Consider the following 60,948-nt stretch of genomic DNA (forward strand, 5'->3'; position numbering starts at 1 on the left):
GAGAATTGACGTAAAACTGTCACTTAAAGAAACAAATAAGGCATCTCGCCGACAATTATTATGAATTGGGTTGTAACTCGACATCGCAATGAGCGAGCCAAAACCAACACCAACTGAAAAAAACACTTGTGTAGCCGCCTCCAACCAAACTTCACCACTTGCCAGTCTGGAAAACTAGATTTAAATAACAAGAAATTAGTTTGAACGAGTGGTCTTAAAAAGGGGCAGTCTATCAAAGTTTGAGGAGCAACATTGTATTCTGGTGTAGTGTTAACTGTTAACTGTGTTGAGTTCCGAAAAAGAAACAACAACAACGACAAAAAAACACAAACATAAAATTGCAAATTTTTGGAAACAGTGCAGGAGCTGGTGGCTTGTGACACATAGTTTGCAAAACCAACAAGACGAAGTTATGACTTGTATAGGCAACTTGATAGTCTAAGCAACTTCAACGTGACCTCAACACGTTACAGAAATGGAGTGAAAATTGGCAACTTCGTTTTCACCTTGACAAATGTGAGGTTCTACGTGTTACCCATGCGAGAGATCATACTAGCTATCCTTACAAGCTCTCTGGTTGTACGCTTCAGTCTGTCACCGAAACGGTTGATTTGGGGGGTCTCATTGACTTCTAATCTATCCTGGAACACCCAAACGCAGAAAGTTGTAAATAAAGCCAAAGATTGTGGGTTTCCTTAAAAGGAATGTTGGTCCATTGAACAAGGAAGTCTTTGCTCGTCTCCACAAGGCCTTGGTTACTCAATGGCCACAACTGTAATGATTATTTTGAATCCAACTGTTATGGTAAAACAAGATCAAACCATTCATTTAAATTAAGACAGCCATTAGCTAGAGTAAATTGTTTTTTGCACTCATTCTTTGTTAGAATTATTAAACAGTGGAACGCTCTTCCTAAAGAGATTGTGCACGAACAGGATTTCAGCATTTTTCGAAAGTAAACTTAGAAAGTATTGTGAAATTTTGCAAATTTTTTTTAGCCCTTTCTTAATGATTTTTAAATTTTACATCGTAGCGTATTTATTTTATATTTTATGTAGGGAGCATCCTCGATAGGGATAACCTCTGACGTTTCCTTTTATGTATTCTTACATAATAAATATTTGATTATGATTATTATATAAAACTAAAAACTAATCACTTCTGGATATTATAGCTAAGTTAAATGCTCTTTTACCTCGGGCTTGAACATGTGTATAATGCCGTCAGTGGATCCCTTTAAAGTAACACCTCTTCCAAGGAATATAGCTAACACCACGTAGGGCAACAAGGCAGTTACATATACGGCCTAAATGTTCAGAGAAACACAGAGGAGAAGTTAGGCGCTTTGTCAAGTGCAGAGGCCTGTTGTTTGGCTCAGTAGCCTTTGGGGCATGCGCAGGTGTTGAGAGGGATATGGGAGGAAGGGAAAAGGAACTGGGGAGAGAGAAAAAGGGCAGGCGCCCTCTTCCTTTTCCCTTTTTCTCCCTCAAAAATCAAATTATCAACTTACCTTCCCTGCCGACTGGACACCACGATTAACGAATAAATACAATACAATCCATGCCAAGCCAAGCACGAGGCAAAGATGCCATTGGAAAACACCTATGTCCTCAATGGACGATGACGCTCCGATTGCCTTGTTATACCAGAAATACTGAGTTCTTCCTGCAACCTGGCACTCCATATTGACGCTGCAGTTTAGTCCCAGGGGACACGAAGAGTAAGGCAATGGATCTTGAAACGATGCAAAGAAATAATAGAAGCACCATCCAAGGATAACATTGTAGTACATACATACTAAAAGGCACACAATTGCAGAAGCAATCCCAACACCACCCAGGTAAGGGTGAATAGTCTTCCAAACACCGATAGGTCCTTTCCGGATGCGTTGGCCAATGGCAAGTTCAAGAAAGAACAATGGGATGCCTAACAACACCAGGCTGATCAAATATGGGATCAGAAATGCTCCTAAAAAGGGAAGGTCATGTAGAGAGCAAAGTTAGTCCATCCGATAATGGGAGATTGACATAAATCAGATACACACTGCACCAACTGCATCGAAAGGAATCGACTTTTAAAAATATAATACTACTATAGAAATAGCACAAGCGCCGAGAAACAACGACTTGTCTTAGCTTACACTTTTGTGTATCAGACTCAAGCTTGTTTTTATGCTCTATGCTGAAATTTGAATGCCATTACATGAGGTTTTTTTTTTCACTCGTTTGTCTGGGTTGAAATTTCTAGTCAGGACTGTGATAACTTTCTTTATATCAAATCGCAAACGTCTTTTAAAGGTCGCTAGCCTGCGTTCAGTATCAAGTTCGTAATTTTGTAACGTTCGCTGGAGAAACTACTGCCCATGAGGTAACAGGTTGTATAGGTCTCTTGTCACTAAGGCTATGCTCACACTCTACCACTGGGATAGCGTTTGCGCCGCCACCAAAATCAAACCGGATGACAGGGCTTCTGGAGCCCGTTTCTCGAAAGTCCCGATAATTAATGGGCCCGGTAAGCTGTCGCCGTTTACATTAAAGATCGAGGTTTCAATAGTTTTGCATCTAACATCTAAAACTGTCAGTTAATGAAACAAAATGGAGTAGCTTGATAGCTAGGACCCGCGCTCTTATCCTTTATATTACGATTTGAATATTTGATTTCGGGCCCGTAAAGTTACCGGGACTTTCGAAAAACGGGCCCCTGTTCGACGCCATTTCTATGACAGAGTGAAGCTGCGCCAAGCCGATCTTGAAAGTGGAGCGTCACATATCGGATAAGTTTTCTGCCATACTTTAGTGCAGTCAGTGTAAACACCTATTCCGACCTGGAAGTAAATAAGTAGGAGCAAGGACTGGAACCTACTGAGACGGAAGTAAACATTTAGGAGAGAGGACTGGAATTTAGTAAACCAGATCCTCTCAGCCAACCGCGCCGGCAAGATGCATGTTAAATGTGTGTGAACCTCTTGTACCCGGCGTCTCGCCCCGCCTCGCACCACGCCGCGCCCTTGCTGTTCACACTACACCGGATAGCCTGAAATGAAATGCCCCTAAAATTCATTTTATTGAATGAAATGAAGGTTTACACTACTAATTACATTTTAATGAGCCTCTGTTTTGAAAACAACGAAAGTTAGTTCAGAAGCCAAATTGTGACATTTTCCAAATAGATGAATGCGTTTTCTTTAGACGTGTTATTCAGGCAACCCGTATTGGAGCTGATTAGCGTATAAAACAGATCTTTTTACCACAAGCAAACTTCTACTAGCTTCTCCGGCGCAGGCGACAAAGTCATTCTATGCAAATTTCCTTAACTTAATAAGTATTGTTAAGGCGGGAACCAGTTTCAAAAACGTAAACTATATTTACATAATTTTTGTTTGAAAGAAAGGCCTTTTCTTAATTTTCATTTGGGCTTTTTATGAAGGATATTTTAGTGCATACTCTCTCTTACCTCCTCCGTTCTTCTGGCATAAGTAAGGAAACCTCCAAAAATTTCCAAACCCAACAGAGTATCCCAACATTGCCAATATATATTCGCCTTTTGTATTCCAGGTATTGCGGCGGCCATCTTCAAGCTCATTTTCTACATCATTGTCAGGTGTTCCGTAAGAATTGTTCTTGTCTCTTAAATCCGCCTTCTCCTCGTCATCGTTTTCCTTGATGAGCTCCAGAGATACCTGGTCATCTTTGGCATCTTTTCGTGACATCGCTTAGCCGAGTTACTGCAATGAACTGCGCTCACGACTGGGTCCCTTTGAAACCAACGTACATAAAAACAGTTACATTCAGCTGTGTTGCGGAAGAGAACTTTGTGTAAACGATATCCTTACCTTTTTTCTTTGCTGAGAAATGAAATTTAGTGTCTATTCTAAGTAAAAGCCTCGGAGGTTAATTTAGCATTTGTTTTGCGCTCGCACAGCGTTCTAGTAGTCACCCACTGATAATCAAGTCACGCATCATGTAACAGCAGCTTCAGTGTTTGCATATTTAGAGCTTTGAAAATTAAGACTTACGTAAATGTTGTGATTATTAAACCACTTAACGAAATATCTGCATAGCTTTTTGATATTAATTTCAAGGATGTAAGCTGAAATCATAGTCACAAGAATCAACTTGTAGTTTCACCCGGCTGTAGTGATAACCGTTTTTATGGATTGTTACAAACGGGTCATAGCTTTACTCATTTGAGAGTAACCAAATGAGGAATACAAGTCTAGGAAACCCTAAATTAGTATTAAAGATTGTAGAAACCGTCAACAGATCCTAAGAAAATTTCCGTGATCGAAATCAATGCAAACTAATCCAAAACAGATATGTTAATCTGATGCATAAAACCCTGTGAGCGTCCTATTCTTCGATCGAGTGTCCTTGTTCGGAAATAAACAACTTAACATGTATCTATAAGTCCTGAGAATTCTGTCTTCCGCTAGGAAGCTAAAGGTTTTTGATGCTGTCAAAATGAAGCCGCCTAAAACACATAATATACTCCTTACCTTGTAGCACAGTCGTCTTTTTGAGGCACAGGGAAGTTAGGGTCATTACCATAAAATTAAAAACACTGCTCCAAAACCAGTTTATCCTGCCAATCATGTTCAACCATAATATATTAAAATGTTTACTCTTTGCCATTTGGATTTACTCCCTGCGCTCACCGCAACAAGGCTTACAGAGTGGAAAGTAAGTTGATCAGTCACAATATTTGCCCGGCGATGAATGTTACTTTAACATGCGACTGAAAACTGCAGAAAAAGTTAAACTTGTCTCAAAATTTGAAGCGGGGGGTGGGGGTGGGAGGAAGCAGAGTCCTCTTTCTCCCTGCTAGTATAGCAACAATATTAAAACAATATGAGAGCTAAGTACACATGAATGGCCATTTTACATGTAATAGAGAGAAAAACTTTTGCTAACTGAGTTAACCTCAACGGAAGGAAGAAAACAACAGTTCGAAATAGTGATAATAACAAATTATTTGATGTCCAGTATTAAAAAAACTGCTCTTATTCAAAGTTTGAAACGCGCTATTCTTTCTTCTATTCTATTCTAACAGTGACAAAACAGTTTCGCCGTTCGTGGCTCTTCTACGATTGAGTTTTCCTTAACTTATTTGTTTTGGCAACATTTGTTTCACTCATTTAATAATGCATTACCGCAAAAATAAAATAAAACCGCCGACAAGTATATTTCCATTGAACTCAGACTGTGTGCCTGTGTTTAATGCACGCAATTGGGGACTACGTTATGTCAAACAATGAAAATGCAAGCGATAGAAATTTTAACCTCGATCTGATAGTTTACTCGTAGTTTACTCTTACCCAGTTTGATCAAGACTTAAAATTAAGGGGATGTTCTTAAGTGCTGTATGGGATATGTCAGTCTGTAGGGACTTGTAGGAGAGAACTCTGGGAACGAGGTTGGAGATGTAATGTCGGGCGTCATAAACTCTTCATTAATTGCTTGCTTAGAATTATATTACAAGTTCGACCTTTACTGTGAAACTCACAAAACCGTGAACACCAGAAATATTTATGGAATGTTATTGTGTTGCGAGAAATAAGCCAATAAGGCGCAAGATAACTAAACGGCAAACAGCAACGGTAATTAGTTTAGCGCCAAAGCGTACAGAGATACATACATACATAAATACATACTTAATTGTTTCCTCCCCAAAGGGGCTTTTCAGGAAAAATCATTATTTACAAGCATTACATCAGTTCCATCAGCAGTCAGCCTATTCCAACTTAGCATCACGAGCAGTTTTTGGAAAGTAACAAGTTCAAGAAAGACGACGAAACGGAGTATGGCAACTACAGACCAGTTTCGTTGTTAAGTGTCCCAAGTAAGATCCTTAAATCCGTGGAGAATGACTCGATCACACCTCACGTTTATACAGATAATAACCTCGGGTTACGGCCAATCAATGGGCATACCGCCCTGGTCATTCGAAACCTCACAGAAACATGGAGCAAAGCACTCGACTCAGGTTTTACTGTTGTAGTAGGCCTTTGTCGATTTTAAAAAGGCCTTCGACAGCGTTGCTGACCCAGTTTTCAGTGTTAAGACTTTGGTACATCCGGTCCATTCCTCCACTGGACCGAAAGCTATCTAAAGGGAAGGAAGCAATTCACAATCGTAAACGGTGCTAGGTTCGACACGCTACCTGTTCAATATGGTATCCCCAAGGATCGGTCTTGGGTCCTACCCTACCCTGTTTACGAACGATCTGCCATCTCATATGAAATCTGGACTGGTCTATATGTTTGCCAATGATAGGAAGATTTACTGCATTAACAAGAGTGCGGTTAAAGCAATAGCACTTCTGAATAGAGCTACATGAGTGGTGCCAAAACAATAGACTCACACCTCATCCTACCAAAAGCGAGGCCCCATGCTACTCTGTCGAGGAACAGATCCCCCAGATCCTCTCTAAGTTGCCATTACCCCAGGAAGCTTGATGATCAGTTGGGTGACCAAATCAAGACTTCTTGGGATGGCAGTCGATGACAAGCTAAGCTGGCTCCCGCACGTACAGGAGCTCAAGAAATCATTTGCTAATAAGTTAAACTCACTTAAGAAATCAGACTTTCTTCCAAGAAGCGTCCGCTTCGATTTTATTTTAAAGTGATTCTGTCCTCATTGACCTATGGTCTCGTCTTATAGGGATCGTGCTGTAAAAACGAAATACTTCAGTCTCTAGAACAGCTCCATTGTAGAGCGGCCAGACTTATTTTTAACTTTCCCAGACAAGCCAAGTACTAAAACAGGCATAATGGACAGGTGTAACCTATAAAGCGTACCACGAAAAATTACCAGACTTTTTTATGATCACATCATGTCGAGACGGAATGTAGGATGTACGTTATGAACACCAGATTCATTATCCATCCCGCCCTTCAACACCCGCTACATGAACGACTCCCTCACGAACAGTGGTGCTCTTAGGTTTTAGTATAAATGTAAATTTCATATCTTAAATATCTTGTTTCTTATCTTAAATACCTTTGTGAAAGGTTTGAACCCAGGAGTCATTTCAAAAGTAGGTTGAGTTTGATCGTCCGGGTGAACGTAGTCCTGAATAGGACTGATGTTGTTGACAGTGACTGACGTTTCGACAACCTGTGCGGTAGTCATCTTCAGAGTCAAAGTGAGTTGTATCACGTCAATTGATGGTATTATACTCTGGTTATTGATCTGATTGGTCAATTACGTCGGGATGTTATTGGTCGTCTGTCAGTCAAGCCGTGATGTTATTGGCTATGAAGACTCGTAATCAGTAATTGGTGCGTTTCGATCCGTCTATTGTCACAGTTAAACAGTCGTCTATTGTTAGTCAAATTGTCATTCTCTCGTAGTTAGTTTTGCTTGATCTCCTATTCAGGACTACGTTCACCCGGACGATCAAACTCAACCTACTTAAATACCTTTGTTTCGGACAAATTGTAATTTCCACAAGACTTTAGCGTGTTGGTACTTAGGACAAACGACTTCACAGCTTAATAGCTTTGAAAACTATTGTTTTAAAGTAAAGGCTTTGATTGATTGATTGATTGAAAAGGGACGGCAACCAACAAGCACTGGGGACGAGGTGTACGTTAGTTCAGCTGTTTCAATAGAGCTGGAGAAAAAGCGAAGAAGTTCACACGTTTCTCTAATGAGGAAGATATAACGGGCAGCATGAAATTTTTGCGGTTTCTAATTTATGCAATTTTTCCCAGCGATCAGCAAAAATAAGTTTCCACAAAAAAATTACCGGAGACATTTTTTCAGCCAAAATATACTCCGGAGTAAATATTCTCTAACTTAGATAGATTTGTCTGTTCTGAATTTCAACTTGACGTCTCTTACTGTTCAGAAACCGGAAAACGATTAAAATAACGAGCAAAACTGTCACTGACTCAATTTAAAAACTGTACGGTATACAATGAAATACGTAAAATGAGATGGCTGGAATCTTTTTTACTGGTTTAGGGTACACACACCGAAGTATTGTTTGAAAAAATGTATTTCCATTATTTCAATCGTTGAAGTTGCCTGATAAGTATGGTCCTGTAATTTCGGACAAGAGAGAATCTTGTTTCGGACCATACGAAACAGCATTGTCCCAATAAACGATGATTACTTCTGGAGCCTGACATCCTGTGAAGTTATATTCCATTTTTCACTTACTCAATAAAAGAGAAAATGTTATCAGTGAATTATCCTGGACTGAAATCGCAAAAATTAATTCCCAGCAAAAAAAACTAAAACAAAAAAACAATTTTTTTTCAAAACATGGCAAGAAAAGCAAGCAGACAACTCGAAGGAAGACAGATGCTATTTGAAGAATATCTACTAGACTAAACATCCCCTTGATACATAATCCAGCGCACTGAATTTGCAGAGGACTCAGGGAAATGAAGGCTTTCCATGCAGTGATCGAGGTAAGCATGTTTAAAAACTAAGGAATATATTGAATGCTAATAGCACTGAACCTCCTTGATCTGCATAATTCAGTCTTCAGATCACACACCAAATAAAGCCGGAATAAACCTGAAATCAATATAACAACTTTAAACAAGGCTTGAACATTCATGACTCGAGAACAATTGACACATGATAGTTCATAATTTAATTATATCTAAATTTACATCTTAAAAATCATTTACATGATATCTTTTTGTATGTACACTAATAATTTTTATCTGTATTCTTTTGGTTTTCATATTTTGCGAATTTAGCTGGGGAAAGTTCATGGGGAAACCTCTCGGTCTGCCTTTTCGAATACTATACACTCTTTTTTTGTAAGAAAATATTTTATTAGAATATCGAGGCTAATATTTGCGAAATCTTTTAAGAATATTTTAAGAATACATCCGCGATTGAGCCCATTGAAAAGGATTAATCTTTTTATGTTAAAAACCTGTAGTTCCATGCAATTGTATGTTTTTGGCTTAACTGTGTAAAACTATTCCTTTCTCAAAACGCCAAACAGATCTAGACAGCACCGGAACACTTGGAATTGATTGAACCCAATTACCTGATTCTAAGACCCCCTGTAAAACGGAAACGTCATAATACAAGAATATTTTCAGCCTCTAATCGGCAGAAAAATAACAAAGAACAGGGAGTGTATGCATGTACCGGATGTATGTAAAATTTCTAAACAAAAGAAGTCATTTTAATATTCGTAGACCACGTTTTCGTTCAAATACAAATTCGGTTACACTTTAAAACACAACATCGTCAGAACAACAGTATAGCCAGACACTAGCAAATATTATTTTTTACATTCACAATATTTACTTGCAGCTGCAGTGGGGCAAGCTCCCGCGGCCGTCTAACGCACACACCTCTACTGGCCGCATACGAGAATCATTCTCGTGAGAGCCCGCCCAGCTCCAGTTACGGACACCCGAGGGAGGGGGAGGGGGGCTGTTTACCTAAGCTTCCACGGTATTTCTAATTCTAATTTAGTTCTAAGCAGGGGGTGGGGGGCGGGGGGAGGTAACTCTATTGTTTTCCACCTAAGTTTCTTAACCGACTCCGCCTGCCAGTATGACGTCACATAGTAACGGGCAAGAACCCCCGCTCGCTTGTGCAAATTAGCAAAGGATACGACAGTTATTTGGACAAGCCAGGTCGAGGAAAAGCTAAGAAGCTAGCAAATATCGCTATATGTCGCTTATTTGATCGAATGTGTGTGAGCTTTGGTGTTGCTATAATCTGCTTGTGTATACCGTTTTGATATTTTGTGTCCATGATTGTATAATTTTGTTAATTTGTTTTGCGGGCCGTGTTGCGGGATCGCCATCTATTTCACAGGAGCGGCAAGGTCATCAAAACTTAAGTCTCTTTTTTTCTCTAAAATAGGCAAGGTCTAGTCTCCAGAATAGGTGGTTCCATTCACAGATCACATGCACATGTTTATAGTTTTATCTATTCTTTTGCTAATTAAACGGGCCTAACCTCATATCATTCCTTTCGAGTGTGAGCCTCTGTTGATCTTTTAATTCTCCACCAAATTCAGTAAAGCTAGTTCGATCGATTATCTACATCGAGTCGGCCCGTTGAACCCGAAATAAATAATGCGAAATAGCTTTGAAATACGCGCTTAATAAGCTAATTTTCCTCAAATGTATATTTGAATTCATGATAAATACAGATCCACCAGCTTCAATCAGCGTCTTTGGCAGAGAAAAATTGTTTTGATATGACAAAATTAATTTTTCAAATCATGTGTGTCGAGTGGTGATAAACCGTGTTCGACTCCCGGCGACGCTGTTTTCTGTTTCTTTGTACAGTACCGTTTTTATTTCTGTTTGGTCTCTTTTTTTTACCACTATTTTTCCTTTTGGCCTTTTTTTCTTTGTTCTTACTGCTGACCCTGCTGGTCAAGCACTTGGATCAATATATATTTCAAGCTTAAGTCCGGAGTTTTTTTTTGGAGAAGGGATTTCAAAAGTTCTTGATCTGCATACTGGCCAAGCTTACGACCAGAAAAAAACCATAAGCTGTCAAGACATGTCCCTCCTCTGAAACAGCTGAATTTTTTTCAATGTTAGTTGTCATCATGACAAACAACACCCACTACACCACAAACTGTACTAATTTACACCCAACACCCACCAGTGACCCACTGGCGAAAGTTAAACTTGCCTTTTGTACGTCGTCTTAATCATCAATATTATTACCTTAAAATCTCCACTGGATTTGTCCCCAAAAAATGATTAAACGAAACCTTTTATTGGTTTTCGGGATTTAATTACAGAATTACAGGTGTATGCCCAATACAGTATTAAAAAATAAAATGCGGTAAAGCAACAAGATTCAATGCTCACAGTCTCTCACAAAGACCTGTCATTCAGCTTCCTCTTTCAACAGCTTAGCGAACTTTGAGAGGAATGATATGGGGTTCCACTAGCTCTGAAGAGCTGAAAATACGCACGATGTAAAGTATAATACATCCTTTGATGAACCTCCTATTGATGTGTCTAAACTCCTCAATCTTGCTGTGCACTGGCCCTCAAAACTGTGACCGGTCGGTATGATTGCCCGTACAATTTACTCGACGATAGAAAGGAATCTTTAAAATTCATTACACCACCGGACATTCCACTCCAAAAAAGTACTTAAGTCTAGTTTTCTATGACAATAGAAACCTTAAATTCTCCAAATCCGAGAAATCGGAACAGTATTTCCGTGATAAAATCGAAATTTTTATCCGTCTCTTCGATCAACACTTTGCTCGCCATTCAGAAAGTTATTGACGCGTGACGTGACGTCATACTGGCAGGCGGACTGTACCACAGATTTCCTTGGAGACACCTCCCCCTCCCTGGTTCTAAGTTTTAATCTAAGTGTTGTGAGAAAAACAGAGGAGAAACACCTGTGAGAAGAAATGTATTTCAACTTAATCCTCGCCTTAATAAAGCTGTCGTCTATGTGTACATTTCGTACAGGAACCAAATATTATTGAATAAAATGTGAAACTAATCATTTTGTCGGCAAGTATTTTACGATAATTATATCAGCGTGATGACGAAAATGGGAAAATCACTTGCGGTTTTAATATTAACCAATAAGTCAAATCACTGGGATTTATTTGCCTTCAAGCACGCAATTCCCTATTTTGTGAATCCACAATTCCAGGTAGCGGTTAATATTTCATTATCCCTTTGATGTGAGATTCTGGGAATTTCAATTAAATCGCCCGAAAATCTTGACAAAGTAGAGCGTAATAGAGATAATAATTTCCTCTTCTCAAATTTAAATTGATAGTCGGAAATAAAGAAGAGCAATTTTAGGATAAAAGTCGAGACATATTGTTGAAAAGGTTTGTTTATCTACCATGAAATCAAAAAGGATTCCAAGCTGACCTTCAAATGTCGTAATACTCTATATCCGCACCCTGCGAAAAGTAATAAAAAAGGAAGATCGTTAATCAAAACAGACAGAAAAAAAAGACAATAGAGACAAATTCTAAAAGCTGGCACAAACCTCTACATTTTTTTTCTTTTGTCAAGTGTCTTCTGAGAAAATGTTCTCAGGAAGAGACAGTTTGGCCCAAAGTACGGCTCAAAGAATCGATGCTCTTGTTATTGTAGAAGCAACTGCCGTTGTTTTAGTGGACGTCATAGCACTATTGGGCAATGTTCTGGTGTTCGCCGTAGCCTCCAAAAACCGTCGCCGCCTCACCATAACAGATATTCTTATCATCGCTCTGTCGTTAACAGATCTTCTCGTGGCTCTCACAGTGATGCCTTTGTCAGCTGGGGCGTTAATCACAGGAGTCTGGCTTTATAACCGATGGCTTTGCCTTTTTCAAGGTTTCTGCGTTATAACGTTTGCGTGTGCGTCCCTCAATACCCTTTCTGTGATTGCAGTCAACAGATACTACTGTGTGGTCAAATACAATGACTACCGCAGAGTTTTTTCCATCAAAAGAACTCTTGGATACTTGATCCTTGTTTGGCTTGCCGCATTTTGTTTCTCCATCCCACCGCTCCTGTTTAGTGCCGATGACTACGCTTTCCAGGCCGGCAAAGTTCTATGTGTTTATCCCTTCGAGATCAACTTGGCGTACACAGTTTGCTTGGATGTGCTGTTCATTGGCGTGCCGACAGCGACCATAAGTTATTGTTACTGGCACGTGTTTCGCACAGTACAACAGCGTAACCGAGCTGTATCAGGAAAAGGTCAAGAATTAACAACGAGGATGAACGTTCAAGAGGCGAACATTACCAAGACGCTGATCGTGGTGGTGGTTGGCTTTGCTTTATGCTGGTTTCCCGTTCTGGTCATGGATACAATTGATGTAGCGACAGGTGACCTTATCCTTCCGCGCCAACTGTATCTGTTTTACACATTCATGGTTTTCTTGTCGTCCACCATCAACCCTTTTATCTACGCGCTTGTTAACAAACGATTTAGAAAGGACTACTGGAGGGTTTTACGTTTGTTACTTCGACGTCGGGTTACAGAGCCGACATTGGAATTTTCAGCAACTAGATGAGCAACTAGTAGCTTGCTTTCTTTTTTTTTCAGTTGAGGCAGGCGGAGCAAGTGGGGGTTAGGGTTAGGGGGTGGGGTGGGGATGGCTGGTATCACCCAGCCCTCGTATTTTGCTAACGTAACAAGCAAAGTAACCACGTGCTGAGGTCAAGGAAAGAGAGAGAAAACCAAAGTGGACATTATAGAGATCATGGTATTGTTCATAAAAGTCGAAAGGAAAAGGCAAAATCACAACTGTCAAATGAAAATAAGAACTATTTCTATCTTGCAAAACCTAGCTCGAGTCAACACACGTGGCAAAGTTTTGTTTTTTTAGATGTTTATGAGCACATTGTGGAGCTCCGGCCTCGGATTCACGAGGACGGTAAAGAAGGGGATCATTGCTGGAATTTTATTTTCATTTTCCTTGGTAACGATAATAATAATATCATTAAGCTTGTTTTGTTGGGTAAATATGCCTTATAAGGAAAGTTTATTTTTAAAGAATAAACCAAAAAGTGGTTAAAAGTTAAAGATTTTAATTGGTATCAAAGCTGGACCACGTTAAAACAATTAAGGCGTATTTTCAGTTCACATTGACAATATCTAACATCTCTTTGCAGTTAATGTATAAACATACTCTTATTTCGTGGCTCAAAAAAATCAAGTTTGGAATGGTGGCACTATTTGGCTAATGAAAACAATAATTAGTATGACCAAATGCACACAATGAAAGTTAGAAATTAGTTGACTCTGAGTCGTTCTCTGTACCGGCCAAAGGTTCCTCGGTCAAATTCAGCGCAACACGTGACAGCTGAGGAGTCAGAGCCCCTGGTGCTATGACGTCATCCTGGCCTGGTTTAGGAGCGTTTTTTTGGTAGGTGGTAAATCTAAACCTCCGCAGCACAAAAACAACAGGAACAAAGCACGTAGATGCCACTATCAAAAGAACGATGACAAAATATCCCCAAGCGGGATACTGGACGGCAATGACATCAGCCTGTTAATGAAATGACGAATTGGTAAAAAGATTTTTAAGGTGATCTATCAGTTTCGCATTGCGCATATCAACTAAGCCTAATTTCTTGCGCAGCCTAGCGCATTTCAACGTAGCCGAGCCAGTTGCCAAATAAATAAGTAGTTGATTCCTTCTAAAAGAACACAGCTACTTGTCTCTATAATAAATTTTTTACCTTACCAAATTAGTGGATAGCTATTTTCCGCGCTTTGATTGGCTCCCGTAACTCGGAATATCACTGGCTATTCAGTGTTTTGGGACGGGAATTTGGGGCGGCTTTTATTAACAAAGGAAGCTTTTCCGCTTCTCCTTTTTTGTCCAACAGACCTGCTCGTCGAGGCTCGGGTGGAAAGTTCACCCAAGCCTCGCCGGCATAGTAGCGTCTCGACAAATATCTACCCTACCACTAGTCGCCTCATCTTCAGGGACTACCTGTTTACAATCCCTGGCAAGGAAAGTTCGGTCGCAATCGTAAGTTTTATGAAGTATTTTCATATTTTCTACAGACGGAAAATTATTAAGTTTTTTGACAACAATTTCCGTTTTAAGGTGGCCTTGACCATTGAGCTCTGTAGTAGTTATATGGCTTGGTAATAGAAAACTAATTAACAGCGCATGAATTGCCCTGATGGTTGGCAAAGTTCTTGCTTTTAGAGACATTTCTGCTGTTTAAACATAAGCTAAGAATTTCCACGGAACAAAACTAAGTAGAAAAAGCAAACAAACAAACTTGCCATCTCAGGATGCCAGGCTGAGTAAACAATCGGCTTTAGTCCCATGTTGATAAGACTTGCTACTAAAATGCCAAACACAAGTACAGGAGACACATATCGCCAGGTAATCTTCCAATACAGACCGGGACGACTCCCTAACATGTACTCGATGTCATCCTCAAATCTGCCACGATAAAAAGACATTACGAATAACACTTTCATTTTCCTTTGCAGTTCTTATCTTGTAACTGTCTCAGTGAGCCGGCTATGGAAACGATAATTGCCGGCCGCGAAAACTTTAATAATGGATTTCATTTTCCAATCTGATCTAATTTAAAACACATTTAAATAGTTAACTAGAAACTTAAGAAAACTAATGAAAGGATTTAAGGAAAACAGTAGGAATTACAGTTTCGTAACGGTAAATTGACATCTTATTGAACTTCACTTTATATTGAATGAGATTACTTGCGATCTCTCAGGCTGTGGAGCCAGTGCGAACACAAACCTTACTAATTATTTGAAAGGAGATCATGGCAGTTATAGACAAAACTTTTGCAATTGCTAAAAGAAAGCCTGAAAAAAGTTCATACAATCATAATTTCATCATCATCCTTTCACGGGTTTATAACGAACCAATTCAACGAGCTTCTCCCTTTTGGCTTATTAGGTTAATTAATGGAGCGCTGCACAGGTTTCGCAGAGGTCAAGGGTTCGAATCCCATACAAGCCTGAATTTTTTTTCAGGTTTTTTTTTTGCAACTGCAAAAGTTTTGTCTATAACTGCGTTGATCTTCTTTCATAAAATTCTTCACCCCGCAGTTCTCATATATGATTTTCATATATTCTTACATGAACTTCACAAACCTTAATGTAGTTCAGTAATCTTTTGATCGAGATCCCATCTTTGGCAAAAATGAAAAATATAAGCTTTTTCTTCCCTGAAAAACGAAGGGGCGTGCTTTAAAAAGCGTTTACTGGTAATTGCTCTTTGGAGAAATGCAGTGACTAGGGCGTAGAGTGGCTTTCCATACTTACTTTGATGTACCATATATAAACTGCACTGCGATCAGTTCAAAAAGATTGAGGAACAGAAGAGGAATGGTACCACTGAATGTATCAAACATCTGTAACCAGTACTCCCCAGACTTCTGACAGAACAGCAACCCAATCAGGAAACTGACGGCACACACCACACCTGATGAAAAAACGTTTGCCCTTCTGGATAAGCGGGCCACTCACTTTTAAATATTTAAAAAATATGGCTAGTGTTAGAGAGTGTATAATGAATGTAGGATTCCGTAAGTTTTAAAATGCGAGTTAGTTATATTGAGTCGACTGTACAAAATGTCGCAATGTAAATTTCCGATACACATACTATAAGCACATGGTCACTTGGTTTGACCGACACAACATAGATAATTAAATATGCTTCCGTGCGACGAAACTTAGAAAACAGTAGGACGAATGCCGTAAAACTTCTCAACTAATGTTACAGACTACCTGTAGTGATAACCTAAGGTTACGGAGTGCTGGCGACAACAATCGAAGGTCAAACGCTTTTGCTCCAACGCAGTGCTTTGCGTAGATTTCACGTGACAGATGGTCAAAACACGCGTGATCACAATTCCATTCATTATTAGTGGAAGTCCAAACGAATGCTGGCCACATACATGCGACGCATGCGTAATAAATACCTGGAGAATAGGATTGCGGGCTCCTCTTGTCGCCCGCAAATAATTTAACTAATGACGCATGCCTCCATGTTTGGTCAGTATTAGCGAGTTACGAAAGCCTGCGTGGCAGACGTATTTAACCTGGGTTAGTTAAGTTTCATCCGTGTCTGTCTCGCGGGGTAACGGATATACGCCAGTCATTTGAGTTATATCGAATATAGTTATATTTCACATGGTTACCGCTTTACTCTCTAAGAACAAAATGTCCTTATACGGATATCTACTTCTTTTTAACTTTTAAACTGAAACGATAACGAAATCTTTAAAAAGCCTTTTAAAAATACCTTAGTGCCGGGGCGTGGTCACGCGTTCCTCTGTCTTAAACGGCTCGATATTGTTACTACTTATATACGCGTCACTGGGAATCTAAGTGATGGGTGTAACTTTGGGCACTTACCAAAGTTAAAACTGTCAAATAAATAATGGAACATTAGTCTGTTCTCGAACTTTTCGCTAATAGCCACCACTGCCTTAGTATAATTAGGAATAGACTGATCTGGCGAGATAACCCAGTATAATAGTAGAATTCTAATTCTATGGTCTGGTTTGGCGGGCCAGTCCTGACAAATGTCTTTTTTGACCATCTTTCGGAGGCTACTATGTTCTAATATTATTTCAGCTCACCGGTTAGGATCTCCTTCCTCCAAGGCACAATCTTCAAGTCAAATAGGGGAGTAAGCACTCCTTCGAGGGTTCCAAACATACTGCCAAGACCAAGCGTAAGTAACATAGCAAAGAACAATACTGCCCATAGGGGAGAAACAGGCATCTTAACTATGGCTTCAGTAAAGGCAATGAATGTCAGGCCAGGGCCTTGGGCGGACTACAGACAAGAAAAACAAATTAAAAGAATAAGTACACTGAATAATTCGGTGGGGAACACCTTTCTGGGGTTGTACAGTCTATAAAAGCGGTTGCCCTGATAACGATATTGAATGGTCCTGATACAATGAAAATCAATGTTTGGTAACTTAGTAAGCGTAACGGCGCGATTCATATTGATGAAGTTCATTTTGAAATTTTCCGTGAATTCACTGTATACGTGTATGCCAGAAAGCTGAAGCGGGTCTTGAAGTTGCTCGACTAAGAAAGAGTTACTAAAGCTTAGCCGTTGTAGTGTGTCAGTCCATCACGGTGCTGTTTACCTCAGGACTAAGAATGTCATTGGGTTCTGTGACAATACAAACGTTAAAAGGCCTATTTGCCTTTATTCTCGTAATTTCCTAAATATTTTTAATTTCACACCTCTGAAAGCCAAAATTCCAGATCCTTGCAGTGTTTTGTCACTTCCGTGCTGTTTGCTCCTCCAAGCAGATCCAAACATTCGTGAAAAGAGTGATGAGCCTAACATTCAAATAATAACAATAATAATAAAAATCATTATCAATTCAGTTTTTTTAAGGTATTGGACAGTTTAAATACATAAAGACCAAAGACATAATTTCCATTAGAAGCAGGTCCAGAACTAGAGAATGAATCGCCTATGAATAGGAGTGAAAGCAAAAAGCCAGTATCAGTGATAATTAAAGGAATGAAATTAAAAATGATATCTACCTTAAATCCAAGAATAGAAAAAATGACAACTGTAGCAAATATAGATGTGCCACAGTTGATAGTGGAGACCATAATAGCATCCCTCATACAGTTATTATGCACGTCATTGTAGCTGGACATCGCAATCAGTCCTCCAAAGGCAACTCCCAGTGAATAAAAGATCTGCGTGGCTGCTTCCAGCCAAACTTGGGGATCAGCCAGCTTTTCAAACTGAGCAAGTAGAAAAGAATGTCTTAACCAATATACTTTACAAAACAGTGCTCGCGCGGCAGTTTTTCAAGTGGGGGCGGGGGCCGGGTTGCTGGATTCAAGTGGGTAGGGAAGTGATAGGGGTGGAGGATACATAGAGGATATTGCATGGCCGCGCGGAGATACGAAACTTCTCTTCGAGTGTTGAAAAGTATTTCATGAGTGAGCGCAGCGAACGAGTGAAATATTTTTTCAACACGAGAAGAGAAATTTCGTATCTCCAAGCGGCCATGTAATGTTCTATTTATTATATAAACACCAATGAAATACCAAACCATTTCACTTTAATAGTTTTTTGGTGTCAAAAGGCGCGATTTATGATGTAGCCATAGCAAAGGTGATATTTTCACATGTGAAAATAACATGTTATCTTCACATGTGAAGATATCAAGTTTTCGCGAGAAAGCTCACCTGGTATTTCATTGGTGTTTATATAAAAATAAGGCTTCTCTAAGCTCGTTCAATTCAGATGGAACTAGCCATTATAAGAATACCACAATAGATTTTGTCTAACAAAAAATACCAATCGGTACAATCGCCGAAAAGCTGATTGCAGTGTGTTTTCCACTTTTCGAGAAATGAGTCTAAACATAACTGTCGCTCACTTGCGGCTTTCCAATACCGGCTTCATCGACTCATCTCAGTGTTTTTGGTAACTCACTCTCACGAAAAAAACCCTCAAAGAAATCGCCGACAGTTCACAGCGCAAAAAGGGCTGAATAGCTCGTAAAATGTACTTCACTTGCCTAGTTTACAATAATTTTGCAACTTTCACCAAATCATTAGCCTCACTCTATTACTCCGTATTGTAGTATCAAAAAATCTATTCAGTTAAGGACTTTAGGATTTTCTTTTTTTTTTTTCCCCAAAAATTGGGAATTTAAGATTATCCTAATATCAATAGTTTTGCGCTTAGCCTCCCTTTGAGACAAAGGCTTGGACAACTCGTAACTTGCCTAATTGATCTGTTAACATATTTAAACCGAACCTTGTCAGATCTTTTGCGCCCCTCGCTGCAGTGTAATAAGTACTTACTCCTTGATAGTCAAAGAGAGACTGAGGTACCAGAAACTAACATGTTTCAGCATTTGCAGCAATTGATGTTAACCTACTTACTTTCAAGCACACTGGAAACCAAGGAACTATATTTACTGAACGAAAACAACGCGTAGATTACTTGAACACTATTTATTTACGCGTATACATACAAGCAAATTCCATGAATGTTACGCGCATATAATGACGGGTTGGTACCAAATAAACCTGTGAATGTTTCGTCTCATCACCAGTGGGAAGTTAGATTAGGAAAGGGAGGGTACGGTAGGACGGACAAGGTACAGCTGTAAGCTGAGAAGAGGTGGCAAGGATCACCGGGTTCAGGTTACCTGTGGTGTAAACATGTGTTTGATACCATCAGCAGCTCCTGGTAAACTGATACCACGACCAAAGAAAATGATCAACACAATGTATGGAAAGGTAGCGGTAAAATACACAGCCTGCAATAAAAAAAGGAGAGATATATGAAAAGGAAAATTATTGCCCGATAGTAGTCCCTAGTGGAATGGACAACCTTTTTCGGCAAGGGCTGGGGGCGGGGTGAGGGGGGTAATGAAAGGCTGGCGCGGAATGAAGGGCTCGGTGGTTCGGTAATGAAGGCCTGAAAGAATAGTGAAGTACTGGGTGAATAATGAAGGGCTAGGAAAATATTGAAGGCCTGGGAGAAGAGTGAAGTGCTGGGTGAATAATGAAGGCCTGAGAGAATAATAAAGGGCTAGGAAAATAATGAAGGCCTGAGTTGGTAATGAAGGGCGGGAAAATAATGACAGGCTGGAAAATAATGACGGCCTTGGTGAATAATGAAGGGCTGGGAGAATATTGAAGGCCTTGGTGAATAATGAAGGGCTGGGTGAAGTATGGGGGACTGGGAGAATAATGAAGGGCTGAGAAAATAATGAAGGTCTGGGTGGGTAATGAAGGCCTGGGTGGGTGCTGAAGGCCTGGGTGGGTAATGAAGGACTGGGTGGGTAATGAAGGGGTGGGTGGGTACTGAAGGCCTGGGTGGGTAATGAAGACCTGGGTGGATAATGAAGGACTGGGAGATTAGGACAATATAAGCCTAGCATTGATAGTTTGTATTTTTACTGTATTCACCTTTCCGGCTGATTCTACACCTCTCATCATGCAAATGAAAACAACGACCCAAGACAACAGTAACACCAAGCATAAGTGCCACAGGAGTCCTCCGCTCTCATCAATAGACGTCGATATATCCAGTGCGTTCCTATATAAATACAGTTTGAATTATCCTATATAATTGCGGATTAATAATGTATTGTTTACTTTAATTTTTCTCTTATTTATTGTCTCAAAGTTAAGATATCATGAGGTTTTTATCTCGATAGAAAATTATAAGTAAATGACCTAATAATCGTCCTAGGCGTCTATTTAATTTTCGGGGACAAGTGGGGGCGTTTAATAGATAGGAGGCGTTTGTTCTCATTACTGTAGTAATTAAGCTCAACAAAACCAATATGCCTTTAGCGAAAATATCAGGAGAGTTTAAAAATAGCGGAATATCCACTCCATTAAGTAACTCGTTTAGGCCGTCTAGAGATCCACATCGCTCTTTCAAATCCCAACATCGATAACAGAACTGATCCTCGTCGTTAGTCTATCCTTACTTTGAACTTGACAATGACCAAGATGAAATACGCAAAGCCTTGTTAATCAAGCAAGAAGCTGAATGAGTTGAATCATTTTGCTCCATTTTGCTAATCCCTACTAGTTAAGGGGCATCTATTAGATAAGAGGCGTTTATTTGGAAGTGGACGTTTATTAGGTCATTTACGATAATCAGGTTTGATACAATCAACTTAGGTTAGAAATTTATAACCTGCGAGGAAGCAGTCTCTGGAGGAGTCTGGGAACGGTAAGAAACAAAGGAGAGAGAGTAAAGGTTTGGGTTTCTCCCCCGTCCACAGATCTTTCCCCCCCCCCCCCCCCCCCCCCAGAGAGCTTGTTTTCACTGGTCAGGCTACGAAATGAAATGGCTTTTTGTTATTAGTGCTTTATATTGATATTGCTACTGGGTGGCGTGAGACTGAGCTTCGTGTCTTGTGTCTAGGCTCCATTATAAGACAAACTTGGAGGGTACCTTACGCACGCACACACACAGCCATATCACTCGGGCAGTAGAAGCCTTGGAAAGCTGCTTCGCTCTCATTCTAGCCTGCGTAGCAAGTGGTCCTGCGGAAATTGGGCGACAAAATTGGAACCAGAGTATGAAAGAATCCATTTCTTTTGTTCTTGCTCCAACTTTCCCACAATAACTCGATTGGAAACTCTTGCTACGCAGGCTACCCTCATCAGGGCTCAAACAGTATCGCATGGCCTTCGGAACCCTGTGGTCGTATTCAGGGGCCCTTTATTGCCGTGGTTAATGCAAAGCAGTATGAGACAATCTTCTTACCTATACCAGTAGTACTGGGTGCGACCAGCCAGCCTACATTCCTCCACAATCGTGTCATTTTCTACCGTAGGGCACACGGAATAAGGCAGTGGATCTTGGAAAGACATGAACAAGTAGTAGAAACACCAGGCGATGATCATGTTGTAATAAACGCACACCAGCAATGATATCATGACGGAGCCGTACCCCACCCCACCCAGGTACGGGTGAATAACGTTCCACACACCCACCGATCCCTTGCGCAAACTCTGACCAACGGCGAGCTCCATGAAAAAGAGTGGTATGCCAAGTAACACCAAGCTAATAAGATAGGGGATCAAAAATGCACCTGAAAAGTAATGAAAAATACAAACCGCTTCAGTTCTCATTGATTTATTAACCACAAATAGTCTCAAAGTCGAGAATATCTCTGTTTTCTCCTATTTTATTCGAGAAAGGCGCAAGTTCATTGAAGGTGTTAATGTCAAGCTGCTAGCTAGGGGTGGGGGTGGGGAAAGAGAAACGTAGAGGGTTCGAGTTCTCCAAATAAAGTTCACTTTTTTCATTAAATCAAACTTTGCTATTCGCTCTCAGATAAGCGGTTTTGGTCTCTGGTCAAGAACATCAGACAGCATGGTTGGGCGAGATGAGAAAAGAAAAGAGAGAGACAGAAAGAAAGAAACATAGAGTGCAGAAGGCAAACGCGCGCAACTTTGAACAGTTTTGCTTTGTTTTTGTTCGGAGTTTATTCCCGGGTATTTCCAGGGCGTTTTTTCTGCACCCTTATCTATGCCAAAAAGCTTTCTTATATTATCCCCGGTCCCCTGGTTTCGGAAATTGAAGCGATAGACGACTTAACAGTGAGTCCATGAAGAAAGCGTTTTGAGTCAGACGATGAAGAAATGGATAAGCGTGGACGACGTGCGTGGACGGGCTGAACGATACGTGTGTGATCATGCGGGGGATAAAAGCGTTTTCAAAATGGCGTGTGGACGGCGTCTTTTGAATAGATTGCACAAATCCAAACAGGGGATATGAGATAGTAAATAACTGACATCGTGTTTAAAAATGGCGTTTGTTGTTAAACTTTAAACACTTTCAAAAATTTGCATTGCTAATTTTTGTTGCTTAAACGACAAAGAAGGTTGCAAGTGTGAAGCGCAAATAAACCGCGAAAAGATCGAAGCGTATGGGCAGTTTCTACGAATTACTGCCCACGAGATTCTTGACACCATGGATTAATACTTGAGAACGGCCGAGAAATCGGAACAGCTGGACTGTGTAATAATCACCATGCCGAGATCAGAAGGCAAACTTTATTTACTCGCAAAAGATGGCCTCCAAAAAAGTAAACAACAAAAACACTTTAGGAAAAATTAAATTGAATGAAAGTGCTTTCAAAGGCATCACACTGTACGTTTTCCCAATCTTCGCTGTTTTGTATGTTAATTTAAGACCAATTTTGGCTATTTTTTTAAGAATAAATACACTTGAAAAATGCGGCAATACTTAGCTATATTTTAATCAATTTTCTTATATCTTTTTTGTTGACAAGATCGAAACGCAATTCATATATTTTTTTCATTAATATGTGCTCCTGACAACCGCAATGCTGCTGCCACAGTGACGCAGAAAAGCACTGGTCAAATCATGGCGGGGGGGTAGTCGACCTTTAACTACTGGTAACCTTTTAGTATAAATTCAGGACATTACTGCTTTCCTAACTTTGCTTGCACAGTACATATTGTGCTTAGGCTCAGTTTCAACTACTTGTAACTAAAATCCAGTGGGTAGTAGACAAAAATTGCAATACAAACTGGTAGTGAACGTTTCTAACACATACACAATCTGAGTGAATTGAGGTGAGATAGGAATCTGTTTGGTCAAATGACACGGCGCGGCGTGGCGGCACAAGGTCGCTAGCCAGGGTCCAAAACCAGTTCAAACAGGCCAACAGAAAACCATTCACATACCTCCTCCGTTTTTCTGGCACAAGTATGGAAATCGCCACACATTTCCGAGACCAACAGCAAACCCAATCGTTGCGAGAATATACTCCATTTTATTTCCCCAGCCTTTCCTTATCTCTTCAACTTCAACTTTCTGGGGTGCCGCGCTATCGCTCTCCTCCACATCTTCATTATCTGCGGAGCGTTCCTCGTTCTCTGGAGAAGTGACCGTGACAGTAATCTGCCCATTCTTCTCGGTTTTCTCCGACATTTTACCAGCACTCCTGCCTACGATCGGTGCAAGCTGCTAGTTAATCTCTCCTACTTTTGCCACAAAAACGTCAACAGATTAGTACAATAACTATTTTACAGCTATCATGTTCCGTAGTTAATCATTGAACCACGAAGAAAAGATACACACACCAACTGCTAAAATAGGATTTCTTTTAGCATAAAATTCTATGAGGGAAAAAAAGTTAAATCATTTTCGTCGGTATTTTGGATAATGTTAGCCAGTTTTCCTACTATTTTGTAGGGAACGTTGGGTGCAGTATGAAAAAATAATCACTCGATAAATTACTCGAAAGCGGACAGAAAAAAAAAACGAATCGTCTGAGGAGAGACGTAAAAAATGGAATTTGGAGAGATATCATGGGTGAATACTGGTGTCCAGTCCAGTTCGGTTCACATTCCGATCACACAGTTAGATTACGAGCAGTTTATAATTTAGCCTCTTCTAGGCTCCGAGAAAGTCGGGCCCGCTGAATTGAAAAAGCGCGAATCGATAAATAAAACGAGAGGAAACTGGGGAGAGGAGGGGCGGCTTTATCCTTTTTCCAACCTTTTTCCTTTTCCCGCCCCGCCAACTTTTCGCGTGCCTTTTACTTTCGGGATTTCCCCACTATCTGAGAGCCTGGAACAGATACAAACTCGGGGTTGGGGAGGGGTGCTTAATTTGGTTTGGGAACGATTTGTCAACTTTGACAACTTTGATCGATTTTCCTTCTTTTTTCGGTGTAAATATAGGTACATTAGCTCCATCAAGAACGTTTTTATATTGTTTCTGTGTTCACCCATCCTACCCCCGTCTCAAAATTCAGTCGGATGGCCCTCATATTTTACGGCAAATGGGCACCAGCACGCCTGGGGGTTCCGGTGGTTCCGGTGAAGGTTGGGAAAGTTTGATTGAACCTTTTCTTCCTTTTCAGCAGCTTGGGTTCGCAATGTTGGGGAACCGCTCGTTAAGGATAAAGCTGGGCAATGAAACAGGTGTCTGCCTTTAGCTACGTTTTGATCCCGGCAGTCGATGCAGGCTACTAACCTGCTGGCAGCCCCCGGGGCCGCACGCAGGTTAGGTAAGTTCGGGCTACCTCCGCGACTAACTCGTGGTTAGTATCCCATAATACTTTGAGTTTGTTTACGTCCTAAAACGGCGACGGTAGAGGAAAAATATGCAAGACCAGAAATAAACTCGTTCCAAGGTTCTCTCTCCTACCCTTTCTCGCTCCGTAGAACACTGGGAACGAGGTTGATCCAGAAAACATAATTAAAATTTAGCCCGAGGTTAGGATTTTAAACCCGCTTTCGAATTATTGAGCCCTGCAGAAACTATTTGTTATTCTTAAGGACACCCACAAAAAACATGAGAGTAAATTCACACGTAGAACGAAAATAGCACTGAAAGGCAATATGCGCGATAGTATGCAGGTGTGTTTGGCTCATCCTGCTTATTCAGAGGCTGCCTACGACGCGAAATTTGTCCACAAATTATTCACTTCACATCTTAGTATTTTTCAAACTTCCAAATCTAGTGTTTTCCAATTTCCAAAAATTTTAAACATCCCGCCCCTAATTTTTATACATTAAAAACATTCGAAAAATCATCAAAAAATTCTCAAACAATTATTGAATCAAGGACTCCAAATTACATGTAATAGAGTAATTTTTTATTGAACGAAATGTTGGCTAAATATTTAAGAAAAAGGGCGGAAATAAACGATAACCAATGCTTTTAACCAGACTGGCTGCCCAGAGAGAAGCAGTAACTTGAGTCGGATCACGCTTCCTGATCAATTGATGAAAGGTTCGTTTTGATGTGGAGTGAGGGGGAAATAATCAAGTTACAGTTTACTTAGTTCTAAGCTTTATGGACGTCCGTCCTCTAAACACGTAAAAACCAACACGAGTTTTATTGATTCAGGTTTACTACTGGAACTGAAGTTCCTTATTTTTAATCTCAATGGCAACTCAGTTTAACACTTGGATGCAGGCTTCCCTGACACCGCGGTTTGCTTGGTACTAAAACTGAGGCCACTCTTGCGTGTAAATAACATTGAAATGAAATGAACATTTCCGACAAAAACTTCAACGAAAAAAAAAACGTGAGCAATAGTTGGGACACAAAACGGCCATCTTGTTAAACATATGAGAAAGTTCGCCAGAGGAGATGGGGTGGTGAAGGAAAACTCTTAACAACAAAAGCAGTTTAGTTTTAATTCTGTTGTGAAATACCGCCAAAAATGATTACACAGGTGTAATCTTCATATAGTCTTAAGTTGCCATGGAAACATGGAAATCATGTCTCGAGTTAAAAAAAAAATTTATGTTGGTTGGTTGGAGAGTTTTTTTTTTTTTTTTGACAGCAGAGAGAAAATTCGACATCTACCAGTATCGAGACAACAGCCAAGACTATCCAAACTCCACATGGTAGCTGAAAAATGCCTCTTTTATCGTCGGAAGCTAAAGGTTCTTAGAACTCATGTTAACATAAGACGTGTTGAGCTTGAAAATCCTGGATATAAACTCAAAATACAGGGTTTAAAAATAGACAAGTAGGAGCTCCAGGTTTAAAAACTCATGTCATGTCACTTCCTGCTTTATCAACTCTTGCATGCGATCCATACTCGTAGTTAATACAATTAATAAGCTATTAGTATGGGTGTATGCGGGAAAGGAAATAGTGCTCACTGATGAACACTCTTGATAAGTCTAATTAATAAATCCTGTTTCTAAATGGAAGTAAAGATATCAATCTTTTATGTTTGTATTAATTACTGCACTGTCTTCATTTCAGAGTGAAAAAAACAACCAAATATAGACGATGTCTTTTTTTTTTTTTAAAAAATTGCTGTTGGCCCGTTGTTGCCTGGATTAATAATTGTTCTATTGTCCATGCTAGAGAGGCGGGTAAGCATTATAAAAATTAACGTAATAGAAAAAACATTCAGTTGCTTTTTATGAACAAGGGGTCTATTTCCTAATCGAGACCCAAACATTGCGTCTCCATTTTTGAAAAACAGTCCAAGCGACTCTGCAATAATGACGCTCTTTCGGCTTCACATGTAAGTGGCCATATGATCACGTGTTCCTGCTTCCAGAAGCCTCTGTCGCGTGTATTCCCAAACAATAAGAGCTCCACTCACGTGCACGTTCAAAGACCTAATGATCCCAACCTGCGGGATCTCCACACACACGTCCAACATCTGAATGAGGTCAACCGGTATGCCCTCTTTTTCATTACCAAGTAATAGCAGCGTCTTATGAGGAAACTGGTACCGAGTCAAGCTCTCACTGTTGGCTGTTTGTTCGACGCCGATCAGAGTGTACCCCTCATGACGCATGCTCTCTAGATAAGACTTAAGACTTGATATGCGCACTTCTTGAAGATTCATCCATTTAGCAGCACTCACACTCAGCGATTTAAACTGAATGTCTTCAATCACATGTGAGTTACTCAGCACCAGTGTCTGCACGCCAAAAATCTCGCAGGTGCGACACAAACCACCGAGATTGGGAGCCTTGTCGATCAGTGATGCGACTACAATCAGGTTTCCAGCGGAATTCTTGTGCATATTTACCATGCGCTGTTGTTGAATTTCAGACATCATTTCTTCATCGGGTGGGATCACTTTCCATGGTCTGATCTTCTTCTGTACATCACCACTCTGAAGTCTACACATGACGTCATTGCCTTGAAGCTCATTCTTCTCGTAAATTGCTTTTCCAGTTAATCTTCGCATTATTTGTTCCCCGATGCCTTCTTCGTAGTTATATCGTGGAGCATCCAGTAACTTTGACAGACGTGTATCATCTGGGTTAATAAGTTTCAATCTATGAAAACCATCCCCATGTGACTTCCAAACTCGCATGCCTAGTGTTCCATTCATGAAACCGTTGGGAGAAATCCACTCTTCATCAGTTACCTCCGCTAGGCGAGGAAGAATCTCGTACAGAGTCTGCACAGAAAAGTCAAGGTAAGGGTGCAAGTCAAGGAAGAAGAAATCTCCCAACACACGAACCTTTTGACGAAGGCCTTCGTTGTTTGATTCTAGGAAATTCACACAGGACTCGATGACCGCGTAATCCGACATGACCTCGCGTAAGTTCTGCCGCTGGCAGGTGAGCCACATTTTCTGTAACGCGACCTGCGCGTAAGCCTGAACCTGAAAGAGAGAAAGGGTTAAGTTTCTGTTAGACCAAAACACAGCAAAATCGAAACGAATTAGGGTGTTAAAAAACTTAGCCTGTTCACAGACCCTCTATTTTCTCTTCAAAGTCCGTCGAGCGCGCGTGATAAAATATAAACCGCAGGGGATTTATTGCCTACTAGCGTAAGGAGGTAGGGGTGGAGGAAGAAGAAAATAAATTTTCTTTCTCGCGCTCCAAGCTCGTTTCGCTCGTGAGCTCGCCGGTGTTCTCGAAAAGAACGAAAAGAAAAATAAAACAACGTCTGTGTACAGGCTAAAAAAAACTCAGCTAACAGACTTGTACTTGCTCTAGCTTCGAACTAAGTCGCGTATCGGTTGGAAATGAACTGGCAAGAAATTTCTGCAAGTTTGTTTCAGTAAAACCACGATGACATGAACAGGCGCCTTTAGAAGACACAGCAATGATTTTTTCTACAAAATTTTGTATATTTTTGTCTTGATGCAATCGCACCGAGTAGTCAAGTAGGCACGTCCAAAAAACGAAGAGCCGAGAGACTGGCAAAACATATTCGCTATAACGAGGTCTCGTTACATCGAAGTTATATTTCATATATCTTACTATTATTTGCCATAGGCACAAAGTAAGGTGTCTGACAGCCCCGTACACAGTGGTCCCGTGAATTGAGTCCATCGTTAGATCCCAAGAAACACAAGAAAATACTAAAAATCATTGTGTTACCGTATCCACCTACCATGACATGGGAGGCTAGTACCCAGGGAAGAATGGTGGGAAAAGCTCGTCGGAAGTACGCGGTTTGGGAGGAGGAATCTGAGAACGAGAATTCGCCAACAACAGCAGCAACAACAAGGAGTGGGAAGACACTGCCACTTCGTCTGTCCACTTGATACTTGAGTTGTTCCCATAGAAACGGCAGCAGATTTGGAAACCTAGTAAAATAAATGGAAATACACAATATAATTCTCACTGTAGACGATTTCTATTTTTTCTTTCCTTAAAAATATATACGGTACATCTCCTGGGGCTAACCAAAATATGACATTTTTGGTAACCGTTCAAAAAACACTGACTTCCTTTGTTTTTGTCCATACTTGCATCACACAATTTCCCTTATACTTGAGTCAAGCTTTTCTCCACTTGAATTTGAGGGTTTTGCACAGAGATTATTGTGAAATGAACTTTAATGTTTCAGTCTTGAAGAGGTATTGGGGGATACTTTTTCCAACTAAAAAAATATTGCAACCCAGTGAACAAATTAATCAAAAATCAAAGAGCACATATAATACGGGCGTAGAACCCGAAAAAGTGGCAACGATCAAACTGTGACACTGCAAATGTCGGTGAAAGAGTGCCAGAGAAAAGTTTCGTTACATCAACTGATTTTTTGATTTAAATTCACCACTACAATAGCTGTCGAAACGTCAGCTTCTGAATCTTTCTACGATGGTCATTTGACTTTACCAACACAGTCAGTTAATAAAACAAAACTTGTTGTTTTCCAACAATAATAGTAAAGTAACCCCTGTCATCTCAGTGTCTTTACCTGCCCAGTATGAGCACCAACCCCCACTGAACGAAGTTCCGTACAGACACTTGGTTATCGCCAAGAATGGCACCAAACATTCCTTCTAAAACCTGACGAAAAAACGATTCTGTTGCATCTCCTTCTTCAAGTAAACGGGACAGGCTAACAAGCACTGCCTGCCACACCCGGTGCTTCCTTCTATGGGCGTAGGAATTAATAGATGATCGTGGTTTATCTTCCAGTAGATCACTATTTTTGGCAATTAATGCATGGATGACGCGCTGTAGAAGCTTGGAATCGCGTGGATCTTTTGGACTTAACATCATAAGTGTATTGATCGCGTTCACTCGCACACGCGTGTCATCACGCAATTCGTTCACAGTTACAGGGCATATCTCGTATTGCTCACTCAGACGGTGCACGTACTCCAGTACGAAGTTAGTGACACGAATGGTCTTCTTTTCACTGGGACCAAAAATGCTGGCTTCGATGATAAAGTCAAGGTGAACCTCCAAGCTCTGTTTACGATCTCCCTCACTAAATTGAGAAGCTGAAATTGCGTGGTTGTAATCACAGTGTGAACTTGTCCAAAACTTACAGCACGGTTCGATCACATGATTCACGATCCCTGGACGGTCTTCTCCCATAGCCAACAGCTCGGCCCAGTACTTGCGCACGATTGCAGTGATGGGGTGGTCTTCCGGTAGAGTCAAAAGGCAGGGGCTGAAAAGCACTTGAGTGGTCTCTCTCAACGTTCCCCAAAACCAGATGTGATCTCCCTTTTGTCGATTCTGAAATGTCCACCAAACGGACTCCAAGGCCCGCGAACACAATGACGCATCTTTCAACAGCATGCGAGGAGTTAATAAGCGGACGCATTTTATGACGGGTAAAATCGCTTGACCCGAGCCGAGAGATAGGGCTTTAATGGTGGTTTCAGGCAGATCCACTAGGAAATTCTCTAACTTCTTCTTCATTTCTTGGTCTTTGTCTTCGGTGTAGCGCTGAGATTCTTCAATCAGGAATCCCACGCACAGCCACTGAGCTTCCAAAACGTCAGACACCAGTCTTCCCCAGCCTTTCTTAATAAGCGGACTAGCTTCTGTTGATGTATGATCACCTTCTTCACCTGGGTACAGGAACTTAGGTTTTGGAAACTCAGAACTTAGGTCGAGTTCAGCTATCGTTTGTAACAAAGTGTACACCAAATAGCTTGAAGAGGGGAGTTGCTTGGTCTTCAAAACGTTACAGCAAAAGACAAGGCACTTCATCGACAAAGCAAACGAACGCCAGTCACTTAATGTAAGATGCTGTCTGCCTGACTGTTTATCCAAAACCATTTTTCTGCTTTTCTGAATGAGTTTGTCAATAAAGTGATTATAACATTCCACTTCCTGGCCTCCAATGTTCGCAGTCATAAAAATGTACAACTCATTTGCAAGGTCAAGAAACGCAAAGCTGAAATCTGCGTGAGATACATTCATGGCAGCCGTGGTTAGTTTCCTTAGTAAGAGCTCTAGCATGTTGGGCCCACTCGACCTAAGCAGTTCACACATTAAATATGCGCAGTTATCGACCTTCAGTTTTGAATTACCAACCCTCACTGTTTTTTGACTGGAGCTCCGACTGCAGGCTGGTGTAGTACTGTTTAAGTGGTGTAAAATGCCCGATAGAAGGATAGCCGCCCGTTCTGTTTTGCGGTCTGGGGCATAAACATGGCTACTTGCATGATGAATAACTGTAACGATTTGCTGAAGAATTTCCTGCACTGGCTGTTTCGTTGTTAAATTCTTTGAAAACTTGAGATGAGCGTCACACGAGATAACCAATAATCGTATCACAGACTGTGCCTCGGAATCACTGGCTGGAATCACCGGTGTTTGATCATTAAGAAATGCTTCTATTCTACTCTTTAGGTGGTCAAACGGGTTGGAAGTACTCGTCAGTTCAGTCAGTCCTGATTCAGCAGGGGTTTCGTGACACACAGAACCGCGAATCTTCTCAACAAAATTGACCGTTGCTTCCCACAAATCGTTTCCCCGGCACAAGCAATCGATAGTAGAAAAAAGAGAAAGGAAATCACCAAGGACAGTCCAGCTCACACGTCTTGGATTCGTCAGATTTATAACTGCCTTCAAGAGAAAACTTTGAATAGCTACAGTCATATGTGGGTTGAAAGTTCTAAACAAAGGAAAGATGCCACGAATGATTGACACCGCTTCGGAATCCCAAGCCGGACAAGAAGGCAAACTTGCCAACATCTGCGACATAAATACCAGAGGAACTTGAGTAAATTCTTGCCTGACAATTGCAGATAGAAGTCCAGCACAAAACGCTGGCCTGTTATTGACCTGGAGGCGTTCAGCAAAGCTTGTGAAAAACGTGACAACGGCCATCCCGACGGCAGGTGCATCTCCCTTCACGTCATCATCTGACCTGGCATAAATATTATACTCACTGAGCATTCTCATAAGGGGACCATAGAGGAACCACCAATAGCAAGGGCTCAGAAGTGGAGAGCAACTAAGATCCATACTCAGAAGGTCCAGGATGGCCCATCTGCAGATAAACTTGTTATCATGTTGGGCTGCTCTGTAGTACAGTGTAAGGAGCCAAGAAATATCCAGCATTATTTCACCTGCAAGGTAAAACGGCAGGAAAACTTTCACGTACTGTTAAGAAAAACTATAATCAAAATAGCTGAAAAGTTAATAATTGCGGTTCTTGCTATAAAGAACTTCAAAAACTCATACAGATTCAGTAGGCAGTATTTTCCAATTGAATGCATGGATTTAATCACGGGAAGAACCCTTATATTACCCTGTAAAATTCATCTTACTGAAAAGTCAGGGGACTGATTTGAAAAGGAATGCTGATTAGGATGAATACTATATACAAAGAATACTAATGAACATGAGAGTTTACATAAAAGGTAAGATTTCCTTGTTTACAAATCAATGAAAAGGTACAAAATTCAAGAAACGGTGATTTGGCACAAGGGCCATGCACTGCCGAGCCAACCATTAAAAGATTACGATAGTGATCTTTGAGAGGCCTGTAGGATTACATACAATAATTAAAAGAGAACATAATAAAAATTTAACATGTTTGAGCTTATCCTATGCATCTTACCATTAATGATTTTCTTGGTGGCGTCCACTATACTGGATATTCGTGGCAAAACTGGTTTGATGATGTGTGCCTGAAATTTGAAAGTTACAAAGTAATATTATATTATGTACAGGTCTTTATTGCCCCATGTGAGGGAATCCGGGAAATTTTTGCTTGTGGAATCTTGAATCCTGGAAATTTGTGTTGTGGGATCCGGAATCCCATTTTACATTTTTCATAGCTATACTAAAATTCTCTTATCTGCTTAGCTATCAGCTCTCCTGATGTCAGAATTAATACACCAAGGGCAGTATGTCTCATGCCTAAATAATTAAACAGTATGAACCATCACATGAGTGCTTTTGTAGTTTTTTTTTCACTGCTACCAAACATTTCTCAGAATCTTTTAAGTTTTAATTTTAATTTGGTCTGTAGTGATATTATTTTGTGATTAAAACAAAATTATTGCATTTCCATAAATTTGCGAATGAATCTCTACCTGTTTTTCATCCAGAGTCTCCATAATTAGGACAAAATCCTGCCATAAACTCCTCAGAGAATTCTTATTCATAGATGCCCAGTAAAAGATGCGATTTCCTTTCTTGCGTACTACTGATAAATCACCCAACTGCTTGTCCAAAACATCTAAAGACCTTTTTAAAAGATACATGGACCTTTTTCTTGAAAGAGGTTCATTCAACACGATGCCATTCTGAATCATTTCCCAAAACTCAGGTTTATCAAAAAGGTTGTAGCTGTTGCCTGGGCTACAAAAGAAGTCTGCAAGACCACAGAGAATTGCAAATGTTTTGGTTGTTGACTCAGTTTCTTCATTTTGGAATACCAGTTTCACTACACGCCATACTGCCTAAAAAATGAGTGAAAACAACATATTATATAGGTAGTCTATTTCAACACGAACTTACTAACTGAATAATAGAATATGGTCTGGATGAAATTTTTTTTGAAAGGTGTCAGTAACTGACATATTTTATGAGTTTAAGCACAAGAATGGAAACTGAAAAACAAATGAATAAATAAAAAACTATAGGAGAAAAATAAAGAATGAAGATAAGATGCTAAGAAGGAGACATTTTAAAAAAACTAATGAAGAAGTGCTGATTTGAGTGTCTGCTGTTGAAATATAAGGATTAACAATCATGGTTCGGTGGGAGGATTTGCAATTTTGTAAAAAATTTTTGTGGCAGCAAGCATGGGGACAGCTTTGGATTTACCACTTTTCCAATTCCCAAGCCCATAAATATTGGGAATATAGAATTGTGAAGAGGGGAGGAGTATGTGATATCATGCTGCCAAATGTTTAACAAATAGAGGCCTGGAGTTGTCTCTCTTGAGGAATGTGAAAGAGTTTTAGCACTTGAGGTCAAAATATAGTTGTACTTTAGCTATTGTTATTTCAATTGCTATTGCTTTATTTTGAAGTCATCCTTATCATTCTTTGGCAAATCTTGTTATTTCTCACGACATACGGCAAAAACTTAAGCAAAAATGCTGCCCGGCATAGTAAATTTCGTGGTACCCTAAATGCTTTATTACTTTCATCTGTATATTACAGGTAAGAAAACTGTTCCTATTCCTGTATATGCTAAAAAAAGGATTATGATATCACAGACATATTAATGGCTAAAGAAATGGGAACAGTTGGCATTGAAACTATTCATAAACAGTGTGAGGTGGATTATTTCAGGTTATATTAAGTACTCTACAGAACTCGGATTTTTGCCCATTCCTCTCGTGCGGTGCTCCAAGCTCAACTTTTTTTAGACTGTTCACAGTCCTCTATTTTTCCACAAGATCATCGAGATCGAGCGCTTTCCGTTACGGGCTGTCATCTTGCATGAATGTCAAAACTACTTAGGGGGTGGGGGCGGTTTGGGAGGAAGTGAGAAAAAGAAAGGACTGTAATAACATCACTGCAGCTTGTGTTCAGGAGGCGTGACAGGAATTTCATGCCTTTTACAATTCATTAATTAACAAACTCTGCTGGTGATGAAAAACATGCCGGACATGTTTAGCATCAATATCGCTTATTTACAGATATCTCCTTTCAAAGCAGTGATTTTATACAGTTTCTGGGCCATTACTCCAAAAAAAAAAAAAAATCGGCAAACATTGAATGGTGAAACATTTTCCTAATCGAAGTGCTAAGCATGCTTGCCTCACCACAGATTAAAACAGTTAAACCTCCCTACAAAAAGCCAAGCATTTCTGAAAGGTCATCTTTTTTGCATTGGTGTAGCATTAAAATTCAATTCGTTTGGCAAAAACTGAGTTACCACATTCTCCTGGTCAGGCTGCTTCAAAGGCATGTTGGATTAGTGATTCATCCAAAAAATACCAAAAATCCTTTGTGTGTTTGCACAAGATGTTCCTTATGGTATTATTACGAAAGCGTATGTTTTATAGAAACTATGACTTGTCAACGACTTGTCAGTGTCGGCAATTTAAACTAAACCTGATGTCAATGCAAATTAACATCTATTGTCTAATTACCAATCAAACGCCTGCATTGCTGGTGCAATGTTATTACAGTCCCTCTATTTTTCTTGCCCCCCTCCCCCTAGAGCTATAATCCCCGACGCCCGCCCCCTTTGTACATAAGACGTGCTACATCCTCGACAATCTCACAAAAAAATTGGGGACTATGAGCAGTCTAAACTTTTTCGAAGTCACCTTTTGGTGACCTAAAACTGTAAAATGGTCACCAGACAAAATATCGGTTGCCAGAGAAAAGAGACACTTTGTGCAATACTACACAAATGTTTGAAAGAATCAAAATGGCTGCCCACCATCGCAGTAGAATTTGGAGGTGCACACAACATCTGAAGACTTAATACCCAGAGAAACAAGGTGAAACTAGGCAAATTATCAAGAAAACAGAGCATAAATGATATTTAATACAAAATCTCACTTTAACTTAAAAGGACCATAAACACTAACTACTATAAAAACGCTTCTCGCAAAACCTCGGGAATTTCTTGGGAATAGCTTGGCACGTGATCACTGAACACAGGTCACCAAATTGACGACTTTCACGGCAATTTTATTCGCCAAAATTTTTTTCTACTCACCATGGCAACCAAAACAGTCACAGCTTGGAGCACTGTCACAGATTTACAGTTAAATTCATTCCACAGGTGTTTACTAACAGTTGTGTGCAAAATATTCTACCAACGAAGCAGGCTACAATTATAATATTATTATAAAAATGTTCCCTCAATCAAATTAATCCCAGTTATATGACCGGGATATTAGGGAGATTTTATGTTGAGAAGCTCACACTTGACCCAGGGGAGATATTCTCAACTGCGCTCCAACCATCTACTGGGGCCAAACTTTGAACTTTGGAGAGAGGGAAAGGGAGGGAGCTAGTTAAACCACACTTACTTATTTAACAAATTACATTACCTTACCTCACACCTTTCGGTTCTTTTGAATTTCAGGAAATGCGGCAGCACAGCACCAGTCAGCTTGGCACATAACTTCTCAGTAGTGCAGGGTAACAGATTTAACAGTTCCTTGAAGAGTTCATCTCCGAATTCTCCAGAGGTTAGCCCAGCATCTTCACCAGACTCAAAGGCCTTTGGCTTGACAAGATTTCCGATGAGGTCCAATGTTACCGAAACATCATGAGCATTTTCGTCAGTGGCACTTTTCTCTGAAACATACCGCCTGAGAATCTCTAAGAATTTCTCATGAACTTCTGACAGTACTTTTGTCGGATAAACGGAGCAACATAACGCTACAATATCATAACAAAGGTGTAACTTTTTTCTTTGGCTTCCGTCCGAACGACTGTACACGATCGGCCAACACACCTCTCGCAAAACCTTCGTAACCAAATCCTCGCTGAGGTGTTGTGATTTTTCAAGCGTCTGTAAAACCAGCTGTAGAGATTCTAAGTAATTCGTGTCAGGAACTTGATCTTGTTGTTCCACAAAACGCTTTAGGACGACTGAAAACTGGTAAAACTCAGAATTATCGCAAACGAACTGAAGAAGTCTATCCATACCTGTTCAATACACGAGGTTTTGAGCTAATAAAAAGCAGGCGTTCATCCGCCGAGAAAAATTGGAGACTGGGTCGAACGTGTCTTGTCCTCACCCACAACGGGTCAGGCGGACAAGTGCGATTTCTCCTTCCCCTTATTTTCAGGAATTTGATCAGCAGCTGAGTAAAACATGGCTTTCAAAGCATTATTCGTTCCACCCTATAATACAGACTCTTTTACAAGCGCGAATTCGGCAACAGGGAGATGTCCGAATGATTGACTTGTCTTCTCGATCCTGGTCCACCTACCCACTGGGGGCTGGTTGTTCAAACGGACAGCGCAATCCGCCGGATAAATCATAAAGTGTAAACTTCTGCAAACTATTTGCGTTCCCCAATGGATAGTGATTTATCCACTAACCTGTGATCAGGCCTTTATTCACTCGTTAGCGTTATCCACCTTTAGAACAAGTAAGACAAAATACCCTATCTCTAGCCCTCCCCTGCCGTGGAGCTGGTCCAATGGATCGCGGATTTGTTGTTTACTGATTGTTTATTGGTCGATTTTTATCACGTGAAACAAGCTCCGAAACAAAACAAAAAGAGCGCGAAGAAAATTGCGCGAACATAAAGCGCCAAGACTATTACTTATCCAGGCCTTGAAGTGCAGAATTCTTTATTGTTTTCTTATATAGCCACCGAAATGGGTCATTTCTTATCCACTGCCTTAACTGCATTGGGTTATTCTCACCCTGATTGCCAAGAGAAAATATTATACTTCAAAAAGCTAAGTGATCAAGCTACAACTCCGAGCAGAGGCACTGATTTGGCCGCTGGCTACGATTTGTACAGCGCGGAAGAAAAAACTATTCCCAAAGAGGGTAAGGCTTTAGTAAAGACAGATATCGCGATTGCATTGCCTCAAGGATGCTATGGACGAGTTGCCCCGAGGTAGGTGAACAAATTTAGCATTTCCTTTGAAGAAATATTGCAGTTCAAAGAGCCCGCGTTCTTCTGTGAGCACATGTTGCGCGTTGAAGCAAGATCAAGCGGTTGTACATCTTTTTGTACACTTTTCCACGTGCTCCTCAAATCTGAGATCCATACTTTTGAGAATTGAACCAAATTTGCTGTTGAAACGCTGAATGCCTTAAAACGTTTAATCGGACATTAGAGTTTTGTTCCCTGTTGGCGGGAAATATTAATGAGTTTTTAACATAGCTTCTATCCTATGACTTGGTCATGTTCTCCAAATCAAAAAACGGACTGCAGGATTATTTGGATTCCCTCAGTGAATACTGCAAAGAAAACGACTTGTCGGTTAACCTTAATAAAACTAAGGTGTTAATTTTTAATAACTGCGGGAGAACCATGAATAAGCATGTATTATACTATAGAGGCAGTAAACTTGACAATGTAGCAATTACAAATATCTTGGCCTACAATTTAGTACTTATGGGACCTTCACGTACGCTAAACAGGAAATAAAGAAGGTTACCCTTAAAGCTTTGTACAAACTCAGGAAGGAAATGGGCGACCATTTCAGAGACGATGTACAGCTCACAATGAAAATTTTTGACACGGTTATTTCTCCAATACTCACCTACGGAAGCGAGGTCTGGGGGGTCGATCACGACGGAAAGCTAGAAAATGATCCAATTGAGTTTGTTCAAACAAAGTTCATAAGGTGGCTATTGGGAGTTAACAAATTCTGTAGCTCAAATGCGTGCAGATCGTAGGTAGGCCGTTTCCCAATGCGAACGAAGACAAAGTGCAGAGCCATTAAATATTGGCTGAAATTTTGTGAGCCGGAGCACCAAAATAAACTCTCTGGAATAGCATTTACAGACCAAATTGGTCAAGATAAAAAGGAACTTTGGTCAAGCAAATTAACACGACTATTAAATCTCGCAGGTCTTGGCGACATATGGTCAGCGAAAACTAACACTCCCACAATCATGAACTATATACGACAGAGACTCTTAGACATAGAACAGCAAACATGGATTAGCAAAATACACAATGATGAACGAAAGGACCCGCATCAAAAAAACAAACTAAGAACTTTTAGGAAATTTAAACTTACCCATGTCTACGAAAATTACCTCACAAATGTAAGAAACATCAATCATAGAGTAGCAATCAAAAAGCTAAGATTAAGCAACCACAAACTAGCAATTGAAACTGGACGATACGTTAAACCCTATCAACCACCAGACCAAAGAATCTGTCCATTATGTAAAACTGGATTAGAAGACGAGGAGCATTTTTTGATGAATTGCATAGCCTATAGGGATCCCAGGAGAGAGTTGTTCAATACGCTAAAAAAGGAAACTAATCTTATTCTTGACTCTATGACTCCAAGCTCTGCCTTCACAACGTTGATAAGTATGAAGCAAGGAGAGAAAACGCAAAAAATTGTGGCTAAATACGTATATGATCGCTTCCGCGAAAGAGAGAGACGCGTTAAATATAACCTTGTTTAATAGTTGTATAAATTTTACGAATGTACACCTCTGTAATTATTGCACTAAAATCTTTGTTATCGTTGTAAACACATGTGTCTGTAGGCGCTCTGTTGATAATAAAGCACTTATCCTATCCTATCCTATCCTATGAAGCTACTCTTATTACTCAAACTATTTAATTAAGCTTAATTTGTTTTAGGTTTTGTAACAGAATTATTCTGTAGTGTAAACGTGAACTTTGATCAATGGGCATTTCAGCAAATAATGTCTGGAAAATTTCAAAGGATATCAATTTAAATTCAAAGTTATTGATGAATTGTTGTTTTTTAGATCCAGCCTCTCCTGGAAGCACCACATTGATGTAGGTGCAGGCGTGGTAGACCGTGATTATCGTGGAAATGTTGGGGTAGTACTTTTCAACCTTTCCAAAACTGATTATACAGTCCACCAAGGAGATCGGATAGCTCAACTTATCGTTGAAAGAATAAGCACCCCTCCTCTTGTAGAAGTTGAGGTAAGGTTCATGAGCTTGGGGGACATACTTGTTGCAATGTGGTAGACATACAAATAATTTTCCTCCAGGAACTTAGGAGCTGTAGCTCATTAAAACCCTCAAGTGAAATAAAAAGGTCCCAAAACAAAGTAATGATAAAAACGCCAAGTGTTAAAATAATACGTATTAAGACATGAATTACATGTAGGAACAAAATCACTTCTGTGCACTCAAGAAAACGGTTGCCTGGCTGTCTCTGATCGCCTCAACTATTGAATTTGTTGCAAGGATGCATTGCTCAGTGCTACGCAAGAAGGGTTATAGTTTTTTGCATGAATTAAATAGCATGTTGATTACCTGCTCTGACAGAAACATGATATACAAAAGTTTTCACACAAAGAAACTTGTCGTGTACAAAACAACCCTTCTTTCTCCCAACTTCAAGTATCATGACCTACCAAGTGGTTTGCAAGCTAAGATCACTAGATAATCCTTTGTATTGATCCATTTTGCCAGAGAAAAAAAAACATTGTTTGAAGCTGTTGGTACTTTTGTCATTTTCTGGTTGCTAACTAGAAAGAGGGCTGTGCTCTAGCAGAGCCTGGTGGCTCCTCACTCCTAACTTTTACTCTTGGGCGACTAGGAAATCGTGGTGGGTGATAGAGTTCAATTTTAGGGCTTAAAACAGAGTGAGTGGGTATTTTCTATGCAGAACTTTTTTGTTCTTTTTGTTGTTGTGCCGTCCTGATGAGGCACAATCATAGCAAAAAAACTGTTGATGGCTACAACCCTGCTCTGTTTTGGGTTCTACCGGTGTTGTGTTGATTTGTTGCAAAGTTAATTTTCATGTGGTATGATCAGCATTGCAGAATTGAATGTGAAATCTTAGTTTTTACATTTAAGTTATATGCTGGGCACCCTAGATTTTACAGTTTCAGAGCCTGGGGTTCCCGTCAATTTCCTTAGAGCATAGCCTTGTAGAAGAGAAAAAGAAAAACTATTCTAAACTTTTTTTTACTCTAAAATTAACCGAGCTTGTTTTTGTTTTCAGTTTACACTGCTCTCTCGGATTTGGACATGATGAACAGAAGGAATAACTTTTAAACAGAAAATAAAGTTTAAACCTTTAAAGGAAAGAATTTCATCTTTAATGCTGCTTTTAATAGTCCAGATCTAGCCTGTTGTGAAACAAAGGTAAATTATAAAAGTAGATTTGAATTTACTTGATTATAAATCAATAAATGAATAAATTTAGAAAAAAATAAAAATGGAATAAATGATATAAAATATTTTTCACAAAAAATTGTGTGCAGGGATTAAACTAAGCTCAAGTTAAATCTGGCATGATAAGGCAAGACTAAAAAAAACTCATGTACTTTGGTGTACATTAATCAGTGATCAATTAATACAGAACTTTACTTTAGAGTATTAGGAAAGTGATTTAAGAAAGATTTGTGCATTTCCATTGAATTATTAGTTTTATTTTCCCTTAAACTGGGGCCCAATTTTTTAGGTTTGGGCTTTAAATAGGGTGTCAGTTTTCATTATTTTGTCTCATCTTTAACCCATTTGCTCCTGAGCCACCTATAACCTCCCATGTGAATCCACACCCCTCTACCACTCATGACGTCATCAGTTTTAATGGTCATGGACAATTTTGTCCGACAACTTGTGTAAAGTGAAGAAATCTTTCAAACCTTACTAGAATGTGCTCAATTCAGTCAAGGACACCAAAAAAACCATGTAACATTGACCTGAGAAAGTCCATGAAAATCTTGTTCCACTACACACATACCTTCCCTTTCATCTAATTCTAAGATCCTAAAAGCTTTCCTAAAAGCGTTTCCCACCAAAATGAAGCCTACTAAATGCATAGCTAAAGAAAAAAAAAAAAGAGGCAAGAAAAGCAAAGAAAGAGGGGGAGAGAGAAAGTGAAAAGTAAAAGTCAAGACCAGTGTTCTCCCAAGGTACCTAAGGCTAGGCAGGCCGCCTAGCTTAGTACACTAGAAAATTGTTGCCGCATGGCTTAAAAGCCAAAGATTTATCATCAACAACAACAACATCTTTGAATAAAAAGTAATAACAAGAAGATACTTGGACAAAATAAATGACAAATTTCTAACCCCTCTCCCCCCCCCCCCCCCCCCCCCGCCCAAATCAGGGATGGGAAAGTAGCACATTTTGGCTTTTGCATGGCTTCATCCTTGATTTAGGGGGAAATGGGGTTTGCTGTTGCAGTTGTTCTGTCCGAGATTGTAGGTACTTTAGAGACAAAATCACTCAATAATGTTGATGAAACATTTTCTATGGGGTTTTCAAGAAAATCAATCCTTTTTGTACACTGTGTTAAGTACCTATCAATAATTTATGTATACTGGAAGTGACTTGTTAAAAGCATAAATAAATAGGTGGAGGAGATGACTGGGAGGGGAGCAATGAGTCCATTATCAGGACTAATTTGTGAAATTTCTAATTCAGTTGGTCAGGGAAATTTTACATTTGTCAGGAAAAAGTGAGGGTATTTCAAAAACCTCTGGCTTTGGCAACCATGATTTCATTTGGCTGACATACTGGTATTTCCTCTTTTCAGGAGTTGGATAGTACAGCTCGAGGAACTGCAGGCTATGGATCCACAGGAAAATAGAAACGGGCCTTGCTTTAACTGACTGAAAGTTTTCTGTACAGATTAGCATGCCAAGTGCCATCTTTGAAATGCATTTAAAAATAAAATTTATTATTACTTTACAGTAGATATCTTAAGCCAGTTGTTTAAAAGCTGGAAATATTGTAAATGTTTTTGAAACAGTTAAAATCATTTTCCTGTTATAGTTCCTTACTTATATGAGCACAAACAAGATTAATTTCTACTGTAGCAGTAGTGATGGTGTGGCTCATTAAGAACTTAATAATTACCCTCAATTCAACAGTCTGACTTGATAAAATTTCTGTTTGAACAGAGAACAAAAAAGACAGCTTCTTTTTACACCTTAACTAAAACTTTTGCCTCAAGTTTTTAAGATATTGCTGTCAACTAGACACGTCAGTATTTGGTATACGATGGATACTGATCTTTTTCATTGTTGCCTCTAACTCTCTTTCAAACAACTACTCTATTTCAACATCAAGTTTTGTTTCTAAACTTACTGCTGTTGCTCCTGTTCTACTAAAAGAAGAAAGGAGTAAAACTATATATAAGAGAATGCTGTATTTATTGTACGTGAGAAAAATCTTCAACAACTTTGCTTATAGGGACTTTGTTGTTTCTATTAAGCTATATGGTACTTCTAATAATGTTTGTATTGAGAAAATAGATCGGTGCTTGGTGTCCACCTTGTTGTAGTCTTGACTTTTGACATTGCTTTCTATCATGAAAGTAGATTTTAGGTCATATATGTTGGACTACCATGATCTCAAACTAAAATGACATAAATCCCATATTAATCCCCCCTCTCAAATAAGCCCTCCGTTTTTCAGGGGAACAAAGTTAAGAAAGCCCCCTCCCCTCCTCCATATTATTATTCACTGAAAAATGAGAGACTGTATTGATCAGTCGTGACTGTCAGGAGTCTATTGCGAATGCATTCTAGTTCTTTATGGAGAACTGATACCATCTTCTTTGTTAAATTGAATAAGCCTCCCCCTCTCATATAAGCCCCTGTCTGTATTGAGCGCCCCCCCTCAAATGTGTTTGAAATAAAAAAGCCCCAGGAGGGTTTTATAGAGGATTTACGGGTGGTCACCAAACCTGCTACGTGTGCATCTTAGGTGTGTAAGTAAATGCATTTGTAAAGGGGAAAAGGGAACCATGGTTTAGTGATTTGTGTGAACTAACAGACAAAGCGAGCTCTGACATTGATATGGACAGACTTGGCAGCTTCCTAGTAACTGAAAGGTTGCCCAACCAGGCCTCCCAACTTGTTGGTTTTTATTATTATTTATGGTGGCAGATTTCTAGCTGTAGCCACCAAAACTCCCTACACTCCCCCCTGGTTTTCTTGAAAAATATCCAAAAGCATTTCTACCAAGTGGGCCCCTGGTTATCTTGGCTCTTTTTTTTAAGGACAAAGGCAGGGTGCAAAGCTAGCACAAGTACTATCCTGACAGTCATTTTAACTAGCACTACAGAATTCACTAGTGCGAATGCAAAATCCGCTAGCCTCAGCTATCAGACATGACTTTCTTTGCACACTGCTATAGCCACTTTGGCTACCTGCTAGGAATTGCAGCTCAAAACTCACCTCACCACTCATTACCAACATGCCATTCACTGTCATTTAAAGGGGGGAGGTAGGAATCTTTGGTTGTTGCAGCTACCTACTATTGAGTAGAATATGTTGACCCAAAGGTATTGAGCAACCAAGCCTATAACCCCTTATCCTTGATGGCAGTTTGTGCAATCTTAAAGCATGGAAATTTGCCCCCCAAAAGCCATTGTTGCCCATTCCTTCTTGACAACAATATTGACTGAGTTAACTTCTGGTACTCAGGTGGCAGCAATCTGGACCTTACCCGAGCTTCCAGGGTGGGTGCATCTTTTACATGGCCAGAGATGCTTGTATCCCAGCAGGTGGCCCTGTTCTCTCCAGAGGGCCTACGTGAGGTGTCTGGATGTTTTGCTGCAAAAACAAAAGTTTGTTTTCCCTGCAAGTCATTTTGCTGCATCACGAAGTCGATTCTGCTAAATACCTTAGAGTACTTTTAGAGTTGACTTAGAAAAAAGTGAGTTAAAGCTGATAACTTATGATAATGATGACAATAAGCTCACAATAAAAATGTTAGGTTTGGACTCCCAAGTGTCATTTTTTTAAGTGGAGCTCGTATTTCATCCCTCCCCACGAGCTCCCCTAAAAGCGCCTGGGTGGGAATCTAACACTTCACAGAGTTCACAAATGTTTGGGTAATTAATGGAGGAACAAGCACTCCTCGCAGGGCTGAGAAAAACAGCTGCAAGTAATAGCATCATTACGTTGCTATGACAACTCTAACCACTTCCAACCTACCACTGATCATACAAATTTTCATCTTTAACTAATAGTATACAGCTATGGTGAGGTTTTTTCTCTAATCAGTGTCAATGGCGACGTATTTAATGCTTAGAGTTGGGAGATTTTGGCCATGAAAATCCAGTCGAGCCACCTTAAATTTACACGCGGTAAACACAGCCCTGTGGCCTGAGAATTGCGCATGTGCGTTGTGACAGTATCTTAATTGGACCATTGGGCCTGTTCTTGACATAACATCGCGTGGGCTCAGTTAAACGTTCATATGCAAAAGAAGATTTAGGAACTCTTTCCTGGTGTTAGCAACATTGATGTGTAACGTGCCGTTATTATTGTCTTCAATCCAAAATAGGATAGACTCTTCGTACCACGACAGCACAGATACGTCGCTGATTCCTGCGCTGAACTCCGTCGCGGAGAGGCTTTCTAACATGGCTGTGGCGCCGAACAGTTCGGATGCCTGTCTCAGCATCGTTCATAGCCTGATGTGCCACAGACAAGGCGGCGAGTCGGAATCGTTCGCCAAGCGCGCTATCGAGTCTCTTGTCAAGAAACTAAAGGAGAAAAGAGATGAACTTGACTCTTTGATCACAGCTATTACGTCGGGAGGCACACATCCTTCGAAATGCGTTACAATCCAACGCACGCTAGACGGAAGGTTGCAAGTCGCTGGGCGAAAAGGCTTTCCGCATGTTATTTACGCGCGAATTTGGAGGTGGCCGGATTTACACAAGAACGAGCTAAAGCACGTCAAGTACTGCCAATTTGCCTTTGATTTAAAGTGTGACAGCGTTTGCGTGAATCCTTACCATTATGAGCGAGTTGTCTCGCCTGGTGAGTACACAAAATACCGAGTTTCAATATTATTATTGTATTATTTTTAAATAACAACTGCCCCAATCTGCTGGTAGATGGCTGCTTCGGCAAACTGTTGAGCCTGATAATGCGTCGTTTTTCTGTACAATTAAGAGATTGTCTTTGATGGCTTTAACGTCAAGTGAGACTAACTGCAACCTTGTTATTCCACAGATATCACAGGGCTGGCATTGTCGAGAAACCCAGGTACAATTTTATTTGATTTATGAATGTGTTAATATCTATTCGATCATTGACGGGTTTTTTTTGCGTGTTTTCTCGATTTTTATCCCCATGCTATGTACTGTTATTTCATTTCGTACTCGTGATAGGTATTTGTTTTAGCGTTGGTTAATGTCTTGTCTTCTACTGTGGCTTTCAATGTGTAATCATAATCCTAGTGATCCCTTTGTTGAGGCTCAGACATTCTGTCTGCTCCACAACACGTGGCCGGCTCAGCCATCTTTTAGTGTTCTAGTTGGTTGGCAGTAGACAATGGCTCCAGCCATTTCCTTGCTTTGAAGAAAGTTTCCATAGTAGGTTCCAAAATGTTGCGATTTCGAGTAGAAGGTGGTAATGGTGGTAAAAGTTAAGATCATTAGCAGACAAAGGGAAAGTGATAAAGAATGATTAAACAAAAATGGTCAACGGGTACATATGTTGACTGAAGAGTCACGATATATTCCAGGGGGTCTCAGTCAACTCGTGGTTTCCTTGTTGACAATAATTTTATTGTGCCTATTTATAGTAAGTATCCAGATATTGCTTCCAATGATCTTAAATGATCATATAAGAAGTCTCTTATAGTGCAATTTCGCAGTAGAAGCAATTGTGGAAACACTTCTCAAACTTCTGTTGTTTAAAACAGCTCTTTAATCAGCTTAGCAGCACATGCCTTATTATTTTGCTAAACCTCCCAGAATACCACATAAATATATATCTGAAATCTACTTGTGCTTTTGGCGTTAAACATTTTCCATCATCAGTTTTGCCTTTTTCTTGACTAACAGTTTTGTTTTTCCTCAAACACTAATTATATCAGTTTTACTTTTAAAGTTCACACCTTGCATTTTATGCATCTTTTTCACAAACAGGAAGATCAAAATTATTGAAATAAACATCAAACCCTTTATACATTCTTATAATACCAGCCCCAATACCAGCTGATAAATCTTTTGAATTTAATTTACAACTTGACTGCCTGGGCAGTGAAAGATTTTCTTTTTGAAGTAACTAGCTGTTTTAGCACTTTTTAAAATTTTGTGTTGTGATTCACTTGTAAATGAGTGGAGTTAACATCTGTCACATTGTAAGTAACTTCACCTTTATTGTTATTATGTTGAACTACCAAGTGAAAGCTTTTGAGAAAAAAGAAAGAAACAGATCTAGAATAGAGCTGCAAATGTTGTTGCTGAAAAGTTGGGTGTTCTTGGTGTTATATTTAGTTGACTATGCTGTAAATATTTTCAGTAACCTTTCAATCCTTTATATGATGCCATTGGTGATTGTACTGTGCGCAACCAATTACATTATCCACTAGATGAGAGTCACAAAGAAGATTTAATGCTATTCACAGGGCTTCTGATAGGTTGTGGAAAAAAACTCAAATTTTCCCATACTTGCTTTCAGAGTCAAGTTAGAGGAAAAAGTGGCTGATTTCAGAGGAAATTTGTGGGAATTTTCAGGGCAAAAAATGAAAGAACCAAAAGAAAGCCTACTTGTTGTATTTTACCCGGCAAATTTCATGTGAGTTAAAAAAGTCATTATAGAGTAGAAACATTTAGCCAGACTTTGAGATGGGTTGTATGTGTAGTGCTCTCAAGTACAGAATACTGATGTTTTATCAACACGTACTAACACATAGCTTTTTTTTCACTGACAGCAAGTTAAATTTAGAAATCAAATTCAGAGGGAATTGTTTTGTTTTCTCTGCACCAATATTTTAGATATTAATTAAACTGGGTGATAAAAGCTAAAATGGACAGCCTTATGTAAGTTTCTAGGAGGCCATAAACCTGAAGTATAGTAAATAGTACAACTGTCTTGTGATCTGATGTTTTTCCAGAGGGCAAAAAATTGTTCATGAGCTCTAACACTATACTTCATTATTGAAAGGAAAGTCTTACAATGATAAAATTGTAGTACGTGTATTGTGTTTGCTCTGCAGTGATCTACAGGACACTGTCTTGTGAGTGAGGCTTTATAGGTACTCACAATGACCCATCTTCATCAATATTTTTAATTACCAATGAAAACACACTGGAAAATAGACAGTTATTAAAAGACAGGCAAGTTATATTTGGAGGTGTTAATTTTGTAAAAATTTAATACCTCATTAAGATTTACTCAGAAAGGATTTAATCAGAGCTTACTGTCATTAAGCACAGATTTGATTAGAGTTAATGCAAGCATACACTTGAAATCCGTAGTTGCAGGTACCAACAATTATACTCTATTATTTTATTAAAGCATTTTAAATCACGTATTTTTATTTCCCCATTTTACAAATAATCATTGAACCATGAAATTTTATACGTTCAACTTTTCCGTTATATTATAAACTATAATACCACAAGAACTTGAGAGGGAAGCACAACTTACTATAAAAAATGGCTTTTAGTAATAATGTGATAAGAATCATTGGCATTTATTATTTTACCAGTAAAGGTATTAGCATTCTTTTGTTATGAGTATTTTAAATACTCTTAGTGCATGTTTCCAATGCAAAGCCCAGAAAAGCAAAAAAAAAAAAAAAAATAGGCCTTTTCCTCTTACAATTCTGCAGGCCCCAGTATGGATATAACATTAAGAAAACCATCCCTTTATAATTCAATGAATCAAATAAAATGTTATTGAAGATAAATAAAAAAAAGTCTAATTACACAACATTTCGATGTCGCCATGACATACATGTACATGTACTCTGCATCTCACTGATCACACACATTGGTAATTATACACCATGCGTTGTTGATTAATTAAGGGTTGTTTGGGCTCACGCATTTTAAGATCACCAATTTTTTGGTGTGTAAATACTGGTTGAAGGATGTGGTCAATTTTCTTGCTTAGATTAGAAAGTTGTGTTTTCTCTTTGTCGGCCAACTTTTGATCTTTAACCCTCTAAGCCCCAAGATCCACATACAAATTCTCCATACTGATCTTCATACATTACTCTTAAGAACAGTTGAGAGAATTTGGTTTAAGATCAAAGTGTCCTCTCTTTGGTTATTCAATTTAGTAATTCTCATAACCTTTACTCTGGTTGTTAGGAGAAAATTGATACTCTTGAGACCTAAAGGGTTTATTGGCAATACCACTCAGTGAATAATATTTTATTAAATTCAATAGCAGAAAATATTCAGATGGACTGACAAGCATTCAGTCAGACACATCTACTCTATGGCAGGTGTATGCACCAGAGAATGCCAGTCCATCTTAGTGAGGGCTTTTTTACTGTTCTTACATTGAAAACAAATAATATTATGAAGTGCTGTTTTGTAAATGGTGTTGATATTTAAAACAAGGGAGTTTAATACCTCTTGGCAATTCAGGAAAGGCCTCAATGTAATTTGTAATGGGAAACTTTGTTTAGTATGAGTCATGATCAGCTCTTATCCTTTGACCAAACAGTAACCAGGACTGGAATGTATAGCTGCCATTGTTGTTTAGCATTTAGCATCAAGTTTTGTGACATCAAGTTTGTAATAATTACTGGAAATGTTTTCAATTTATTCAGTATTACCATTAGAGATGAGGGATTTTCTAGTGTTGTGCCTAGTTTTTTTTAACTACAAGAGAAAGGATGAAGGAGCAAACAACATTGTAAAATTGCAAGAATTCAAATTATTATGTTTAGTTTTTAAAACCCTGATGTAATTAATATGTAGGAGAAAACCTTAAAATAGAACAATAATATTTTTGTTGTGGTATGAAATTAATGTTCTATGCAAACTTTGATTTAATCTCTGATCCAATTAAAACGTTTATTCATTTTTGAGTCATATTTACCAACAGTCTGTTGTCTAGGTACACTATTAAAGTTTTGTTTTTACAACTCAGTTTACGTGTATTATGGTCTTCCATTAAATACAAGCAGGTAGCCACAGAGACTAAAAAGGTCTTTAGTTTATATTCTTGAACACTGACAGACATTGCACTTCTATAGATTGGGTCTAGTTTGTAAAAAGGAAGAGACAACACCCTTAACTGTTCCTGTTGTAGTCTTGTAGTTGTTTCAACCTGTGACAGCTTTTTTCAGTAATTGGTTCTATCAATAAAAAATAAAAAATAATTTTTATTTCAAAAATCAAGAAGAGAAATAAAGTATCAAAAAACCTTATCATGTCATCAGCTTGACACAACCATTTTCAATTATGGTGGAAAATTAATCACCAGAACAGAGTTTTTTTTAGGGGTTGCCTTTACATTGCCATGTTGAGAATTCTTTTTGATGTTAATGAACCAATCTCTTGCCTCACTCTGCTAGATGGAGCTTATGCCAGTAATTCGCAACCAGATCCTGACTTTCATCAAGCTGTTGGTCCCACAGCTCATCATTATCCTGGTTTGTAATGTCTTTTTCCTAGACATACTATTTAAAACTAATTTTAAATCGTCAGGGGCTTAAATTAGATTTGCACTTTTGATTAAGGAAAGTAGGCTTTTTTATTAAAGAACTTTTCATACCTCTGGAGGAAAAGTTTATTTGCTCAGAATTTTTGCTTGTACACTTTTCTCTTTTTTTTTGTGGGGTTGGTGGGGGGGGGGAAGTTGAGGGGGATGAACCCCTACCCAACGCCTTGGTAGTTCAGGCATATTCCCTTAGCATGTGGATGTGTTAAATTCAACGGGATTAAACAGTGAACAAATTCATAAATTGAAATAACTATATGTAATAATGTATCTTGAAAAAGTAATGAATTTCCCATGTGGTATTAAACAGCTGCTTTCTCATTCCTTGTTGTTTGTGCACCATACTGGTCCACTGTTGTTTGCACCTATCAGCAATTTAATGGTGTTGGCTGAAAGATGACAGTTGCTAATTTGAATTATAATATTATGTTGACTGGATATGTGTGGTTAAAGCCCTAAACAGGTATAACATGTCGGTCTATAATCATTTAACATCATTGAATTTGTTGGAACACCTCATTGGATGTTGTTGATTGATGTTGGGTCAGATTTGATTGAGTTTCATCTTGTCATCCAAGATCATCCAACTTTTGTCCTATTTTCATGCATGATGGCCCATGTCATTACATGTGTATGTTGCCATGATTTAACAACTTTCACAGTAATTATGTACCTGCACTTCTTTTGTTTGGTGTATTATTTTATTAGTTATACAGTGATGGCTCTGCACAAGTATATTACAGTTTGGACAATGATCTAAACTAGACTCCACTTTGAACCTTAAATCATTTATATTCCTTCTTCCTGCAGGTAGCCAGTCACTCCCTGCTTCAGTCGTTGGAGGACCTCCGCATCATGATATGTACCCTGGAATGAATGCTGCTGGTGATCATGGTATGGGACCAATCTTCCCAGCTTTATATCATAGTTGTCATTTGAAATGTATAGTTGCACATCTGCTTGTCATTTGTTGGTAGTAAACAAGGAAAACTAGTTTAGTGCTTGAAAAAAGTCCTGTTTGATTGTCTGAGACAAGTAGATTTTCTTGCCAGGCAAGTAACTTGTTAAGGTCACTTGTCCAATGGACATGACTCCAGGCAAGACTTTTTATAATTTATTTTTAAATGTACTGTTAATAAACTTTTGCCTGTAAAATCTTTCTCCTGCAATAAGATTACAAGAAAGGTTATTATTAACTTTGATAATGTCACACTTTGCTATAGGTGGACCACCTAGTTGGGGAGCAGTTTCAGCAACTTACACCCCTGGGCCACACCCGGGAAGTGGATATTGTAAGTTAGTATTTCTAGAGTTTCTGTGGTATGTAATCCTAAATGCCTTCACAGGACACAACCATGATTTGTCTGGCATCAATAATCTAAACCCATTTGCCCCTGGAGTTTTTGCCATAAAACGCGTTTTGAAACTATAAGTCAGTGGTTTTCTGGTAACTGTCATGCTACAGTATAAAGAGGCAAAACTTACCACAAAGCCATTTACAGGTCGTACACTTTGCCGCCTTCTGATTCAGATGCAAAATATTAGCTTGCAAAGTTTGGGCATGCTCAGAAAAAAAACGTTTTGGGTTTAAATGTGAGACCCCTAGTGAAGATTGACTTTTACTTTTCACTTTCTCTCCTCCCCTCTTTTTTCACTTTTCCTGACTCATTTTTTTTTCTCTTGCTGAGCATTTAGTAGGCTTCATTTTGGTGGGAAAAGTTTTTAGGGACATGGATCCGCATGGGCGGCCATGGGTGGCTCAGGGGCAAATGGATTAAAACAATAAAACAATAATTTTCCTGATACAAATCCCTCTGAGACTGTGCTTTGCTCATTATCATCATAATCATCATTCAGCTGCTAAGCAAATTTAAAATGTAACACTAACATTCTCCTGTAGTAACAAAAGATACAACTGAAGAAGTTTCAGTAACTAACATGACAATAAGATTATAAATTTATTGTTTGAAATTATTGATCATTGGCCTTCCATACTTCTACCAAAACACTTTTGGTTTGCTGATCAGTACTACCACACGGCAAAATATTTTGTAAAACAGTTAGATAGAAAATTTTACTTATTTTCTATTATTATACTGAAAGATATTTTTTAATGTCTATAAAAAAGTTTATCATCATGACCATATTAAAGGTAAAGAAAACCCCTCTAACTTGCAGGAAAAGACACTAGCTTCCAATCTTACACTGAAAAATGGAACTTAGCTGAAAGCAATATTTCCTACATGTCAGCTTCTTTGTCTTTTGTCATTTAAAAGATCTGAACAAACTTGTTGGAGTCTCCTGTCAAAGCTTGCTTTTCTAAATTACCTTTATACATGTACACTAATGACGTTAAGAAGTCTGGCTGCCAGGTTGAAAACAGCAAGGCTGTTAAGGGAACTTGTAGCAGCACTGCAGCTGTTACTATTGTATTCAACATAGCATAACCTTAAATTTTGAATTGGCAAATGACAAATCTTTTTTTAGGTTGTTATTTGTTAAAAATATTCAGAATAATGGGAAAAACAAGAAATGGCGAGATGGACAACCATAAATTAATATTTTTTCAGGTTGTTATTTGTTAAGAATATTCAAAATGATGATCGGATAACTGGAAAAAAGGAATTAATGATAAGAACAACCATAAAATCTCTTTTTGGTTGTTATTATTTTGTTAAAAGTATTCGAAATAGGAAAAAAGGAATTTATGATATGAACAACCACAAAATATATTTTTTAGGTTGTATTCAAAACAATGGGAAAAAAGGAATAGGCAATATGAACGACCTTAAAATTTTTTTTGAGGTTGTTTTTGGTTAAGAATATTTCTAACAATAGCACAGATGGACAACCATTACTGCAAAATTAATTATATAGCAGCAGGTGAAAGTGCAGGTAGAAAATAAATCTTCAGTTTGTCAAATTTCTGTTTTAAAAATTTTCCCCTTGGATTAGCTGGAAAAGTGGTTGGTTAAGCATTGGTAAATTTGCCTTTTTAATGGTATTCTTCAGGGATAACGGAGAAATATTTAACACAATAATTTAGATGGTGTTATGTGGAAGCAGGGTTTGCCATTTGCATGACAAAGAATTTCTGTGGATTTGCAAAGAAAATGAATCCATGTAGAGGCTGGCCAAGACAAGATTTGGATGGCAACTGCTATGGAATCCAGCACCCTAAACCATTCCACCTTGCATGCTGAAAAATAAGTCACTTACAGTGAAAAATCTAACCCCTTTATCTCTTGGACGTGGAAAATTAATGGAGAACCAACAAAATAAAACCAAAGAATCATCATTAACGAAAAGAATTCATTCATTGTTTTTTTCAATGTTCTTTAGGGACCCAAGATGCTGCTGCTGACATCCAAGATAGTGCCCCTTTATCCAAACATCCTCGTAAGTGAATGTACAGATTTTAAATACATGTACACTTCCATTTACAAGAGACGGATATCAAAAAATTGGAATTTCACTTGGCAAAAGACCAAGGGTGAAACAAACCTGACCGTAGGAATTAAATACTATTGAAACGAGTACATTGAGTTTAAAAAGTTTCTGAAGCCAAATCAATTGCAAGATTAGCCTGGCACAGTTACAGTTTTAAGTCCTGCATTTAATCATTTTAGTTCACGTCAAGTGTCATGAACAAGCTAGTTTGTTGACAAGCTTTTTAGTATTTGGGTAAAGAGGTGACTACACGTAAAGAGACTCGGAGCGAGAAAGAAGAAACCTTCTTTTGGCACAAAAATCAAGTCAAGGTTTATGCCCACATAAACTATTTTAATTTTTTCAGCTTGAAATGCGAAAATACCTGTACGTTCCAGAGAGCCTCTAAAGAAATGTATCACAAACACAGCAGCTACCATATTTCTAACCATTTTACTAAACATTATTCAGCGCCAGGTGTGCCTAAAATCTTTTTTATAAAATAATTTGGAGACACCTTTGAAATGAGACTGAATGCGGCTCTTTTTATTTACTCGATCCATCTCGAGGTCACGTGACCTTTCTCAGATCAAAATAATTATTATGGGATGAACTTTGCCCGTTCCAGGCTCCGAGTTCATTTATGCATCATCCCCCACTATCCGAGAGCCGACCCGAGAGCCTGAAACAGGCTAGGATGTTAAATAAATGTCAGATGGAAAGGGCATAAAAGGTACTGAGTTAATGGCCAGATGTTTGGTTTTAGAGTGTTAACAGTGATATTTTATGGCTGCTTCTCTGAATATCGGACAAGCAAGTCTTGCATGTCATTCAGCTCCAAAGTGGCTTTCTGGCTTATTTCTATCACTGGTGTTGTTTGAGTTGTAGCAGAAACTCATAAGGGGTTGAAACGTGTAACTCTCATATGTTTGCTTTGTCCGATGCTCGTGATTATTCATTTCCGAAAGTACCATATTTGGAACGAGAAGAAGAGATAACTGACCAATCAAATTTCGTAAACAACGTGACGTAATTTTCCTTCAGGTTCCCGCGCCCGCTTAAAAAAATGGCCGACAAACGGGGGAAAAACTCCCGAAAGCCGAGAAAGCTTTCAAAGGTTGAAACCAGGAATATTACCGAAACACTGAGCAGGATATTATTGCCTTACCACACCCGGGCCAAACATAACATTATGAAACCCATTGACGTCCTCGCAACTTCTTCAAGTGTCACTTCAAACAACGATGCCTAGTTGACCCTATGCACAGTAAACTTATACTGCAAATAGGCTTTTAAAATTCTCATATCTAGAATAACAGTAAAAAATACTTTCGAATAAAATTCATTAGCTGCGTATCGAAAAGTGTCCAAAACCTGAACCTGACATCTTCGCCAAAAGTGATGCTTGTAATGAATGTGAGAAGCATTTTAAGAGCTTAAATTAAACTTAGATGTTGTAGTTACGATCGTGTTTTGAGCTAATTTTATGAATGAACAAACTCAAAACAATAGACAGAGAAGCCGTTTCTTGAAAATTTTTATTCAAAGTCCAAAAAGTTAATCCTTTAAAGCAATTCGGAAAACACTATCTAGATCGTGGATCCGTTCACGCAAGTGACATCGGCTAAGCACATGGCAAAATTCAACACAAAATCCATCTCAAATCAGGGCACATTTTGTAATTTTTTCTTTAGCGCGGAAGAGAAAAATTTATAAAACGTCTATGAAACATTTAAAAATACATAAATTCCCTTTCAAAAACGTAATTGTCTTGGCCATAGAGTGCAAAATGTACCTGAAAATTCAGCAAAAACTTCGCTGACTTGGTTGCATTTCAAAACAGACCATGGGCTCCGCCGTGAAGAAAACAAGGTTGAATTCCTCGAAGGTCGATTTCTTGAGCTTCCCTTTCTCCACAAAAAGAAAGCTGAGCAGTCTTTTGAACTTTCTCTTTCCATTTTTTGTCTTTTAACAGTGTATTTTTAACCTTGAAATGCAGAACTCTTGTCTTTAAAGACCTGCATGGTGATCGCGCGGCAGTCATTTTGTTGAAAATGGATATCCGTCACTAAGGTTTCCAAATATGGTCAAAATGAATATTCACGAGCATTGAACGCGAGTTACACGTTTCAACCCCTTATGGGTTTCTGGTTGTAGCCAATAATTTTTGTGGTGATGCAATAGCCTGCAGTGCAGGCGTTTTCTTTGAGCGCGCAATTTGCTCGCGAAAGCGTCATGTTGAAACTTCCCGAAGAGAGGAGGAAATGGGGCGAGTCAACGGGAGCGGGGAGGGGGCGGGGAGAGAGAAGAGAAAACTTTTTTCTCCTTTCCCCCTCCCCCCTTTCCTTCTTTCGTCCTCGCACCTACCGTAAGGGTTACTATTTCTACTCTCCCCAATCTTCCACTGTCATAAAATCAAAGATGGAGGCTACAACAACACAACGAACACGAACAAGGTTTTGCCCACCCAAAATACGCCTGCACTGCAGGCTAGTGATGCAAAAAACAAAGTACTTGAAACATAAATGAAATTTTTATTCGGCTAAGAGGAGACACCTTGTTTTTATCTCATTTTGTTTTTGTTTTTGTTTTTTCTTATTTTTTGTACAGCTCCTGAGAACTGGTGTTCTATATCGTACTTTGAACTTGACCAGCAGGTCGGTGAGATTTTTAAGGTTATGTCGTCGTGTCCTTCTGTTAAGGTGGATGGTTATGTTGATCCCTCAGGTGGCAGCCGGTTTTGTCTCGGCCAACTCTCCAACGTTCATAGAACAGATGCTAGTGAGAAAGCTAGGCTACACATAGGTTAGTAAAGGTTGTGCCCTGTCCTTCTTATGAAAGATTAAAAATAGAAAAACATTTTACGTTTACAGTTTAATATTGAAACCTCATAAGCTGTCATGTGCGAAAATCTGAAAGCTTTCTGACTGAGTACCTTCGTCCTTCCTTAGTGGACATTTTATCATCATCATTGTATTATTTTTTTTTCCAAGGAGGCCTACATGCAGTGCTGCGTTTGTTGTTATTGTTTCTTATAAGAATACCACTTTTTTTATTGCAGGGCACTGGGAGGGTACTGATGTTGAGTCCGCAGTATATTTAGGGACTTCTTCTGGTTGTGGAATTGATTTAAAATTCCTTATCGATGGATTGGCCTAGCAGTTCCTAAATCTATCCCTGGAATTAAGCTTAATGTAACAACTTACTACACACGTTTTCCTTCCTTCTTTTCTTTTTTCTTTTGTAGGTAAAGGAGTCCAGCTGGACTTGAGAGGTGAAGGTGACGTGTGGGTTCGTTGTCTTAGCGAACACAGCGTGTTTGTTCAAAGTTATTATTTAGATAGAGAAGCTGGGCGTTGTCCAGGTGATGCTGTCCACAAAATCTACCCTTCAGCCTACATAAAGGTATTTGATTTACGTCAGTGCTACAGGCAAATCAAACAACAGGCTCACGCTGCCCAAGCCGCTGCAGCCGCTCAAGCCGCAGCCATTTCTACTGGTGTAGGGCCTGGCGCCTTGATACCGCAGATCGGCATGAGCGTGGGCGTCGATGATCTTCGAAGGCTGTGTATTCTTCGACTTAGCTTCGTTAAAGGCTGGGGCCCAGATTACCCTCGTAAAAGTATCAAAGAAACACCATGCTGGATAGAGATTCACCTGCATCGCGCTTTGCAGTTGTTGGATGAGATCTTAATTACTATGCCAATTAACGAGCCTCGACCGCATGATACATGACTACTGATCTGTAAACGCGTCTGCCTGGCTTCAATTATGAAAATTTTATTGAATCACTATTTGCAGGTTAAACCTACCTGAGCGACTAAACTAGTTTCCCTTTCAATTTCCTTTTTGGGTGGTCGCTCGTTCAGGTTTAGTGTACATTTTATTTTTATTTTATTATATTATTATTATGTCTTTTAACGCATGTCTAGTAGAAAATTAGACGGTAAAAGGCGTAGTGCGGCTGGTGATGTTTCTATAGACATACTAATCTACCGTCTTTTAGGGAATTTTGTTGCACAACTTTCACGGAATGGTGCGCCATTAAAGACGGCTATGTACACCTAATTGCAGTAACGTTGTCATACAAAATTAAAGTTGCGCAAAAACCGCTTTTTGCTCGTCCGCTGTTTCACTGCTCGCTCGCTATTTTCGCTCGTCCGCACTGACCGAGAACCTGGAACAGGCTACCGATCCTAAAATGTGGTGCGAGTGCGCCTAATTAAGTCCTGTCTATTGTTTGTTTGTTTGTTTGTTTCTCTCTTGCTCTCTTTTTCTCCATGCCAGTGTTGATGCAGTTAGGTGTCCAGCATTATAATAATTAGTTTCGCTTGACTGCGGCCGATGTTCACCCAAAGCTTGTGAGGTTTTTTGATGTTTTGGAGCAATAATAGATCGAGTAAAGCGTTCACACACGAAATTATGGAAGTGAGTTGGTGGACTGGAGAGGTGCATTACCTTTGCTTCTTGCCAAACTTTACCTTTCCGCGAGAATCAACGCGCCCCGCAAGGCATTGTTGGTGAACATGGACCTTTAGTATTAATCATGATGATCAAAGAAAAATAGTAATACGAAAAATGTGTCATAAGCACGAACTTTCTGTTGTTAAACTCTGAGAAATGTGCTCCTTGTTCACTGAAAATGTTTCTTCATTGAGAATATCCAAAAGCTTTTGAGATGTAGGGGAGTGGCTTTTGAGATCTGTGAGATACATTATCAGTTTAATATGAAATCAACGATTTCAAAAGTCTTTCCTTAGCTTAGGCCAGATTTTCGTCGCTCTCTCGGGTCCGGGCTTGTTCCTCCCCACGCGACAAGGGTCTTTTCGAGGGAGGAGCGCGGTTTCATTTCCCGAACAGCGGCTGGTAATGGAGCCTATCTTTAGCTTCCTTGTTGTAAATGTGTGAGTGAATTTTAAAAGTGTTGTCTTTCACAGAAAGTGAAGAAAGTTTGTTCTGTCTCTCTTATTGTTAATCTTCGTAGTCAGAAGGTCATAAATATCGGTCGCTTACCTTTCAACTTCTTTGATTGTTTATAGAAAATTTTGTCAACTTCTCCACGATAACTGTTTTTCAGTTGAACTTTTTTTTTTTGATCCTCGGTTTACATTCTTTTGTTAAAGCTTTAGGTAACTATTTTTCCATTCTTTTTATTTCTAAGCTTCGTAACGTCTATGTGGTTTTAACTGTTGTTGTAAATTTTTGTCGATACCATTTTTGCTCTCTTTAAAGTCACCTAGGAAACGTACCGTCCTTGGAAAGCTAAACTGTTCCAGATTATCACGGTTAACTTAACTTAATTTAACCAGTTCTGTTTTTATCTCCGTTACTTGTTACCGGGTGATATATTTTACTTATAGCACCACATGTAAGCGAAGGTTCACATCTTGTGGTCTATACTGAACTGTATAAATGGACGGTTTCAAACTGTGGTGCTATGTTGTACCGAAACTTAAGTTGGGCTTAAACATTGTCTTCAGTTTTTCTTAGGACGATTTTAATATATGTGACAATTTGAAAACAATGGTTATGTACAATTTCTGGAGGCAGGGTAAACAACGTCCATTGAAGATTATGTGGTGCTACTTAAACCAGTATTCTCTTTCAATACGTGTACATTGAAGACAAAGGAGCAAATCCACTGAGAATGTAAACTGAAGTATACAACAAAACAAAGCAGCCATTAAATGTCGAGTTTTCAAAAGTCACGTTTCGAGCCCTGCTCCTTCTTTCGGAGTGAATTACAATGTAACGCTCCAAACGTCAGCTTTTGGAATTATGTACAAGTTATTAACCTTATAAATCGAATTGTTAGTGATTTCTTGAAGCGAACTCTTGCAATCTAACATTGCTAAAGGTAATTTTTAGGTAGAGGTTAGCATCTTTACTCGCGTTAGTGGTATATAGCGTAAAGAATATTAGAATATAAGATTAGTTTCTAAAAAGAAAAATATTTTTGGTGCCCTGTGACTTTTTCCTCGCAGTATGTCGACTTGTATTCTTGGAGGAAACGTGCAACAATTGTAAATATGTTATGTTTTAAAATAATGCACTGCTCTTTAGTTTCTACAGAGCGAAGCACTGCGAGGAAACAAAACACGGAACACGCTAAAAAGTAAAAGTTAATAAACACATATTGAAAATATCACACTGGGTGATTGTCCTTTTTCTGCCCTTCTCCTGAATGTTGCTTCATGTATGACTGAAGTGGATTTCGTAGCTTAGCTGGCTTAGCTTGCTGACAGTGCCCGCTGTACGGTCTTGTGTACTACTGAAGGTGTATTATGTCATATTTAGATTATACATGCCCAGTTATTCACTATGCGTTAACCAAGTGCCTGCTAGTTGAAGCACAAGAGAGATCTCTGTACGCCACTTCCACATTTCCCATAATGCACCTTATTTGCCCCCCAAAATTTTGCATAACCTTTGTTTTCATTTCTCCTGGGTATAACAGCCATCCCAAGAGATATTGAAAACACTGCTCATGTAAATTTTTTGGGTGGTAAATAAGGTGCATTATGGGAAATGTGGAAGTGGCGCCGGTATTGCGTTTTCCCAGACGTTTGTTACGCTGATGCCTTCAGGCTTGCTGGTGTTGACTCCACGAGACTCGGCCCATCACCAACAACTCACTTATTTACTCATGTTAACTTTTCCAATCAGTTCTTTGAAAAACGCATCCAAAAAGATTCACATTTTTTTTGCTGCCCGCACAGGGCAGCCTCCAATTTCTGTCCTTAGATCTCGACTACAACAACAACAACTTTATTTGTACTAAGCGGCTATCTGTTGTTCAACAACAACAACGAGCTTTATTTGCATGACCATACAAACACATACAGTATTGCAAAAGCTATGTTTAGGAATCAAAATTACAACACAGGGCAATTACGTTACTTTGTTACGTTGTTACGTTTGGATGTTTGTTAGACGTTCCCAGGCCTTGCGGCGCAGCACCCGATCAAAAGCGAAGTGAAATGGATGACGCTCTAAATTTCAAAATTTTGTGAGTGATCCTGAAGAAGGTCTTTAATTCCTTTTGAACACTACTCTAAAAATAAATTGAGATAAACCTGTTATGGAGTTCCTTAGCACCGCAAATACTTGAGTTCTTTGACATTCGTTTTGTTAATGTTTCGACTAAAGTAGAAAATCGGTCGCGAGTGCGGCAACTTATTAGCTTGTCGTACAGGTATAAAATTAAGTATTCCGGGGGCTATTCGTTAGGTAGCGAATGTTTTAGCGAGAATTCGTTGGGAAGACGTTGTTCTTTCATGTATCAGCCGTGGATACTGTGCGCTCCATTTTCATTTTAAATAGCTTTAAATGCTCGTTGATAA

General features: G+C 39.2%; 6 protein-coding genes and 1 pseudogene across 6 annotated transcripts in view; 4 read left to right on the forward strand and 3 right to left on the reverse strand.

Annotated features, from left to right (window-relative positions):
• LOC140935078 (sodium-dependent neutral amino acid transporter B(0)AT2-like) overlaps positions 1 to 4,607 on the reverse strand; it is a 10,098-nt gene extending 5,491 nt beyond the window's left edge. The window contains exons 1-5 of the mRNA XM_073384613.1: positions 4,496 to 4,607; positions 3,454 to 3,754; positions 1,511 to 1,968; positions 1,196 to 1,306; positions 1 to 174 (exon numbers count right to left, since the gene is read on the reverse strand). The exon at positions 1 to 174 is cut by the window's left edge and continues 36 nt beyond it. Coding sequence (XP_073240714.1) covers positions 1 to 174; positions 1,196 to 1,306; positions 1,511 to 1,968; positions 3,454 to 3,709 — 999 coding nt within the window. The 5' untranslated portion in view covers positions 3,710 to 3,754; positions 4,496 to 4,607. The remainder of the gene's footprint in view (positions 175 to 1,195; positions 1,307 to 1,510; positions 1,969 to 3,453; positions 3,755 to 4,495) is intronic.
• Positions 4,608 to 11,896: 7,289 nt separating this feature from the next.
• Positions 11,897 to 13,035, forward strand: LOC140935027 (melatonin-related receptor-like). The gene has a single exon (XM_073384563.1). The coding sequence runs from the start codon at positions 12,016 to 12,018 to the stop codon at positions 12,988 to 12,990; it is 975 nt and encodes a 324-aa protein (XP_073240664.1). The 5' UTR covers positions 11,897 to 12,015; the 3' UTR covers positions 12,991 to 13,035.
• Positions 13,036 to 13,571: 536 nt separating this feature from the next.
• LOC140933095 (sodium-dependent neutral amino acid transporter B(0)AT2-like) lies at positions 13,572 to 23,906 on the reverse strand. The gene is made up of 10 exons (XM_073382610.1): positions 23,660 to 23,906; positions 21,708 to 22,035; positions 20,390 to 20,519; positions 19,624 to 19,734; positions 17,990 to 18,199; positions 17,681 to 17,779; positions 17,060 to 17,258; positions 15,738 to 15,897; positions 14,721 to 14,883; positions 13,572 to 13,968 (listed from the first exon to the last, which is right to left on the reverse strand). The coding sequence occupies exons 1-10, from the start codon at positions 23,904 to 23,906 to the stop codon at positions 13,705 to 13,707; spliced, it is 1,911 nt and encodes a 636-aa protein (XP_073238711.1). The 3' UTR covers positions 13,572 to 13,704.
• A 1,899-nt stretch (positions 23,907 to 25,805) lies between these two features.
• Positions 25,806 to 36,764, reverse strand: LOC140935079 (probable methyltransferase TARBP1). Its single transcript, XM_073384614.1, has 6 exons — positions 36,152 to 36,764; positions 33,217 to 33,585; positions 32,739 to 32,808; positions 29,625 to 32,244; positions 28,815 to 29,010; positions 25,806 to 28,077 (listed from the first exon to the last, which is right to left on the reverse strand). The coding sequence occupies exons 1-6, from the start codon at positions 36,746 to 36,748 to the stop codon at positions 26,971 to 26,973; spliced, it is 4,959 nt and encodes a 1,652-aa protein (XP_073240715.1). The 5' UTR covers positions 36,749 to 36,764; the 3' UTR covers positions 25,806 to 26,970.
• A 564-nt stretch (positions 36,765 to 37,328) lies between these two features.
• Positions 37,329 to 43,035, forward strand: LOC140935081 (uncharacterized). The gene is made up of 3 exons (XM_073384615.1): positions 37,329 to 37,679; positions 39,527 to 39,710; positions 42,280 to 43,035. Exons 1-3 carry the CDS (start codon positions 37,432 to 37,434, stop codon positions 42,331 to 42,333), a joined length of 486 nt encoding a protein of 161 aa, XP_073240716.1. The 5' UTR covers positions 37,329 to 37,431; the 3' UTR covers positions 42,334 to 43,035.
• LOC140935080 (uncharacterized) lies at positions 38,078 to 39,325 on the forward strand (annotated as a pseudogene).
• A 1,890-nt stretch (positions 43,036 to 44,925) lies between the features above and the next one.
• On the forward strand, positions 44,926 to 59,753 carry LOC140935082 (mothers against decapentaplegic homolog 4-like). Its single transcript, XM_073384616.1, has 8 exons — positions 44,926 to 45,523; positions 45,719 to 45,751; positions 50,031 to 50,108; positions 50,987 to 51,070; positions 51,400 to 51,468; positions 53,519 to 53,575; positions 56,216 to 56,410; positions 56,853 to 59,753. Exons 1-8 carry the CDS (start codon positions 45,001 to 45,003, stop codon positions 57,338 to 57,340), a joined length of 1,527 nt encoding a protein of 508 aa, XP_073240717.1. The 5' UTR covers positions 44,926 to 45,000; the 3' UTR covers positions 57,341 to 59,753.
• The last annotated feature ends 1,195 nt before the right edge of the window (positions 59,754 to 60,948 follow it).

The sequence above is a fragment of the Porites lutea genome, chromosome 4 (assembly GCF_958299795.1).
Source record: "Porites lutea chromosome 4, jaPorLute2.1, whole genome shotgun sequence".
Classification (NCBI taxonomy): domain Eukaryota; kingdom Metazoa; phylum Cnidaria; class Anthozoa; order Scleractinia; family Poritidae; genus Porites; species Porites lutea.

Bases quoted from the DNA above. Each gene is read 5' to 3' on its own strand.
- LOC140935027 (XM_073384563.1), top strand. From the start codon at position 12,016: ATGTTCTCAGGAAGAGACAGTTTGGCCCAAAGTACGGCTCAAAGAATC.
- LOC140935082 (XM_073384616.1), top strand. From the start codon at position 45,001: ATGTGTAACGTGCCGTTATTATTGTCTTCAATCCAAAATAGGATAGAC. The intron at 45,524-45,718 runs GTGAGTACACAA...GTTATTCCACAG, and splicing joins TGAGCGAGTTGTCTCGCCTG to ATATCACAGGGCTGGCATTG. The intron at 51,071-51,399 runs GTATGGGACCAA...ACTTTGCTATAG, and splicing joins GAATGCTGCTGGTGATCATG to GTGGACCACCTAGTTGGGGA.
- LOC140933095 (XM_073382610.1), bottom strand. From the start codon at position 23,906: ATGTCGGAGAAAACCGAGAAGAATGGGCAGATTACTGTCACGGTCACT. The intron at 19,735-20,389 runs GTGAATACAGTA...TTTTTATTGCAG, and splicing joins GTGTAGAATCAGCCGGAAAG to GCTGTGTATTTTACCGCTAC. The intron at 14,884-15,737 runs GTAAGTATGGAA...TTATCGTGGCAG, and splicing joins TTTATATATGGTACATCAAA to ATTTGAGGATGACATCGAGT.
- LOC140935079 (XM_073384614.1), bottom strand. From the start codon at position 36,748: ATGGATAGACTTCTTCAGTTCGTTTGCGATAATTCTGAGTTTTACCAG. The intron at 32,809-33,216 runs GTAGAGATTCAT...TTCAAATTTCAG, and splicing joins AGACTCTGGATGAAAAACAG to GCACACATCATCAAACCAGT. The intron at 28,078-28,814 runs GTAGGTGGATAC...TCTCTCTTTCAG, and splicing joins TACTAGCCTCCCATGTCATG to GTTCAGGCTTACGCGCAGGT.
- LOC140935081 (XM_073384615.1), top strand. From the start codon at position 37,432: ATGGGTCATTTCTTATCCACTGCCTTAACTGCATTGGGTTATTCTCAC. The intron at 37,680-39,526 runs GTAGGTGAACAA...GTTGTTTTTTAG, and splicing joins TATGGACGAGTTGCCCCGAG to ATCCAGCCTCTCCTGGAAGC. The intron at 39,711-42,279 runs GTAAGGTTCATG...TCCTCTTTTCAG, and splicing joins CTCCTCTTGTAGAAGTTGAG to GAGTTGGATAGTACAGCTCG.